Here is a 72,089-nt window from a genome sequence, read left to right on the forward strand (position 1 = left end):
TCTTGTAGTTCTTGAGCACACTCTCCGAAATAGATCCTGTAAAATACCGACAGAAAGGCAACCCTGCGTCGATGCTTTAGACTTGAAGTCTGGAGTTAACCAGTGATTCGACACCCATGAGTCTTACGGCGCGTCGATCCACAGAATCCAAAGTAGCAAGCTGGTACTTGACAGATCAATCTCATAAAGGACTGCAGTACTCTATGCACAATCGAACTTGTGCTTGGTACAGAGTAAGAAGCTGTTGCGGTGTAAAGTATTGCCTGACTTTGTTGAGACTACCTAGTTTCTTACCAGTAGTTTTAAGTCGGAGCTTATGAGAATGGACTCCATTTAGAGGTAAAAAGACAAGCTTGCGTATTGGAAACATTAAATTTGACTAGGTTGACATCAACCCAATCGGATACCTCTTTCAAAGCCAAATTTATGCGTTCGACCAGAGCCTCTCTATGCTCAAGAGTTTCAGCCTCACTAGCATGGGGATTGGATATGTATCTCTTCGTAATTGTGCTCAGTGTCTGTTTGTAATATTAAAATGATCGCTTTTTACTAAATGCATATGGATGTATCAGTCAGTCAGTCAGTTCATTGCAGTCCACTGCTGACATAGGCCTCCCCAAGTTCGCGCCAGACATCCCGGTTTTTCGCAATCCTCACCCAGCCTACACCGGCAATCTTACGTAGACCGTCGGTCCAATATACATATAGATATGGATGTCTGGAATACATATGGATGTATACACGGTGCATATTACAAAATAACATTTTTTTACAATTTTTATGTCTGTATGTGTCTGTTTGCTCCGGCTAATCTCTAAAACGGCTGAACCGATTTTGACGGAATTTTGACTAGCAGATAGCTCATATAAAACAACTAGTAACTTAAGCTACTTTTATTTTAGTAATTTATTTATTTTTTAACTGTGAACTAAATAAAACCTTTTTTGTTAAATTCCACTTGGACGAAATGGCGGGCACCGCTAGTATGCAAAATAGAATCACATACTGGTGGTTCTACCGTTTTACAATATTTATTTATACACAATAGAACCGAATGCTTGTGGTTCCATTTAGCATTAAAAAAGACAATTAAATTGTATATTTATTTACGCATAACCATACCACAGAAACTTGGTTCCATTTGGTATATTAAAAATAATTGTTATTAATAAAATAATGTATAATGTATAACGGTACGAAGTGTGTGTGGATCTGTTTTGTATAAAATGACATGATAGTAATATCGTTTCTTTGTTTGAACAAAAGTGTCCCATGGTACTGTGGTTCAGTTTTGCTTAATAAGTAATATTCATTATTGCTGGTGGTTCTCATCTCTCTGGGAAAATCATGTGGTTCTCTTTTGTATAATAATTTAGACCACTTGTGAGTATTCTTAAAAAAAAAAAGCAAAATCCGAAATTTGTCGTATGGTTCAATTTTGCATAAATACTGACAATTTTTGTACAAATTCTTACAAATATTAAAAATAAAGAGTACCCGTAACTTGGCGTAGTTTTAAAATGAAACATCAACATTAAAAAAATAATGATTTATTACAAAAGACAGGCTTTGACCAGCAAAATTAGGTGTCAACGACATAATTAGGATGCACGACCAGAAGTGGATCATCTTCAACTTCTTGCTCTGACGACTTGCCCGATTTGAGCCCTGTGGTCTGCAGTGGGATTATTACTTGATCCTGAAATTACGTTATTATATTAACATTTTAATTAATTTTGTTTTCACAATCATTAAGTAAGAACCTACATAAGGTATATAAATAAGCTATTAAAATTACAAGTAGATAACACATACTTTTACACAATACGAAGACAAAATTTCGGCAAATTCTGAAGTGTCTATTTATTTTTGTTGAATATAGTAACTTGTTATTTAAAATAAAAAATTAAAAAATTAGTATAGTTCGCGTAATTTAAAAAGAACGCTAGCCTTGAAGCTGCGCAGAAGCGATTTATCGGTCTATTTGGTGGTATGGGGTAGCGGGCGTGTTTATCACGTGTCGCATGCTTGCCGGTGTGCTATTGGTTGGACAGTTCGACGTCGACTCAAAATATTATCGCGCACAAAAGTTTTAAATTACGAAATAGTTTTACATAAAGAATTGAGAAAATTTTGATTTATTTATAATATATAATTCGCATCATGTAAAAAGAACGCTGGCTGTCAAAATGCGCAAAGGCGATTTACAGTGTTGCCAACTCTTAATAAAACTTTTTCGTGTTGTCCATTTTAAGGAAGTCTTATTTAGTAAACAAACCACTGTCAATCGTAATTTACGTTTTTTACACATTTATCACTCACTTTTACAACACATTCGCTTAAGGACATTTGTAAAACTCAATTTACTATTTATTTCACTAAAAACAAATATCAGTTTATCATTTTAAACACATAAAAACTATTAAGATACGAATATCGAGAGTACAGATAATTAATATTTTTGAATACGACATTTCAATAACTAAAAAAATTGTTATTGTTTTTGTTTAAAAAAAATTGTAATTTTGTAAAGTGATAATTATTATACTTATTTAGTCTGAATTATTCGCACTGGTATTTCTTTTTTTTTTAATGTACCTACCATTAATAATCATTATACCAAGCCGCGAGTGAAAGCCTAATTAAAAAATAAAACAGTAGTACTTTTGTGCGCGAGTATACCCATGCGCAGACGCACCCCCTCCAGTTTCTTTCAGCGTTCTTTTTACATGACCCGAACTATACCTATTTAATGTTTAATTGCACATTTGAAACTATATCAGAAAAATAACAATATTGTATTTTAAAAAAAACGAAAGTGAAAAGGCGGTCTTATTACTAATAAATGCAATCGGCAGTAATCTCTTATAGACAACCCCTATCAATAGAAAAAATATCGATAAACTATTTTATATTATATATTTATATACTTATCACTACTTACATGATACATGAGTCTGTCAATCACTTTCTCGACAAGGATCTTGCGTTCCAGTAACTCATCTTCACTTTCAATCTGTCCTTGCGTTACGAGTTTCTCTAGATACCAGCTGACGACCGCGCTCTTGTGCATGCCTGAACTTTCTTCGCCTGAAATTAAAAATTAACAATTTTTGTAAAATAGTAATAATATTATTACCCCAAAGTAATTTCAGCTAACCCAAGTTTTGTATGTTACACTTGCTGCTGCTGATGTAAGCAAAAGATATAAAAATAAAAGTTAAAATGTATATATAAATATATTTAGTGATATTTAATTGCTATGAATGAGCTCACGAACGCGCTGTATGATGATGATACGTGAACTAATGTATGTAGCTAATAAATTGTGAAACTAGTGTAAAATGCTGATGGGGCGCTATGTATGTGTGATTAATAAAGCATGTACGATTCAGCCAAACTGTACACGCTTTATTAATCGACTAAAACATTACGTACACAACTCAACTGTATTTTTATGTGTGCATTGGGTGTACTGATTTTGATGATTCTTTCTTTATTTTAAAGCTGTCATGTGGTCTCATTTAAATTTGAGTGAGGTCTGACGAGATTGACCTCGATAATGTTGATGATGCTATGAGTAGCCTGTTGGCGTAATTTGTAGTGACCCTGCTTTCTGTTGTGGGTTTGATTCCCACCTCGATATATTAATTGGAACTATTCAACTGCATTATAAGTTCAAGTACGCAGTTAGTATCAATAACGTGAATTGATGCATATAATTACCTTTTGCTTCAGCCTCCATTTCTTCCTTCCTCATAAACACAACGAGCATGTTGCTAAGAGATTTGTACTCCTCAAATGATAATGTTAATTTTTTCTTTGGCGCTTGATCTCCATTCACTTGGCTTTCTGAACCTATGGAAAAGAAAATAGAAATTATCATAAGGAATACTCTTAAAAAAAATTGTATATTACTGAAGTGTATTTATATTTTACTTGTTACACCAATTATTGATAAAATTTATCCTGCACATAACTTACGAAGACTAACCGTAGGAGGTAGAATAGGCCATTAGAACACTTATAGTTTCTTGACAATTAATAAACTACAACTTTTACATTTGGGATCATAAATATAGTGGATACTTGATATCGATGATGAAAAATAATTTTTATCAGTTGGATACCATCATCAGTCCAATAGAACTGTCCACAACTGGTGAAATAGGCTCTTATAAAAACAATACACATAAAGGAGTTTGTAATGTACTTGATGTTCCATTGGGCACTTCTTGGTCGACATCCATACTGGGCTCATACTGTGGATCTTCTTCGTCCAAATGTATATCGGGCTGCTCGACGCGAATAATAGATTTGTTTAGTAATCTGTAAGAAATAATCGAAAACATACTGTAAAATTTAAATTATTAACTATAATTTAATAACTTTTAATATATCAAGTTTGTAAAGTAGTTAGTATTTAAGTAAGTTGACCATGACTCCTAGTATTTTGATTCATTGATTGAAATTTAAATTGAATAGCCTCATTGTATAAATAAATAATAAGGATAATGATAAATAATAAATAAAGTAGTCTATTAGAATATGTCGCGATATGTTGTGTTACCGTAGCTTATAGATGCCTGCAACACCTTGTTGCCAACCCTACCCCTGTGATCTTGTAAATAATTATTATTTATTATTATTAATTAATTTTATCTTCTATAATTAACAATCTTTAAGATTAAGAGGTGTGTTCCTGAGAAAGACTTGATCTTTTGTAAGATGGAGCTGCTCCGCACTCTGGGCAGATATCTCCGGCCGGCCCGCAGCGGGCGCGCCAGCTCACCGGTAGGCCTCGCGCACGTGGGGCGCGGCGACGTGCCCGCTGCAGTGCATCTTGGCCAGCGCCTCCGCCAGCCGCACCATGGACTCCAGCTGCCTCACGGTGATCCTCCAGCCGCCGAGCTCACCGGTAGGCCTCGCGCACGTGGGGCGCGGCGACGTGCCCGCTGCAGTGCATCTTGGCCAGCGCCTCCGCCAGCCGCACCATGGACTCCAGCTGCCTCACGGTGATCCTCCAGCCGCCGAGCTCACCGGTAGGCCTCGCGCACGTGGGGCGCGGCGACGTGCCCGCTGCAGTGCATCTTGGCCAGCGCCTCCGCCAGCCGCACCATGGACTCCAGCTGCCTCACGGTGATCCTCCAGCCGCCGAGCTCACCGGTAGGCCTCGCGCACGTGGGGCGCGGCGACGTGCCCGCTGCAGTGCATCTTGGCCAGCGCCTCCGCCAGCCGCACCATGGACTCCAGCTGCCTCACGGTGATCCTCCAGCCGCCGAGCTCACCGGTAGGCCTCGCGCACGTGGGGCGCGGCGACGTGCCCGCTGCAGTGCATCTTGGCCAGCGCCTCCGCCAGCCGCACCATGGACTCCAGCTGCCTCACGGTGATCCTCCAGCCGCCGAGCTCACCGGTAGGCCTCGCGCACGTGGGGCGCGGCGACGTGCCCGCTGCAGTGCATCTTGGCCAGCGCCTCCGCCAGCCGCACCATGGACTCCAGCTGCCTCACGGTGATCCTCCAGCCGCCGAGCTCACCGGTAGGCCTCGCGCACGTGGGGCGCGGCGACGTGCCCGCTGCAGTGCATCTTGGCCAGCGCCTCCGCCAGCCGCACCATGGACTCCAGCTGCCTCACGGTGATCCTCCAGCCGCCGAGCTCACCGGTAGGCCTCGCGCACGTGGGGCGCGGCGACGTGCCCGCTGCAGTGCATCTTGGCCAGCGCCTCCGCCAGCCGCACCATGGACTCCAACTGCCTCACGGTGATCCTCCAGCCGCCGAGCTCACCGGTAGGCCTCGCGCACGTGGGGCGCGGCGACGTGCCCGCTGCAGTGCATCTTGGCCAGCGCCTCCGCCAGCCGCACCATGGACTCCAGCTGCCTCACGGTGATCCTCCAGCCGCCGAGCTCACCGGTAGGCCTCGCGCACGTGGGGCGCGGCGACGTGCCCGCTGCAGTGCATCTTGGCCAGCGCCTCCGCCAGCCGCACCATGGACTCCAGCTGCCTCACGGTGATCCTCCAGCCGCCGCCCGCCGCCTCGCGGGAGCGCAGCGCGCTGTAGTACTCCACCAGCAGCTGACCGGCCTCCTGTACATTAATGGCTCGTTTCACATTCAGCCTCATCCCACTGCCGGCCGTTGGCCTCTTTCTCCACGTAGGAGAAAGATTGACGCTTAATCCACCACGCTGCTCCACTGCGGGTTAGCGGATATGTTCGCTACTAATGAGTAACGATCACTATCAGGTATTTATGATAACAACCGGGATCGACGGCTTAAAGTGCTCTTTGAGGCACAGTGGAGAGATCCACGACGGCAGACATCCGAACGGGTGAGAAATATTTGTACAAATACAAATATCCATCCCGAGCACGAATCGATCCCGCAAACCATTGGTGTTTTAGGCGACTACTTGCATCACTACACGAGAGCGGTTATCTTGTTTATTGATCCAAATTTGATTATGATAGAGAAAATTGGTTGAAATGAAGATGAATTTTTATAGTTGAATGACTCTTGGAATAGACATATGTAATAGTTTGTTAGAATATCTGTAATATTTTATATAAATGCATTATTTCCACGATTAAAAGTATTCATTCAAGAAATTTTAGCAAATAGGCTATAAAACATCATGTTACCACAAGAACAGAGCAGTAGCATAATCATCTCAAAAGGTTTCCTATTTTTGAATTTGAAAAATCTAGAGTTTGAAATCCGTTAATCTTAGCCTATCAATAATATATAATAATATTTTTTAATTATATTACCTCAGTAATAATAGGCTTGAAGGACCTCGCAAAGGCGATGTATCTCAACAAATCTTCTCTTGAGTACACACTGTCGTATGTCTCTTCTTTGTTACAATGAAGGTCAACAATCTTCCTGGCAATAGCATAGTCAACCATTTCACTACTCTCATCAATTAGTATGAAGAATAAATCAAAACGAGACATAATTGGCGAGCTTAAAGCAACATTCTGCTGTAATGATTTTGCTCGGTCGTAGCGACCCCCAATAGGGTTAGCTGCGGCTAAAATTGATGTTCTAGCGTTTAGGGTCGCTCGCACTCCAGCCTAAAATAAAATTATAAAAATACTCTACTTTAAATATTTATATGTATATAACATTCAGGTTATCACTTTATGTCTATAAATGATAGATATTTAAAAAAAGTAAATTCAATTTAGAGTAAGGAAGAAAAAAGTTTATTTCAAATGTTTTTGTGCGTTTTTTCCAATATTTGGTACTAATTTTCAATGTTATATCTATTTTAAATGTTACAGTATAAACAAGAACTAATTCAAAATTCGACATGCAAAAAAACTTGTAATGAAAATTTCTGGCTTTTTATATTTTTCTTTGTAAACAATAAGTAAAATATAATTTTAAGTACCATATAATCAATAAATAATACCTTAGCTATAGAAATGGTCTGTTGTTCCATAGCTTCGTGAATAGCCACTTGATCGCCGGGGTCCATTTTATCAAACTCATCGATACAACACACGCCGTTATCTGCTAACATTAGCGCGCCTGCTTCTATGACGAAATCAAACGATTCTTCATCCTATAAAACAATTTAAATTTCAGTATACGTGTTACTATTTAAACATAATGATAAAATATCAAGTTAGATCAGGGTGTTTTTATATTTATAAAAATCAATGCATCAAAAATTGGATATGCGTTTACTACAACAAGAAAATATAAAAGATACTTTATCAAGGGAAATAGATAATGTTTTTAGTGACGTATCTATGCATGGGGAAGATATAAATCAAAATTGGGAAGAGATAAAGGGAAAGATAGTAAGTTTGGAAGAGAAATATTTAAGACCCCCCCGGATGGATATTAAAAAGAACTGGATGACAGCCGAAATACTAGACTTATTTGAAGAACGACGGGTGATGAAACAGTTGGACGAAAAAAGATATATAGAGTTAAATAAGGAAATAAATGCAAAGATACAAAAGGCAAAAGAGAGTTGGTTACATGTGAAATGCGAAGAAATTGAATCTTTGGCGGAAAAGCATGATACCTTTAATATGTTTAAGAAAATAAACGAAATTATACAACCTTTAACAAAACGGACCGCTGTAGCGATGATTAATGATAATGGGGATCTAATACACAAAATTCAAGACAAAATTAATCAATGGGAATTATATATAGAGAGACTTTTCGCGGATAACAGAAGTGACAATATTGATATAGAGGTGCCGGAGGAATATTTAGAGATATTAGAGTCAGAAGTAAGAAATGCGATAAAAACTTCAAAGATAAACAAAGCTGCAGGTCCTGATGCTGTCTACACAGAAGTTATAAAGATTATGTCCAACAAATCGTCCCTAGTCCTCAAAAATCTATTCAACATGGTCTACAAAACTGGTGTTTTCCCCAATGATTGGTTGAGATCTACTTTTATCACTATACCCAAAAAACTAAACGCAAAACGGTGTGAAGACCACAGAACAATTAGTTTAATGAGCCACGTTCTTAAGATCTTTTTAAAAGTTATACACGCTCGCATTTACCGGAAATGTGAAGAACATATATCAGAAACGCAATTTGGTTTTAGAAATGGCTTAGGTACCAGAGATGCACAGTACTGTCTAAACGTTTTAGTTCAGAGATGTCTTGACATGAATAAAAAAGTGTACTTATGCTTTATTGATTACGAAAAGGCGTTTGATAGAGTACGACATGAACAGCTAATTGAGATTCTCGAACATACTGGTATCGACAAGCATGACCTTAGAGTGATTGCTAATCTGTACTGGGCTCAAAAAGCAATGGTTAAGGTGGAAGATCAACTATCCACAGAAACTAAAATCAAGCGTGGCGTTCGACAAGGGTGTATTTTATCACCCTTACTATTTAATCTCTATGCCGAAAGAATCATGGCCGAGTCCCTCTATGAAACCGATGAAGGTATAGTGATAAATGGAGAAGTCGTGAACAATGTTCGATATGCTGATGATACGATTCTTATTGCGGAGAATATTGTAGGACTACAAAAGTTGCTGGATCTTGTAAACGTGGCGAGCAACAAATACGGACTAAAAATAAACACGAAAAAGACCAATTTTATGATAGTATCCAAGACCCCAGTGATTAATGAACATCTATTCTTGGAAGACAACCTAATTGAACGCGTAGAAAAATTTAAATACCTAGGTAGCTACATAAATGAACAATGGAGTAGCGAACAGGAAATTCGAGTCCGTATAGAAAAAGCCCGTAGTGCCTTTATGAAGCTGAAAAAGATTTTGTGCTATAAACGCTTTAGCCTAAAACTCCGCATGAGACTCGTGCGCTGTTGTGTATTCAGTGTTCTACTTTATGGGGTCGAAAGTTGGACCTTGACCTCGGCATTATGTTCAAAACTAGAAGCTTTTGAAATGTGGATATACAGACGTATGCTCCGAATATCCTGGACCATGAAAATAACAAATGTTGAGGTTCTGCGCCGAATGAATAAAAGGTTGGAGATAATGAGGATTGTGAAGGAAAGGAAGCTGCAGTATTTTGGTCACATAATGAGAGGACACAGATATCGGATTCTTCAGCTTGTGATTGAAGGAAAAATTGAGGGAAAACGCCGACCAGGCAGAAGGAAAATATCCTGGCTGAAGAACCTCCGTGAATGGTTTAATCTAAGTACTCGCTCTCTCTTCCGTGCTGCAGCTTCGAAGATTAAGATAGCCATGATGGTCGCCAACCTTCGTAGAGAAGAGGCACCGTAAGAAGAAGTTTTTATATTTATCAATTTCAATGGCGATTCTTAATAAAGTTTTATTTAATACTAGCGACCCGCCCCGGCTTCGCACGGGTGCAATGCTGATACTAAATATACTATAGAATGTTGACTTCTTAATAATATTCGTGCCAAATTTGAAGTAAATCCATGCAGTACTTTTTGAGTTTATCCCGGACATACATACAGACAAACAGACAAAAATTCTAAAAACTAAATTTTTGGCTTCGGTATCGATTGTAGATCACACTCCAAGTATTCTTTTAAAAAAATATTCAATGTACAGTTTTGACTTTCCTCCCATTTTATTATATGTATAGATTAATGATAGGAACTACTCAGGAACTACTTGTCTAAAATGAAAAATTCTTTTTCCGAGGGAGGCTAGCATAGACTATTTTTTTCCTAAAACTAACGCGTGTGAAATCGCGGGGCACAGCTAGTAGAAATAACGAAAACTTAAATTTTTGTAAGTAAATAAGCTAGTAACATATTTTTCTGCTTCAGAAACTAATTTCTCCATCCGAAATTGATCACTTTTTTGGGAGAAATACTTTAGACTCGTATTTTGGTAAATTCATGTTAGAGCAGTACAGAAGATTACAGTTCTACTTACAGGTGAGCTGTTCCCTTGTTTGCCCAACTTGTTGTATAAAAAAAAAGATAATAAGAAAATGAAAAGGTTGGTAACCTTAACAACGGCAGCTGTGAGACCAGCAGCAGAGGAAGCCTTCCCACTGGTATAGACGGCTCGGGGGGTCATAGTACTGACTTGCTGTAGTAACTGCGACTTGGCTGTACTGGGATCACCGACAATACACACATTGATATCACCTCGCAGTGTTGTGCCTGAAGCAATATTGATTATACACTTATATAGCTAAACATATTTACGTAACAAGTATACAATCTGGAATTGTAATAATTATACATTTGTAATATGTAATGCCCATTACATATTGCAGTTTTATCACAATCTCATCTAAAAAAAAATTAAGTTTTTTAGAGTGCAACAATAGATAAAGCCTCAGAATTCTTTTACATATTTTTTTCTTTTATAAACCAAATTTATACTATTTAACTTTACACAGCATATGTTTATTGTTTGTTCTTTTGTAATACTTTTAGTTAAAAGATATACAAGGATCATACCTTCAATGGTAGTCTTGGCGACACCCCCAAATAACATTAGCAGTATACCTCTCTTGACTTCATTGTTACCGTGAATACTGGGGAACAGACTTGTGATCAGATTGTTGTAGAGATTCCTGTCACGTGACATTTCATACACCTGAAAATTAACAAAATAAAGCAATATAAGTAATTACAAACTATAGTAATATGTATGTATTTCAAATTTCATTTAACCATTGTCTGTAGTTTAAACAAAAAATAAAATTTAAATGCCTAATGTTCAATGACTGCCTATAACTAACAGATAGATATGCATGATATAAACATCCAATCTTTATTAGAAAAGAGGTTGTTGCTCACCTGTGTGTTGATGTTGATGTGATGATGTTTGTAATAAAAATAAAAATATAACTTACTTTATCCCATTCCTTGTCAGTCATTTGTTTTCTCATATCCTCTGTTGTAAGATCATCAGTGGCCAAATCTGCTGTACCAAAGCGCCTTGAAGTCGTTTGTACACTACAAGCTAAAAATGCTGTTCTGGAAAAGTAATTTACTGTTAGACTACAAACTATTTATAAATTAATTAAAAGTTTTAATGTAAAAGAAGTATAATTTGTTTTCTTAGATACGAATTCTGATCATTTATGTATCCAGCAATAATTGCTATATATTTAAGAGAAGTGACAAAAGACCAATGACTAAACAATGCTGGTTTTTTTTGCTAGGTATCAAATGTTTTAGGTAGAAATTATTTAGAAGATATACATTTATTACTTGTATAGTCAATTATAATATTAAAAATGAATGCAAAAAAACACTACTTGTTGTGTGTCGTGAATACTATTTTGTACACACTATTTTGTATTCTATTCTATTAAATCTTATGATAAATTAAAAATTAGCAAATGACTAAAATATCATACTTATAATGTAACTCTCGAACTCCCAAGGCTTTAAGACCTTTAATTCCTTCCATCTGCCCCTCAGTAGCCATTTTTGTTCTTGTGGTTAGTTCAGCTTTTGCCCCAGGTAAAGACAAAGAACCTACATCAGGTACTACTATTAGAGTTCCAGTGAAATCATAGCGATCTCCTGCCTGTAAATAATAAAAACAAAAGATATTTAATTCATTACAGTATAATTTACAAACGCACAGACAAACAGACTCACAAAAATTCTAAAAAAAATCATTGTTTTGGATGCTATTTGTGTATAAACGTCCCAATAATATTTTTTCTCATATATTTTCCATATACAGACAGCAATACATCACATTTTTATAATATGTATTGATAATAAGGTTTTCTGGAAAAGGTAATACAAAAGTATAGGGTATATCTATATATTAAGTCTGCATGTTGTTTTTATCTAAAATTATTGTTTTATATATTATATAGGAGAACAATTTGTTAATGTCCATACAATTTGTCCAGAATGCCTATGCCCAGCAGTGGAATGTTACAGGTTTGTAATTAAATAAATATTTAAAAAAAAGTCTTATAATTTATAACAGTACCTGTACAGATTCCACAGCCTCAGCTCGTAATATAACTTCAAGGGAACGGGGTATACAACCCCTGGGCAATTCTGCCTGTGTCTCTTGAATGCGGACCTTTTGAAAATCAACAAACACTGACTTGTCAGCGTCTAACATGAAACGGCGACGGTTTGCGCAAACTGGATTACGACATATAGTTGGGATTGTGTACTGAAAACATTAAAATAAATTAGTGTGTTGATACTATGGGGTATAATTGTGATTATAGACGTTTTGTTTTCTTTTTTTATACAACTAGGTTGAAAAACATGCATACAGCTCATTCGATGGTAAGCGATTACCATAGCATAAAGACTCCTACAACGCCAGAAGCATTGCAAGCTTGTTGCAGACTCTACCCCTAATCTCCTCCAGGAGTTCTGGTTACCTTACTCACAACAGGAACTCAACACTGCTTAAAGGCAGTATTATTCAGCTGTGATCTTCTGTAACGTCAAGGTACTAACGCAGTCGGGCTGCGCCATATTTTAGGCAGGATATTTCCTGTCCTACCTCAGTTTCCTGCTATTCCTGGTTCAGTTTTTAAGTTGTTTATTAAAATATCTAAAAGGTTTTAAGCTTAATTTAGACTACTTTTATGCCTTCTATCTAGTTTTAATAACTGTTAAGCTCTGGAATTCTCTTCCTCTCTCTCTATAAGACAAGCTCAATCACTCTTTTGCTTCAAAAAAGTATCTTAAGGCTCAATATTTGTCTCTAAATTTGTAAAAATCACCTTTGGGTGATATGTGTATAAATTGTATGCATTAATATATATGCATGTGTGTGTAAGTATGTATATATGTATAATTTTAAATTCTACTGTAATGTAGTCTAATTCATATAACAATTATTTGTAGACTTCCTAACTGCTTTTCTCTATACACCGTCCTATGACCCAAAGGATGTCTGGGAGAAATAACTCTTTTAGCGTTAAGACCCACCTTTGTACATCTTCCTCTAATTGTACTATTTTTGTTTGTATCTTTAAATGATGTGCAATAAAGAGTATTATTATTTTAAAGCTAAATAAAACCAACCTTAAATTGCTGCTCCACATTTTTTACAACAGTTTGACAATCTAGACACACAAAAGTACCCAAGACAAGCTCGGGGTGAACAGGATGGGTCCGTACAATTTGTCCAGAAATCCTAATTAAGGTACCTATTTTAGCAGTTGTCAGTTCTCGAACTTTATGCCTTGTCGGTACATCAACAAATGAGACATAGCACTCTTTATCCTGTAAATCTTTCTTCATCCCACTATCGGCAAGACTTAAAACGTAATTCAGTATGGCTTGGTTTAGAAATGGGTATATTCTGTAATATTCTTCAATAATTGTTGTCGCTAAGTTTTGGTTATATTTTTCAACATCATCAAAACTGATTTCTAATGTACTCAACTCTGGCTTTAAAAGATCTTTGGCCTGTTTTTCATATTTGAGTTCATTATCTTCTTTAAACCTTTAACAAAAATATTTATTTATTTATTTTTCGATCCATGTCCAAGTTTCCAAGTTTGGTCTTATAACAAAAGTATTCAAATAACAAATAACTTAACCGTTTTAATAACAAAAATAATTTGAATTTGCGATTTTATTTACAAATACTTACTCTTCTAAAAAATCTTGGAACAACTTTTGACACCGCACTCCAACCTCATCTTTAACCTGACTCTGAGTAGCGTAAGTGTCAGCTACATCCATAATTATGACAATTTATTTTCTTGTCACTATTACTTATATGTTACTTTATCACAGTTTATGGGTTTTACTTCTTTAATCAAATAACGTATTATAAGCTAAAACCCATACTATAAGATTCAGGACAGAACCTCATTACACTAATACACTCTGGACAAAAAAAAAACTCAAGTATTCTACAGATATTTGCTATGCATTGTTCTTATTTCGCGAACTATAATGTTAGTAAATTTTTTTTGTATTATAGTTTTCCTGAAATATGAATAACTTACTGTTTGTTTTCAACTTACATAAATTTTAATACAAAACTAGTTCATGAAAATGACAGTTGAGTGATTTTGGCGGGAATCAATTTTAGGGTTGCGACTTGCGAGTTCGATAGTATTACTCATTTACATCTTATTAGTACTATTAGTACTTATAGTACCTGGCTACAAAACAGTGTACAGGTCGAAATACTTTTTTTTTCATTATTTTGATATTTTTTTGTCTTCTAGTACCAAAGATACGATTGTGAAATAACAAAACTCATTATACACATTATTTGATTTCCATAAATATAACGTAAACAAATTCCCTTTACGTAAAAGTGTATTTAAAAGGTTTTTTAAATCACTAAGATTCTCAATTCTTACTTACCTACGCTATACAAAAACTATAACAAAAAAAAAACTTTTACGTAAAAGTAATTAGTTTATGTATGTTCTTCGTAAAACTTTGATTAAAAAAGGGACATTAAAACGCGAAATGAATAGAATACGCTACGCGATGTAGCTCGTACGATCTTAACAAATTCAACATTAATCGTTCGTTCGTACCGGTCTGCTGTATAACTCTGTTTCATTTCAGAGCTAACGAACGCCGTACGAATAACATTATCTCGGACAGTCGGACAGTGTGATACTCGGACCCATAGACGTACAATACAAACTCGTCGGACCGCAGTGAACTGTGATAGTTGATAGTACTGTTACAGTGTACGATTAGTCCGATTAGGTCCGAATAGCGAATGACATATGGTACTATTACATTTCGTACCTTACGAAGTAACGTAACCTTTTAGTAGATCGTACATGTGCTACCCAAGACTAATATCGATACTATCGATAGGCTATCAATAATTCGATACTATTGATATGTCAACTATCGATGGACTATCGATAGTTTAGTGATAGTAGGGATGTGAGTAAAGGCTTCAAAAATCGATTTTTACGTAATCGATTTTTTCAGTTTTGGTAATAATCTATTTTTGAGCAATCGATTTTTAAAAAATGTTCGATTGTTTTGTAAAAATCGATTTTTAAGACACATTGTTTTGCCTTCATTAATCACAAAGATTAGAAGCAAAAAAAAAAATCACTACAGGTTGCTAGGTAAAGAATGTAGGAACAACAATCTAAATATAATTACAAAATAGTTTCATTCAGATAACATATATTATCGTGCGTAGGTAGGTTGGTGTATGTAGATGTTAATGTTTCCTTCATTACCTGATTAGCTATAATAATAATGAAATGAAATGAACTGAAAACGTTTATTTCGCCATAAGGTTATATACACACTTAACGAAAGTCAAAATAATGTCATTTATAGAAATAATAATACAAATAAAAAAAAAAAACAACTCGACAATAACAAAAGAAAGTAAAGGCAGCAAAAAATTAACAATAAAATAAAAATTTATATTTTAACATTGGGTACACTACAAACTTAGGTAATATACCCAGTGTTATATGCAACCTTAACTTAGTCAAAATAATCAACATTTTAAGTTAGGTACTTAAAATTTCTAATGTCTCGGTAAACATTAACTTCCTATTGTGTCCTCGGCTTAATAAGAATATAAATATTACAATAAATAAGATAAACTAATGTCCCTAGTGTAGGCCGAGAGAAAAAAAGACGGAGTAAAAAACTCTCGGTATTTTTCTAAAAATTTAAAGTCATATACAAAATAAAAAGTAACAGTATGACCATGAAATGATCAGGACAAACACGAGACATCCAATCGTGAGTGTCGAAACCACCAAACGTGACCTGCTCATAATATTTTAACTATATCTATTTACAGATTGAGTTCAAAGACATAGCCTAGTCGAGCTTTATTCAATCCTATGCCTTTTCATCATTAAGATATTCATTGATGTTTTAATAGGCTTTACTACATAAAGTTCGCTTAATATTTTTTTTTAAACTTCAGTGAAGGTAGAAATTAAGAGCCATTTCACAATTTTACGCTCTGCAAGTTTAGGTAAATTTGGTCGCATCGCGCGAGTCGTACGAGCCGCGCGATCTTTGTGCTAGTAAGTATAGTGTGACAACCAAAAGACCATCTTGATCATTTTCTGATGTATAATAAAAATTATAACTATGGTATAAAATGTTTTTTACATAATTAATTTGTTAAAAATTTCAAGTATGTTATATAACAACAGTCAATAAATTTAAAATAAAAATAAAAAATCAATTTTATGAAACAATTTTTTTTTAATTGATTTAGTTTTTTCAGTTTACGAATGAATCTAATATTTACGATATGAATAAAATAGCATTTTATGACATCGACACCGACAAACATATTAATTAACAAATAACAAGACAAACAGATTGAAATGCCTATTTGTGTTGATAATGTGAGAAAAGAAAATTAAATTATACATTTGTTTACAGAAATTATCATTATATTATTTTACAGCCATTTTCGTAAAATAAACATTTTATTTATATTTTATTATAAAAGTATCAAATGTGGTTTATCCGCTATAACAACAGGCGCTTGCCGCGTGTGAGCGAAAGAGACGGCTCCGCAGAATTTGGCGTGGATCTTACCTCTAAGAGCGCTAGCGCTCAACTGATTTACCGGGCATGATGCGTGGCAATATATACTATCTTTTTATTATTTAATATAAAATGTATTAAAAATGATTACATCTTTTAATTTTTTTTTTGTATTCCTTAATGATGTAAGTTCACTTTGATGAAGATAGTTCGTTAAAATTTCTTAGTTTTCTAAGAAAAATGTCGCTTTTAAAATTGTACTACATTGATACAAGTGGAATAAAAATCTGCGATAGTGCGCAACAAAATTATATTCCACATATTATGATATTTTTTTAAAATGGTTTCAACGTAGAGGTTATTGAAAAGTAGGACTTCAAAGTATACATTGCGACCGTTTACCCAGGGAGGAGGCTGATGAAAAGGTTAATAATTTTATACACATAATATAAATCAAAATTCTGATCTGACTATGGACTACAACAAAGGTTGCTCTTTTATATTTCAAGAATATAAATTACATTATTGCATCCAACACTGAGATTAACGACGTCAAAATATTACAATTTCGCGGATTGTTACCGATTTTTGTGAAATGGCTCTTAAAGCGCAGCCGGAATCTTATAGTATAATATTCCTATGAAGGAACTATTTTTTTTCCTGAGCCGGCATTTATAGAAGAATGTTTCCTTTCTATGTGCTGCATGAAATTTGTTGTGTTACTGCAAGTTTTTAACTGCTTTGGGCAGTAGTTGCACTTCGCAATGCCACCACTTTTAATCTCAAAATACTGACGCCAATTACTTTTTGGTTTCTTGCTTGTCATTGTCGTTGAAAACAAAAACAGCCACTTAAAATCTTGGAACAAAATATCAGAAAATGAATTAATTACTTGACTCAAACAAAAAATAACAACGCAACGGAATACGATTGACATCTGCTGATGACTGACAACTTAACAAGAACAACATCAGACGGAGGGAGGGATCTAGCTCTGGGGTATTCCTCATATTAGTGTTGCCATTGTGGTATTATTGTTTGTACTAAATTAATACTTTGGGCGAATTTTCTTGCTAGTTGATTAAATTTTTCTTGTAGTTCAATGTTTGAAAAAAATAACGAATTTTTCTTAGATATGAAAAGATAAAAATCGATTAATAATCAATTTATTTAAACAATAATCGGTCACATTTAATCGATTTTCTTTGTAGAAATAATCGATTATTTTTTAACATCCCTAAGCGATAGTCGACTATCGATGGGCTACTCTACTACTATATTTGTTGTGTTTTGTTTTAGGTAGAGCAACAGTTCTTTTCAATATCGGTGCAAAAAAAAAATATTTTCCTTTGATTTAACTTGTTCTTTCACAATTCTTGATAAATAACAGTCAGTCTCAAAGAGTATAATAGTAAAATATGGAGGTCAGTCTTGTCATGTCTTAACCCTTGGTCTTAACTAAACAAACAGACACTCACCGAACATTGAAGCATACAAAAATCATAGAAAAATTGAACAATTTGAACCATGAAGCATCTGATACTGACGATTCCGCAAGGGAACTAAAGCCAAAGAAGAAGAACACTCAAAAAAATTTATATTAATATAAGATTAATATAAACTTTTATAAACTGCACATGTTTTAAAATACACAAAAATTAAAAATGACTGAAGCTCATATTGGTTTTCTATATAATGCGGCCTCTGTGTTTAAGCTAAATGAACTTGACGAAACGCATAAAAAATTGAAAAGTTACTATTTGTAAGTTGATTTGTTACTTAAATGATAAAAAATGGAACTGTTTCACATAGTTTTTTTACACATAATTTTTTTTTTTGCAGAATAAGATGTAAAGAGGTTACAAGAGGTTATGGATTACCGAAAAAACATTTTTCTGAACAATCTAGATGTTCATATTGCTGTCTTGAGTGGGATAATAAGTCTGAGATAAAGGTATGATTTAGTGTGTACAAAATGTATATTATACAAAAGATATTGTTTTCTTTCTCTAACTTAAATATTATTTTTCAGCTGAAACCTATAAAGTTAAGTAAACGACAAAGGCGTAGGATTAAATATAACAGTAAACATAAGACAACTAGTAAGAAAGAATCTTTATTGTTTAGTAATGAAATGGTAAGTATTTCATATATATATTATTTATTATAAAGGTTAAAAACAAGTTCTTACAATAAAATTGCACATGAAAATTTTTCTAGCAATCCAACAAAGCTTAGAATTTCTGTAAAATTATCAACAGTTTATTATTACTTAATATAAATAAAATTATTTTGAATGAAATTCAGGAGATAAGTAAATATTCTTATAGATATTGATATGTAAGAAAATAGATATATTTTATGTATGTATGATTTATGTTAGCGATAAACTCCAAAATTAATGAACCAATTTTTATTATATTTTGTAAGCATCTGTAATTTGGTCCAATTTGGGTGATAGAGTAGTTTTTACCTCAATTATTGATCTCAATATTTGTTATTGCCAATTAAATGGTTATTATACGACTTTAGTGTGTATTTATCAGTTAGTTTTATAAAATCCTGCTAATCTTACTGAGCCACAGCAACCCGTGGCTGGGTCAGCTAGTTTATTTTTATGTTCTTATATGTTATCTTATCCATTTTTTAGGAAAAAATTTGTTCATTTTGTGGTAAAACTATAAAAACACCTTTGATTAAACCCAATAAATTAATAAAACAAACAACAGAACAAAGCATAACAATAACTGATAAGGGAAATTTGGCTCAAGATGTGAAAAAACCTAAAAACAAAAAAGTGAAACATAAGCCTGAACAGAAGCACCAGTCAAATGTTTATTGCAAATCAAAAGTGGCTTTCTCTTTAAATAAACAGAAAAATAGTTTACAAAATAGTGTAAAAGTGGAGCCAAAAATAATAAAAAACAGTAAAAAGAAGAAAGACAAATTTGCTGGACTTTGTCAGAAAGCTGTAATTGCATCAACAAAGTTTAAACAAGAAAAGGAAAATAATAGTAAACTAAGTCTCTTCCTCAAACCATCGACATAGAAATATATGTTATATAGAATATTGTATTAAATTGTATAAAGTATACTATATTTGTTTTTTTATTATAATTAAGTGTATATCCATAACATTAGTATTTGTATGTCCTATAACTATATGAAGTTCACCATTTTTGAATGTCTTATAAAAATTGTAGGAATCGTTATTATTTATGTAAGTGTTTACATCAATATTAGCAACTTTACAATCTGAAATCATATTTGTGTATCCAATAGCACCTGCGGCATCTGTTGGTCCATCTATACCATCAGTTCCAGCACTTAGAAAATAGATATCATGATCCTTAAACTCATTGCGTAAATTACTTATAGCTTTCGAGAATTCCAAAGCAAGTTGTTGGTTTCTACCACCTAATCCAGTGCCATTGACTTTTACTGTAGTTTCTCCTCCAAGAATTATACATAAATCTTTGTTTCTAATTGCTTTAACTTCCTCACCAATATCAGCAAAATTCAACTGTAATCCAGATATTTCCAAAGTTCCCAACTTATCTTTCAAATTAGTTACATCCGTGTTACGATTTCTAAATTCACATAATGTTTTAACTAATTTGACATACTCCTTGACTAAATCACTTACATTACCCGTAACTACATTAGATAATTCAACAGGGTAATAATTTAAAAGTTTGGCTTTAGTAGCAGCTGCTTTTATGCTTAATTTATTAGAACCTATTATAATATTTCGTACTTTATCAGTAGGAAATGTTTGTAATAGTTTGTTCTCTCCCAGAACGGTCTTTACCGATGTTGGGGTTTCATCATATAGATTAAACTTTTTAATTATATTAATAGCTTCAATTGGGTTATCCTTATTCTGAACAGTGGGTCCACTTGCTATCATGTCTATAGGGTCACCAACAACATCAGATAATATTAATGTAACAACTTGGGCTGGTTGAGCGTACATAGCTAATTGCCCACCCTTTATGTCAGAAACCCATTTCCTCACTGTGTTAAGTTCAGTAATATCTACTCCCGAGTTAGCTAGATTTTTTATCAGTGTAGTTTTTTCTTCTAAAGTGATTGGCTCCTTTGGTAAAGACAATAATGCAGATCCACCACCAGATAACAAAACTAACAAAAAATCATCTGCTGTTAATTTCAAAACTAACTCTTTAATTTTTTTTGTTGTATTCATAGAATTTTCGTCTGGTAAATTGTTTTTAGCTCCTTCAAGATATAAAGTTTTATTTTTGTCTAAAGATTTGGTAGTTAAGCTTCCGACCGGTATACTTACAATACCGTTTTTAATTTTAGAATTTAATATGTTTTCCACTTCAATGGCCATATTTTGAACAGCCTTTCCAGCTCCAATGAGATAAACATTTTTGTTTTGCAGATTATAACTTTCATTTACAATTGTTAATTTTTTGGTAGCAGAATTATAGTTAACAGAGTTTTTAATTAAATTTTCGGGTGAAACAGCTGATACACTACTTTTAAATATTTGTAACAAATCACAAAAAACTGCTTTAGACATTTTTAATTTATAATTAAATATTTCTCCATTAAATAGTAAGTTCAGTTCATTTGCTTTGTGGTTCAGTTTGGTTCAGTTCTTCTTCTTCAAATAGTAAGTTTCGGCATATTGATAACTGATAAGAACTTTGACAGTTGACATTATGAGTATCTGACACTGATCTCTGATAACTGATAATGACTGATAAGGACAAGAATAGAGAAGACTATGGTAGTTTTCCAATTACAGTATTAAAGCGCATTATGAGGCATAATGCGCTCAACTTTGAAAGCATGGTTGAAAGTTTCAAAATTTAAGATGTGAAATGCAAATTTGTGTAAAATAATCACGAAAGAATATTGAAATTTAGAATAAAAAATCGTAACGAACCATTGTAAGTGATATTATATATTAATAAATATAATTACTAAATTAATTAAATAGGTACTCTGATAAATTTCTTTAAAATCTCAACTTGAAATTCCGAAGAAATGATAACAAAGGAATAAGGAGTCTTGAATCTAAGGGCGACTGTAATTCTAAATCTAATATATAAAATTCTCGTGTCGCGGTGTTTGTAGTTAAACTCCTCCGAAACGGCTTGACTGATTCTCATGAAATTTTGTATGCATATCGGGTAGGTCTGAAAATCGAACGAAATCTATTTTTCATACCCATAAATGTTAAGGGTAGTCCACCCCTATTTTTTTAATTTTTAGATAAATTATTATTTTTTTATGATAAAACATTAAAAAATACATACAAGCCTAAATTTTCAACAACTCCCAATCAATCAACCCCTATTTTTAAATAGCGTTTAGCGGCAAGACAAAGTTTGCCGTCAGCTAGTAATTCTGTAAAGAAATACGTAAACGTTTGGAAGTTCGTATAGAAAATTTTGTCAATAGGTACCTATTATTTTACGATAGTGTGATAGAGCCGCAAGAAAATAACTGATATTTGGGCTGTCTTGACACGACTAAATAAAAACTTTAAAAAGCTGTGTTGGTAAGAATCGTTTTTGAAGTAGGTAATCTGGTGAATGCGTGATGAGAGTGTTACGAAAAGTGTTATACGATAGGGCGAGGCGAATGAGAGTTGAGAGGGAGATAATAAGTTAGTGAAGATAGAAAGAGAAATATTTACATCGTAAGTTTTACTTCAGTCGTGTGATCTAAAAATCTTTCAGTTTGTTTTCATATTTTATTTAAGGTATTCATTTTAATTAAAAATTAAGGAAAATAAACGACTGACTTTTTCTCTGTGTTATAAGAATTATTTAAAATATGTCGAGTGTAAAACGAAACGTTAAAGCATACAAGTTCGAACAAGTCGCCGCAAAATTTCAAAAGAATACCAGAATACTTTTTTAGTTTCTATTTTGCCAATATCAAATTTTATTTCTGTGCGGTAAAGTAAATGGTAAATGGTAATGTTTGCCTGTCCCTGGAGCTATGTATCATCCAATTTGTTTTTCGCAATACTTTGTAAATAAAGAGAATGTAAGATCATTTAATAATATATTAAATTCAAAGTTATTGAAAAGTGTAAATAATGATCTGTTTCTTCGGAATATATTTGAAGAAGAAAAATTGGTTTGCGAAATATCAACTGAACTCAAAGAAATAATATCAGAAGTAAGACAGAATATCAAAAGTTACAGTAAACATGATTTTAAGAACTATCTCGTAGTGTGTGAAGATACTCGACGAGGTTTGCAGATAGTTGATAAATCAGATGTTTTGTCAAGTTGCTGTACCGTACTATACATGATAATACCTGAAAAATTTTATGGAAACATACATAATAAGAACATTTTTAACAACTGTACAAAAATCATAGTATACAGCATGAAACATCAATGTTTATTTCTTGATAAAATGATTAGTAAATGGGATCTGTCCAAATTTCCTTGGAGTACTGTAAATACTACATTATGTTCTAAAATACTCTACCGCATTCTTTATTGGATCTTTAAAATTATTTTATCATCAATCATATCCTTGAACTATTATGTCACAGCATGTAAATTAAACAATGATGACAATAAGTTGTATTATTTTTTAAAAAATCAATGGCAAAGATTCTTTGATATACAATTATCGAAAATGGTAATAGCAAAGGTTTTAAAAAAAATTGAACCATATTGTTTGGGCAAAAAAATTAGAAATAAATATAGCTCTGAAGAAAGATTGAAATTGAAAATAATAAAAAAAAGCATCTTTAAATTACATTTAATTTTGAAACCTAATAATGATTACAGACCAATCGTACGTTATAAAAATGAAGCTTTAAACTCATCTGAAAAATATAAAATTAAGGAGAGATTGAGTTTTCTTCACACGCTGACTGGCAAAAGTTATGAAAAAATCGAAAATCAATTTTCATCCCTATATTCATTATGGAAGAAAAATAAACAACCTAAATTATATTTTGTTAAAACAGATTTATCTAATGCTTTTGGATCAATTAATAAAGATAAGCTTTTGATGGTCCTACATGAGCATTATTTAGAATTTCTAAAATCAGATAAATCTTCTTTTATCAAAAATAAATTTGCTCAACTTTACAGAGAAATGGTAACTGAGCTTAAAAGTCCACTTTTGATCCGTGCAGGTTCTACAATTTATGAATGGAAAAAAGGATTAGTGCAAGGATATAAATATTCACCAGCATTGTGTGAATTATACTACTCATATTTAGACAAGATTTATTTTAAAGAGTATTTTAAAAAACACAGTAATGACATGAAACTATTTATCAGAGTTGTTGATGACTATTTGTACATTACCGACACTTTAGAAGATGCACAATCATTTTTAAAGGCTTTAACTAACTATAGAAATGTAAACTTTACAAAAACATTTGTCAATTTTCAACATCCAACAATTAAATTTAGTGAAGACATAACTTTTCTCGGATATTCCTACAACACTGTTAACTTGGAAGTGAGTAGAGCTAGTACTGTGTTTGCTGGATATATGTGTTATAAAATTTGTTTTTCACCAGCAGTCTCTAATTTAGCCAAGTTTATTGAAAACAGGATTGAACAGTCTGGAATTCCAGTCAACAGACAAATTTTTAATTTTAACCACAACAATGAAGAATCAATATGGCATCATATTTTTATAACATTTTGTTTGTCAGCTAATAAATTTTGTACAATTTTAGCTATTTATTGTGATGAGAAACAGATGCCGCAGTATTTAGTAGTGTATAAGACTAAGGTTGCTGTTAAACTTTGTAACAGTATTTTAGACACTTTGAAAAAATATCAATCTCCAGACTTTATTTTCAAATATTGTATAAATCATTTTCGTTATTTAGCCTACAAAGCTCTGTTGTTATGTGCACAGCAAACACCAAAGTGTAATGTCTTGGTTCCATATGTAAATATTGAAGTGGCCAAGACTAATTGTATTAATGGAAAATGGCGTGAACATTCTAGCAAAATATGTAAAAGTGGAAAAAGTCTAATGCCAGCATGTAGACAAGTATGTAAAAGAGCTGATCTTAAGATAATTATGAAAAGTTTTGGTGTTTTACCAGTAGGTGTTCAATGTTTTAATCATAAACTATTTTACAATGAATTTTTGAAATAAAATGACTATTTATTTGAAAGTAAAATTTTATTACAAATGCATGTTATACATGAGATTCAACTGGACGGAATCAAAAATCAAAAAATGTAAAGTAGGCTGCCTAGTAAATACTAAATAATACCTGAGAGACAATTTCAGGAGGCCAGAATTTCACAGAGGTACAAATCATTCTTTAGCTTATAAATCACCCAATTACTTATTATGATCTACATTTATAATTATTTTTGTGTCCAACTAAATTATTGCTTTAAACTATATATAAACCTAGTCTAGTATAACTCGCGTCATGTAAAAAGAACGCTGATATGATAAATCCGCCTTCATACACACACCCCGCCCCCTATCTCATACCACCAAATAAACCGGTAAATCGCTTTTGCGCAGCTTGAAGGCCAGCGTTCTTTTTACACAACGCGAACTATACTCTTCATATCAGGCACTTGGCTGGACGGAATAAGGTTAAATCTTAATGACTAAAGGATAGTTACTAAATATTATGAAAACAAACGAATTCAATACATATTGCATTCACTTGTTTTTATCGTATCAGTGCAACAAAAAGTAAAGTAATAGCAATAATATGACCAACAACACCATTTCTATAGGCTCTTGATAGAAAGTCTGGATCTGAAGCAATATAGTAAGAGGCTTGTGGCGCGTCACACGATACAATGCGAGCCGCTCTAGATAAAGCCTTGCCCGCAATGATTTCTGCTGAACGCTGTCTGTGTGGAAGTGGCTTTAGTCGGACAGCGGCATCACTGAATATGAGGTCCGCGTATGGTGGTTGTGAATAGAACATGCTAAAACTGTAACAATACCATATATGAATATTAGTGCCAAATGTATTTAATTTTGTTTCAAACTTCAGAAGCCTTTGGTTAAATTTATCCCGAAATCCATAAAAGCTTCAGAGGCACAATTTTATTATTAAAAAAAAAAAATACCTGAATTCATCTAAAGCAGTAGAGCCATAGAGTTGCTGCGCATACACCATAAGATTGGAGTAAGTATCAAGCTCAGTGTGGTTGGCTCTTCCCATGAACACCGAACCAGGAACTTTTCCCAAGTTACAATTTTTGTATTCGTGCATCTTAGCGCGAGTACCTGTAAGACAATTGGAGGTTCTGATTTTGAAAAAAAAAACCTAAACAACATTTAACCTTTTGAACGCCAAAGTCACCTATACTTAAGGGCTTGACAAGGGCTTGCGAGCCCTGTGCGCCAACGACGTCTATAGGCGACGAAAAACCCGGACCACAAAAATATTAAATAAAATTATTAAAAAAATATTTCTAGTTTTAATTCAAAAATTCCGAAAATAGAATATCCCAGTCTGTGAGAGTTACACGTACTGAGAAACATTGAAATAAAAACATGCATTCTTATTCCACGTAAGTGATATGTCCAGATCGCCGAAGTCGTCTTATAGTTGACCGCTAGGAATGTGACGCAAGAGGTATAAATATTTACAACATACACACGGTCATCTGTTCCTAAAGTAAGCAACTTAATGCTTGTGTCATAGGTAACAGCCGACTAGTATAGCTACATTTATTTGAAGTGAAACTTCTTTATCGGCGTGGGAAAAAAAATTACCGTCACATTTTTCGGTTGCGCGTCACATTTTTCCGTTACGCGCCATCTTTTTCTTGTCCCTACCACGGTTGATTCGAAGAGTACTTTCTCCAGCGGAGTAGGGATATCATGTCGTTTAAGCGGACTTTCTCCCACCACTAGACTTGACCATTTTCTATTGCACCCTTATTTATTTCTAACACTATACTAACGAGATAAACATCAAAATGCTGTAATAATCTTAGTAGTAATAAGGTAAGATGAAATAATTGTATTATTTTTATTCATGTCTATGATAATTTGTTAAACTTTATCTAATTTAACTTTAATAACCAATTCATGTAAAGTTGCATATCCTCCTGGGGTTCAAAGTGATAATACTAGGACAAAATCAGTTTGCAGTGAAGGCCCAAGTATGAAAACAGAGACTTGGAGTAATGACCCACTGTGATAATACTAGAACAAAATATTTACCGACACCTGGCATGTTTAAATTACGCGCCATGTCATGTTTTCGCTGTCGGTTAGTTTGTGGATATATTAGGCATTATGGCAGCACTGCATAAAGGGACCGGGAAGGGGTATCTTCAGTCTTCTGTCACCAAACGTCGTGGCAATGACGCGGGTAACGAGAAGAGGTTACTTTAACTTGTAAATATCTTTACAATCTTTATCTAATACTTACTGTATTTTTTATTGTTTTAGAGATAAAGAGTTAAATTATGCGTAACAATTGTTAGTTAACCGTAATGACGACATTTTCGGCATGTGTTTTTGATGATAATTTTTGTGTACTAGTACTAGTACGCCGGGCGGGTATAATATAAATTGCTTTTTTTAATGGGGTTGCATCTCGTTCATAATAATAAGCTTTGGCATTCGTGTGATATAGAAAAAAAGAACGGGATAGTTATTTTTGTACCTAATAGTTTAATTTATAATAGTATTAGGTCATCAGGCACATACATTTTCTTTTTTACAGCGCTAAAAGATTGTCAAGTATTATAGTTACAAATATTGTTAATAAAATTGAACGTTTTTTATACGCATTATCAAAGATTACTCCTAAAAATGTAATCAGATCTCGATGAAATTTAAATGTAACCACATGATAAACATCGGCTTTCGATTAAATTAAAAATCATCACAATCGGTTCACCCTGTAAAAAGTTATGCGTCTTTTTGAGAGTTTCCCATCATCAGATCCAAGTTTCCTTATCATGGTACCAAACTAAGGATATCTCCTTTTCAACAAAACAAGAATTATCAAAATCGGTTCATAAACGACGGAGTTATCCCCGAACATAAATAAGGTCACTCGGGGCTATTGTAAGCTAAATTCAGCATTGATTTGCTTTGACGTTAAAAAAAACACGTTGAGGTGTATAATATTAGTTCTTTATGTGTGGGATATTTTGAAACGTTTATTAATCTCATATTTTGTGCAAACACAACTTCAAATAGACTTTTTAATAATAATATATTTGGGAAATACTGGAGGTTGTACGTACTAGTTACAAATACCCCGTTTTTGGGGCTATTGTAGCCATTAATAATTACAGCCAGATTTAATAAGTCTTTGCTTAACCGACACAAAAATGTTGACAAAAATTATAAAAATTAACTAATTTAGTACCTTCAGGCCATATAAATAAGAACCAAAGTCCGAAAATAAAATTTTTATTCATATTCGGGGCAATTGTAGCTAAACAGGTTAAATTTAGTGATGTGAAAGTGACTATCGACAAGTCAATTTACAGTAACAATTTACCAAATTAATCTTTTCAAAAGTCAAAGCACATCTTTATAAAATACTTAAGCTTGAAATAGAATTAAGTCTTCTTCATCTGGATAAAAAATACTATAATAATAAAAATATAAATGTACGACGGTTAAACTCAACCGTTTGTTCCTATTCAATGAGCCTCTGATCGCGACGCGGTACCAGATGATTGCAAAGCACGTCGGCTACGATACGCAAACATGCAATGCATTCATACTTATTTATAATGAATATCACTCATATAAATGCTAAAATAATTATCAAAATATCTATTAAGTATGTATTTCTTAAAAAATCACAAAAATATTAAGCAGCAGTATATTAAGTATTTGAAAATCTAATCAAGTTCAACATTTTCCAACTAACAATCAAAATACACCAAATCATCATCTTCAAAGAAAGCAAAATCTAATTCTTGCTGATTCAAAGCTATTAATTGAACTGGTTTCACAATCATCTCTTCATCTATGGTATCAATATCCATTTTCTTTGGTTTCCTAAATATTGTGCTGTCATTCTTTCCGTGTTGGACATAAAAGGATACTTCATATTTGTTTCCTAGTTTAGAGATTATTTTTCCCACAAAATATTTGACTTTCTTCTTAAATATGTACCTTACTATAATACAGTCATTTATATCATATGAAACACAGGTGTTTTTTTCTGATTCTTTACTACAACCTGCTGCAAAATAATCATCCAAAATAGAGTTTTGTATTTTTTGATTGGGTGTATTAAAATTCTGATCCCTAAGCACTGAATGAGTGTATTTTTCTGTTGATTTAGGGGGATCGTATTTGTTGAAGACCAAAAATGGATGGTTATCTGCTGTGTCTCTTACTTCTGATAACATGGATACCTTAATAGTTCTTGGTTTTTCATTTTTTTTAACCTGTTTGATATCCTTTCTTTCTGCTTTTTTTTCATTCTTTACCTCAATAAAGCAGCTTTCTTTAGTCTCATCTAGATATATACCACCGTCAGCCTCATCATACATATCTTGTATGTCTTGATCTCCTAAAACTTCCTTAGGCTGCATATTTATTAAAATTTCCTCATGGTTTTCTTTCATGCCCTGACCTCTCACATATTGTTCGTCATCAATATTATTAACCATCATTTTCTTATTTTTTTGGCCACCAATCTTTGGGCTACTTTCAAATTTCTCAAGATCTATTTGACCTATCATATTTGTCACTATCTGGCTTCCTTCAAGTTCTCTATTTTCTATACATTCCATTATAATCGCTTCATTTTCAATATCAGATTTCAAATCCAAAAGATCCGAATCGCTGTGCGTACTCATTTCTATATCACTGTTACTTGTTTCAACCTTATCTATTTTCTTTGTCTTTTTCTTGGATTTTTTATTTTCTTTGTTTTTTGTACTCCTTTTTCTTATATTTGTTGTGGCAGTGGTGTTCTTTTTCTTATTCACGGATTTCGCAAGTTTTGTCTCTTTTTCCTTTTTTATTCTAGCAATAGCTTCTTTATGAGTAATTACTTCTGCACCTCTCCCGATTCTTTTCTTTTTTATAGGTGTATTTTGGTCTCCTCGAGAAATAGTCTGCAATACCAGTTCTTCAAAAGTAACAGTAGTATTAATAATATGTTCTTTGGTTTCGTTGGTTTTATAGTGGTTGACCATAGGACGAGTTGGCTCGGCTGTGATTGAATTTTGTGAATTTGGTGTTTTTATTATTTCATCTTTTAAAATTACAATTTTTTCTGTATAGTGGTTTTCGTTTGAAATTTTTTGTGGCAATTGTAATTTAAACATTCCAGGATTCTTTACAATCGTACTATTATTTGCGTTTTTCTCCTCTGTTTCCTTATTATCTGAGTTTTCTTTACTTTCTTCACGTTCGTTTTCCATGATTATATTTTCTTTCTGGTATGTTAAATCTTCTTTTGTTTTTTCTCCTTCATTATTTTCACCTAAGCTTATATGTTCATTAATATTTTCATTGGATTTCTTCTGATTTTCCCATCTTTTCAAAGCTAATTGATCATATTTGTCCTGCGAAACTTGGTGGCGATCAATTGGCCATATTCCTGCTTTGCGAAATCCGTTAATTATAATGTCAGGCTCTAGTTCATTCCACACTTCGGTCATTATACGTGAGAATTCGCTTTTAGGCAGTTTTTTGCCAATATTCTTTCTTTGCCATTGCACCAAATATTTGTCCCATCGGTCTTTCATAGATTTCATCGTACTGATATCAAGTGGTTGTAAAATATGTGACGTATGAGGTGGTAGCTTTATTATCGTTATATTGTTAGCTGCAGCTTTTTCAATAATATTTATGTCCAAGTGTGTTGAGTGTCCATCATAAATTATAAGTAAGGGCTCTTTTTTCGTACATAGTTTCGGGATGATGACGTTATCAAAATAGCTTTCAAAAACAGGTGTTTCCATCCAACCTTTACGCGTGGCTGCATACGTGGTATTATTATCGTTTTCATACAACCAAGTATTCCAGAGATAGGTTCCTTTAAATATAATTAAAGGTGGAATTTTCTCACCACATGCATTAGCTCCTAATAGCACGGTAATATTTTCACGCCCAGGTGTACTTGTTGTTCTTGTGCACGAATACCCCTGAACCCCTACAATTTTACTTTTTGAAGGATCGAGATTGAAACTCGTTTCGTCGAGATTGTATACACGACTTGGTCTTACATCAATTTCAGATATAGTTTTTTCCAACAAATCGTAAAATTCTTGTACGTCATAAGGATTTGCAGCTTTTTTGCGAGCAATTTCGACTGCTCGTGGCTTTTTAAGAGAAAGCTTATTTCTTCTGGTAAACCTAATAAACCAATCGTCTCCAGGTAAACTATTTTTGAAAGTAGTGGTGATGTTGTTCCGAGTCACATATTGGCCTACTAGTCCAATAACTTCTCTTTTAGTCAAACAAAATCCACACTGCTCCATAGTATGTAGAACTCCGGCTATATTTTTTTCAATAGACGCCGTGAATGTAGTTGGTCTACCACGATGTTCATATTTCGCACCACGTTTTCCCTTTACTCGGGCTAGAATAGTTGATCGAGGCACACCAAATATTGCAGCAGCCTTGTATGTGGTCATTTCTTTTGATTTGACCATTTCAATAGCTTTTTGTAATGACTCTTGAGAATATGAGTCATTAGTTTTTCGCTTGTAGTGACGCACCATCTAAAACAAGCCTTTATTTTAATACTACTTTAACGTAAAATGTATTTTTTATTTATTTATTTATTTATTCTTAATGTACACCGAAATACAGACACATATAAAGAAAGATACAATAGAAGATGTACAAAGGCGATCTTATCGCTAAATAGCGATTTCTTCCAGATAACCTTTGGGTACAGGACACGATACAGTAGCAGTGGTTTAGGTGTGCACAAATTAAGGAGTAAAGATCAATTATAAATAGATAAAAACTAGAATATGATAAACTTACATAATTATTAAAAAGAAAAAAAAACATATAAATAAGTAAATATTTTAGTATATAATGTATGAAACACATATATACACACATAAATACGTACATACATACATACATACATACATATAACATACACATACATAATTACATTGAGGCATACGTACATGTATCTTCATATGTCTTATTTATCGACAAAGTTTATCATCACTAGAGACTCCCAACGTCATAGGCAAAATCAAGGGGTTATTGTGACTATCGATAAAGTTACTTTAACCCCTAGCTACAAAACTACAGGGGCTAATGTAGCTATACTCGTATGTCCATAAACTGTCTATAGAATGATAAAACTATTATGGAATATGAAAAAATAGTTGATTAAGCTTCGACTTACCTTGAAATAAATTTACATCACCCACAATTTTAATTAAAAAAACGAATTTAAAAATTACACGCACAACCGTCAATCTCACCAAATAGCTGACGACTTTGAAAAAATGGCCGTGTCGGTAAAGTAGTGATATTGGAGCTATCGTCATTGCGTGAGTTCGTAACCAAATAGTTTCTCTGCTGTTTAATAGATGGCGTAATAAAATAAAAAAAAAGGCCAAAAACATAGACAAGACACCATTGCCCCGTGAACACATTAGCCCCGGTCGTCCTTATATATATATATATATATATATATATATATATATATATATATAATATATACGGTCGAATTGAGTAACCTCCTCCTTTTTTTGAAGTCAGTTAAAAAATAGACTAATTATGTTAAATAGCAGTATTGTTATTGTGCACATTTTTTTATTTTTTGTTTTTTAGATTCCTATTCGCTGTGGGGTTTTTGATATTTTTTTTTGCAAAAGAAGGCTAATAATGAAACACAAATGGTCTAAATAACATTGATAAGTTAATTTAAATTACATTTTTTTCTTTTTTAAATGTCATTATTGAGTTATTTTTGTGAAAGATAAATAATTATTGCAACTTCTATGCAGGCAAAGGTTTAATTTGTTGATCTGTACTAGTTTAAATGTTTAAATACTAAGTTTTCATAAGATTTCTAAGACTGTTCAGTTGGCTTTCAAGTTAATGTAACAACCCAATGTGATAAATAAAGAACAAAAGATTTTGGTATTTTTTCTTTTTGTCTGGCAAGCTTAAATCAATACTATAATAGCCCTAAAATATGACACCTGTAAATATTGGGATTAACCAGATACAAACAATTTTTGGTCTGGGCGTTCAGTACTTTATTAATTAGTTCTAATATTAGGACATTGGGTCATCCTCGGAAGTCCCCTCTATTAAATTGGGCCGCAGGAGGATATAGTAGATCATTTTTCGAAAAATAAGGCCATAAAGAAGTTTCACTTCTTACGCATGTACACTAGTACACGCACACATTTTTTTTGATAAACACATAAATAATACATGTATAAATTAATATATATTACACCCAGACTCAGGGTGGAAATCGAACCGACAACCCTCGGAGCAGAAAGCAGGGTCACTACAAACTGCGCCAACAGGCTAGTCAAAATGGTATATATGTTATTTAAGTTATTCAAAATTCAACTCAAACGTGTTATATTTTCTATAAATAATTTGATATTTGAATAAAACAGAAGGTAAAAACATAAAACTATCATCAGCTAACACATAAATAGCAAATGAACAAAAAAATCAAATCAACTAAATTCAATCAAATCGCCTTAATAAATCTGATATGTCAAATCTGGCGCATCCCTAGCGCGTCACCATTAATCCGTTTACTACACGCCGTTGTCAAGCATAGACGACACACTGGTGACGTCATAAGCGAATAGCGAGAAAAGTAGTGCAATGCGACGTGAGCGATACCTTAGAACATCGTCACATTTTGAAAGGTGTCGATGATTTTAAAAATATACAATTACAAATAAAATTATTTTTTTTTCGTTTTTTTTTTTATCTAAGATTAAGAGCAAAGATTACGATTTTCTTTCTCATTCTCAAAATCATCTGGCAGCATCAACATCATCTCTAACTCCCATTTTCATAAAGCTTTGGTGTCGTGAAATTAAATGGCTGGATCTATTACTCAGTACTGTTTTAGTACTATTTGCTACCTAAACGAAAAAAAGTACTTCAGTAGTTGACCCGATGAAGCAAATTAATATAATCGGTGCGGTCGGTGCCAGCCTTAGTTTAAGAGAAATATTTACATGCGTTAAATATTAAGGCTGGCACCGACACCTCAAAATAAAGAGTAGGCATATTTAGGTAAGTACTTTAGGTTTTTTTTTTAATATTAAACTTTTATTACTCCCTTTTTGGTTATTAATTATCTTATAAGAAAAATTATAAATTTTAATTTGGTTAATTTTTTTAAAATTACTGTTCATGTATATATCGATTCGAAATCGATATATAGCGTGCGGCTTCCTTGCGTGCGGCACAGCACGTCTCTAAGGAAGTTAAACAACCGTAAGTCAGTTGCGCACTTGCGTCGAAGTCGTAGAGTCGTGACAGTGACGTCACGACGATAGAAGAGTGTTGTGCTTTACTACGATTATTTTAGTAATGTTTTGTTTTTAATTTATGTTATGTAAGTATATATCCCGCCTGCCCAGCGTGGTGATTATGGGCAACACACATGAGTTCAGGCCATTTTTGGCGTGAACTTGTGGAGGCCTATGTCCAGTAGTGGACTGCGAAAGGCTGCTGTGATGATGATGATGTGATGAAGTATATATAACGAGTGCAAGTTAACACAAGAAAAACATTGAAGTAGTCATTTATTGCATAAAAACTAAAAAAACAAGTCACTGCTTGGTACTCGATAATGACTCTTGGCAACACTATTTTCTTCGTAGGTATTTTTGTTTATTTTATGCCTTGGCGTACAGGGCACGGGAATGGATTTGAGGCGTGGCGTTTAAAAGGTTAAAAGTAAGAATAATGGTATAAAAAAGTACACCTTCTCATACCTCGTTAATCACATCCTCCACTATGTAGCACACGAACGCCATGTGCCTATGGTATCCTCACTCGGTACCGGTACTAGTACCAATATTATTACTAGACACACACTAAATAAGGTAGGGCACAGCAGAATATCCAGCTTAAAATCTGGAGCAACCCGACTAAGGAAGTAATTCGAACTTACGAAAGATCACAGCTAAATAATAATGCTTTCAAGCAGTGTTGCGTTCCTGTGGTAAGGTGACCAGAGCCTCTTGGGATATAGGGGGTAGGGTAGGCTACAGTAAGCGCTAACCATCACGCGAGCCGGACGCTTGCGAGCCGACCTGGTTGCACAGAGAGCTCACCGTCGGGGCACAGCAGCTGCAAGTTGTACAGAGAGCTCACCGTCGGGGCACAGCAGCTGCAAGTTGTACAGAGAGCTCACCGTCGGGGCACAGCAGCTGCAAGTTGTACAGAGAGCTCACCGTCGGGGCACAGCAGCTGCAAGTTGTAAAGAGAGCTCACCGTCGGGGCACAGCAGCTGCAAGTTGTACAGAGAGCTCACCGTCGGGGCACAGCAGCTGCAAGTTGTACAGAGAGCTCACCGTCGGGGCACAGCAGCTGCAAGTTGTACAGAGAGCTCACCGTCGGGGCACAGCAGCTGCAAGTTGTACAGAGAGCTCACCGTCGGGGCACAGCAGCTGCAAGTTGTACATAGAGCTCACCGTCGGGGCACAGCAGCTGCAAGTTGTACAGAGAGCTCACCGTCGGGGCACAGCAGCTGCAAGTTGTACAGAGAGCTCACCGTCGGGGCACAGCAGCTGCAAGTTGTACAGAGAGCTCACCGTCGGGGCACAGCAGCTGCAAGTTGTACAGAGAGCTCACCGTCGGGGCACAGCAGCTGCAAGTTGTACAGAGAGCTCACCGTCGGGGCACAGCAGCTGCAAGTTGTACATAGAGCTCACCGTCGGGGCACAGCAGCTGCAAGTTGTACAGAGAGCTCACCGTCGGGGCACAGCAGCTGCAAGTTGTACAGAGAGCTCACCGTCGGGGCACAGCAGCTGCAAGTTGTACATAGAGCTCACCGTCGGGGCACAGCAGCTGCAAGTTGTACAGAGAGCTCACCGTCGGGGCACAGCAGCTGCAAGTTGTACAGAGAGCTCACCGTCGGGGCACAGCAACTGCAAGTTGTACATAGAGCTCACCGTCGGGGCACAGCAGCTGCAAGTTGTACATAGAGCTCACCATCGGGGCACAGCAGCTGCAAGTTGTACAGAGAGCTCACCGTCGGGACACAGCAGCTGCAAGTCGTCGGGCAGCAGGTCGCGCGCCCACCACTCGCGGCGCCGCCCGCCCGACACCTCGGCGGGCGCGCTGTGCCTCACGAAGGCCACGTCGCCTCCGCCCTCCACCATACAACGTACGGCTCCTACGTGCCCATAGTAATCTTCGCTTGCGTCTCGCCGGCAGCGGCTGAGTCATCATAGAACGTTATAGAACAACCGGTAGATGTTTTAGAAGCAATAGTAGAAATAGCGAAAAACTGTCTAACAATATCTAGTATTCTCCTATTTTTGTCTCAAAGTATTATTTTTGTAAATAAAGAAATGAAAAATGAGGTTGGAATTTAGAATAGTTTGGCATGAATTTAAGGGCGAGAGGGTTTGAGGGGGGAGGGCAGTCCCCACTATCCTAGAAAAAAAAAGAAATCCCATAGTCCTAACCTCAAGATTAGACCAGTCATCGTTATAATTTCGTTCCATGAGATCTCCGACGCTGCGGAAGCCCTTCGCTTTTGCGTTTAAAACAAATGTAGACACTCACCCTTGCAACGAACGCAATGGCAAAATTCTTTTTTTATTTGGGAGGAATCTAATATAATCTTTTTTATATGTATGGTATGGAGGAGTAAAGGAGACCTCCCGTACCCCGCCCCCTATCTCGCCCAAAGTCGTGCCAAACGATTCTAAACCTAACCCAAAAATAAAGAGATAATTGATGGAACTGGAGTGTAAAAATCATCCTTTTTTAATTCACATTATCTAGTAAAGACAAAACAAAATCTAACATGAAGTTACTTCAGTTAACACTTACCGGAAAGAAGCTCCGTGGCACAGATGACACAAATTGTCATGCGGTACGGTTTCTGAATCTACGTATTCACTGCTCAATGCACCGGGAGCGCATGACTTGCTGAAGTATTGGGCAGCCGCGTGTGCGCCATCACAGCCGTAAGACCTGTAGATACAATTATACGTCTTACATTTCCTTTTTACGTAATTTATTACTAGTAATCTGGCTTGAGGGACTATAATATTTTACTTTATGTATTTTATTTGTATTTTTTTTTAAATTGAGATACTAACAATTGTTAATATTCACATACAAGGGCTAAAGTAGCCTCATAAATAATTATTATATTACAACAATTCATGACCTCTGTACCACATTTAAGGTTCACCTTTCGTGATATACTGAGGCGTAAAATAACTCCAAGACTAAAAAAAAAAATTGATTAACTACTTATTTTTAACCAATATCTAATCAGGTCTAAGAATGAAGAGTAAAATAATATAAGTTTAAAAACAATCCAGACAAAGGTTTATGCAAAAAGTAAAATATTTATTTCGGCAAATGGGGCCGTTTTTATTTTTCTTATCTTTGGCATAATAGAGCCCTGCAGCCGCTTTGCCCTTTTTCCAGATTGTCGATGTAGATCACACACCGTGAATCCCAGACAACGGTGGCCATCACCTTTTCGGCCGATAGCAAGTTCGCCGGGTGCAGTCCACTGTTTTAATTGTTTCTTAATCTCTGGTGTGTGCCAGTGGATCCACGTTTCGTCAACGGTCACGAAATGACGCAGAAACCTCTTTGGATTGCGCTTAAACAGCGTCAAACACTAATCTTAAGTGAATGTCAAACACTGCTTTTACCCTCACGGTTGCACTTGTTGTCTAGAGTGAGCAAACGCGGAATATATCCGCAGCCAGCTTTCTCATGGCCAATATTTCATGCATGATATAACTCACCCGATTTTTTGAGATGCCTACTTTCTCAGCTATCTGGCACACCTTCAAGTGGCGCTTTACTAGTACGAGCTTATAGATTTTTTGAAACTTATTTTCGACGATAGTATGTTTCTTACGATAGTGGCGTCGTCGTCTCGTATAAACTACATCTGAGTCTCATGTTTGTAGCATAAAAAAAGGATTTTTATAAAATCTTTCAACAGCCCTTAGACCTCTTCAATCCGACCCTATCGAGAAATCCGTTCTTAGCGGACTTCTAGTAACTACCGCCCTGCCAATTTTCATCTTTATGCCACCAGAGGTTTTTGAGTTTTTATGATGAGTCAATCCTCAACAATTTTATATATACAGATTATTAATAATAAGGACTTACCTAATCCATCCATTCGATATAAGATAAGCCAAGGGATAGATCCATCCAGCAGCCATTCCTATACCAGTGTGACAAGTGTTCTTGCCACGTAGATATGTCAAGTCAGTGTCAGGATCTTGTTCTTTTGCAACTGCCACGGCATAGTACCAGTTGTCACCGCTTGAATATATCTGTTAGAAAAGATTTTGACTTGAACTTCAAAATAATGTGACTAAGGGTTTGTTACTTATTTTATGAAATATTTTTTTCCTGTTGTTTTAATTCGAGAGGGAGGTAAAACTGAACGCTTGCATTAACGCATGCTGTTCGCGCGCGCGTGCGCGTATGAGAGAGGGAGGAAGAAAGAGAGGGGGGAGAGAGGGAGAGAGGGGGAGGGAGGGAGAGAGGGTGAGGGAGAGAGAGAGGGGGAGGGAGAGAGAGGGAGGAGGGAGAGGGGGAGGGCGAGAGAGGGAGGAGGGAGAGAGAGAGAGGGAGGAGGGAGAGAGAGAGAGAGAGGAGGGAGAGAGAGAGAGGAGGGAGAGAGAGAGAAGGAGGGAGAGAGAAGGAGGGAGAGAGAGAGGAGGGAGAGAGAGAGAGAAGGAGGGAGAGAGAGAGAGGGAGAGAGAAGGAGGGAGAGAGAGGGAGAGAGGGAGAGAGAGGGAGAGAGGGAGAGAGAAGGAGGGAGAAAGAGGGGGGGGGGAGAAAGAGGGGGGGGAGACAGAGACGGCGCGCTCACCTCTTGCATGAAGGGCACGAGCCGGTGCCTGTAGGCCGCGTGCAGCATGTCGGCCGCGTCGAACAGCGCGAAGTCGCACGTGCCCTCTGCGATGGCGCGCTCGCAGTGCCGCATGCTGTGTCCACGCCAGCACACTAGTGTCGGAGATAGGTAAGCCGCTTTAAGTGCCACCTGTGTAAGTCATTATTGTCTTAAAAATTGCACAATGTCACGTTTCGCTTACTGACTAAAACAACACGTTCGGACGTGTTGATTTATTTATTGAGGACTACCAAACAATATACCATATAAATGTTTTAAATGTTAATACATAATAATTTGGTAAACAATAATTATTGTACTTAAGCAAGGAATAACTACATGTCAGCAAACAAGCCTACAGTTCACCTGATGGTAAGCGGTTACAGTAGCTTATAGACGCCTAGCCAACCCTCCCCTGGAGCTCTGGCAACCTTACTCACCACAGGAACAGAACACCCTTTGATGTTATCAATTTGTACCTGCTGCCCGACGACTTGCAATTGCTACGTCCCGACGGTGAGTTTTCTATACAACTAGGTCGATAAACAAGCGTCCAGCTCATATGATGATTAGCCATTACTGTAGCCTAACCCCAATCACCCAAGAGACTGATTACCTTACCTGACTCTGATTATCACAGGAACGCAATACTGCTTGAAAGCATTATTATTTAGCTGTGACCTTTAGTAGCAAGATACATCCCTAGTTAGGCTGCTCCAGATTTTGAGCAAAATATTTCCTGCTGTGTCCTAACTCATTCAAAACAGTAAAATCACAGCAAATACATTTATTAAGAAAATAGAAAACAGTAAGGGCCCGGCCCCATATCCACGGCGACGGCGCCGTGCCGTGGACACGGCGGGGCCCTTAAGACACTAAGCATATTAAAGTCGCAGATAGTTTAACCGCAATCACATATTCATCAAACTAGTGAGGTCATGTGTTATCGAATACCTTTATGACGCGTAGTTTTTTGTGAAACTATAAAGGTAGTTTGCAGAAAAACAAAACTACACATGCAGATAGTAAAAGTTATGGTAAAATTTTTACCTACCCTCATTTTAATACATTTGTCCATTTCAGGGTCGCTAGTAACACACAAGGTAGCCCTCTTCACTGGACAATCTCTTATACTCTGTACAGCTTTTTCCGCTTGGTTACCCACAAATTTATTGTTTAATATATATTTTGCCGCTTGCTCATCTTCTTTGAGAAACCAGAAGTTGATTGTTGCATCCTGGTTTAATAAGTTATATCAGTTACAATTTACACAAATATAATCACAACAAGTTCAGTTTTTTATTTGTATTACTGTAGACAATATATCCATTTTTAGACATTTAATTATGAACAGGTATCACATGCATATAAACAGGTCTACCAAGATAATAATATTAATATATACTGTTTAGCTTTCTAGCAGTCTAAAATTTTATTGCAATAAATATATAATTATAAATTAACAATGTTCATAATAATATTAATTAATAAATTATTATACTTACAATAAAGTTCAATAAATATAAATATTGTTATTTACCTGTAGTAATAAATCTGTAGTATTATTAGATTCAAACAATTTAAACGGCAATTCTATTGGATGTCCAGATAGATCCATTCTTTGTTTAAAAGGTGATGAACTAAAACTAAAATGATTCAAGAAATTATAATTTTCTGTTAACTATTAAGTATTATAATAATAATTGTGTTTGCTCGCAAACTAAAAAAAACCGACTTCAGTTACATCGACGAGTAATACAACGTAGATCGACGAAAAAATAGTCAAGCAACTACGCGTTATCAAAGATTACTCAAAAAGTAGTTATCAGATCATGATAAACATCAGCTTTCGATTATATTAAAAATTATTAAAATCGGTACACCCAGTAAAAAGTTATTGCGGATTTTCAAGAGTTTCCCTCGATTTCTCTGGGATCCCATCATCAGATACGGGTTTCCTTATCATGGTATTAAACTAGGGATATCTTCTTTCTAACAAAAAAAGAATTATCAAAATCGGTACATCCAGTAGAAAGTTATGCGGTATAATACAACGTAGGTCGACGAAAATAGCGTCAAGTAAAAACGCATTATTAGATATAACTCGAAAAGTAGTTGTTAGATCTCGAATAAATTTAAATGGGACCAATTGACACACACAATTTTTCGATTAAAAAAAAAATTGTCGAAATCGGTCCACCCGGTCAAAAGTTCTGATGTAACATACATAAAAAAAAACCAGTCGAATTGAGAACCTCATCCTTTTTTGGAAGTCGGTTAAAAAGTACCTATGCATCGCCCTGCATAAACAATAAATCTTAGTGATTCAATTTATTTACAACTTTATTTTATTTTTACATTCAGTATCATATTTTTATAATTATTACACTGGAGATATCAAAAATGTACATAAATATGATGACGTGATTAAGTGCTTGCTGTAATATAAATGGTGGTTTTATTATTTAACCATATCATAATAAGTTTAACTTACTTCGTATTCATATCATCAAGGTTTCTGTCCGAATTTTCTTTTCTGTATATGTTATATTGGTAGCTAGAGCGCTCAGTGCTTGTTATGAGATTACCGTAAGGATCTCTTGGTTCGTAATCAGCACTACGATTGGATATCTTATTTAGTGAATTTGGTTCCCCGTACAATTCTAATGTCTTGTTCAACATGTTTTGGTACCTGTAAAGTAATGAAGTTAATAAATATAAACAGTAACAAAAATAATTAAAAAAAATTATTAGTAATTAGTATAATAATAAATATTTTAGTAATGAAGGAAAGCTGAAGATTTATGCATAACTAATTTATTACTAGAGCAATATTTAGATAAATATGCTATTTGCAACAAACTAAAGTTTTTAACAAGAATCGCAAAAGATAACCAAAACATTCTTAAAATCTTTTTTAAAAAAGTCAAAATTTATATTTGAAAAATTAATTATTTTACTCTTAATGTTCTTTTTTATTATTTATATTTACCTTTTTCTTTGCTTTACAGTAGCAGCACTACTTGTGACAATAGCATCGGCAGGGACCCTTCCCCAATTACATTTTTCCCATTCTTGCACGGGCATTCTGGAGCCATCACGGCATACCAATTCAAAGTTATCTTCACTTACACCACCTTAAAAACAAAATAATAGTAAAAAATAATAATAATATAAAATAAATAATAAAAAATCATCTAAGAGATATAACAAGATTTTTAATTTCATCACGATATTTAATTTTCTTTGGAAAGGATATAAGATTACAATACACTTTTTATTATTGTTAATCAATGCAACAGAACATATAAATAATATTTATTACGAAACAAAAATAAAAGTAATCACTTACCTAAAATTTTATGAGACAATAAGGCATGCTGTATAGTGGTGTCACGCACAAAGGCAATCTCTCCAGTGCCGTTGGCTACTAGACATCGTAAGGCACCTTCATACCCTGCGTACGGGTCTGCTAATGTACAGCGTACGCCCGCATCTCCAATACATAGCTTACATAACCTACAAACACATTAAAATTATAGATGTACGATTTTACTTTGATGCAGCCTGTAACATTCTGGGCATAGGAGCCTTTCTCCATGTAGGAGAAGGATTTAAGATAATAAAACTACAATTATGAAAATAACTCGAACTTAGAAAATTTTATTTTAGTACATATAAAAAAATCATTTCTACTTTATTTCATAATTATATTTAAAAATTAAAACAACACAATTATTATGCATAGCAGTGGTATATCAATATAATTCAAATATTTAATTTTTATAAATTTAGGAACATCTACACAAATGATTAAATAAATAATAATATTACACTATGTATTCGTACAAAAATATAAAATAAATTGGAAACATACTTATCAGAATTATCTCCAATAGGATTATACATGTCTTTCAAAGAGTTTGGTGCACATGATTCTCCGAAATACTCCACTGCTGATTTAACATGATTATTGCAATCTGTTATTCTGAGACCACCTTCTTTCATCAACTGCAAACATTTCCATTACAATACTTTCTTATAACATATCAACATTAGGTATATAGAAGTTGATTATAGAGGTTTACTTACTAATACATAACTATTTGAAAAGTGACTCCTAAGGTTGTAAGTTCAATGATGAAAATCCATTAAAGATGTAGCACAACACATACTTCGTATTTTTTGTTTTAATCTATATCATATCAAAAATCGATCGTTCCACAGCTTAATTAGCTATAGGACCGACATGGTGAGTCGGAGATGCAGTTCGATCCCTGCTGGAATGGTCGATTTTTTACATGATATTAAAAACCGTTTACATCACATACTATTTAGTAAAAATAAAAAACTATTCTAGCACATTTTGTCAAAATTCAACAAGAATGAAAGCAAGTATAGCTGCTAGCTTAACAATATTGAATGCAAAAAATAGAACCCAATCCAAATAATAGTGAAATATTCACTTACAATATGTATTGGCATGACCCATCCTGCTAATGATCCTACTCCGGGAAAGCAGGCCTTCACACCTCTCAATCCATGGAGCCCTATTTCAGGATGAACATTTGGTAGACTGTCCTTTTTTATAACTGCTACTGAATATTGGAATGGCTCTCCCCTTCCATATAACTAATAGAGGTAAACAACACGTAAATATTAGCTATGATAAAATATAAAAATATAAAACATTGATTATGATTTTAAATAAAAATAAAATTTATAATTAATTAAAGTAGCTAATGTAAGCTTTTCATAAAAGTAATCTTTACAGTCTTATAATATAGTATGGTTTAATTTTGGAAAATTTAAATTTTCTCCTCTACACATACCTCTTGTACAAGAGGCACTAAAGAGTGAAATCTTCCAGCAACGTAAACTTCTCCAGCGTCTAATGCAAGAAGTGATGCTTCACCCCTGTCTACCCATGACATACATTCTTCTGTGTCAAATGCCTGTAATTTTATTATATTCATATGCTTTTATATGGAATTTACCTATATAACTTTTACACTTTTTGAACTTTCAGTCGCAAATAATATTATTTTATTTGAAATGGAATATTTTTCATGTTTGTCACTAAATATTCTGAGTTTTAAATATTAGTTATAAATAATTAATTACAAGTAATTTGTTCATGTTGCAATCATGATAGTTAGATTATAGTAAAAAATAGAATAGAATTTACTACTTTTTTCACATAATATTGAGGCATATAATTACAGTAGTTACAAGTTTTTAATTTATTATTTTATACGAAACTTTTGCAAATTTATATTGAATTTCCGATTTTGAAACAAATAAAACTATTAATATTTGGTAAGTGATAATTAGCAAAATTTTTACAACAATACAACATTATAAAATTGTCTTACTCTTTTACACCGTATTTCAATGTAATCCTGTCCATAGAACGCTTTATCCAGTTGTGAAGCCCTTGCCAGTAGCTCACATTTACTTTGCTCCGCTTTCGAAGTTGTGCACCATGTTACAAAATCTTCTCCTTCAACTTTATTCTTGTAATTGTTGTCATTTAAAATAGATTCACTACCAAAGAAATTAGCTGCAGTGGACGCTAAAAACGTATTAACATTATTTAAGTCTTAATTTTAAGAATATAAACACGTAAAAAACATCAATATTAATAACGGAAATAATCAAATAAGTAATAAATTTAATGTAATAAAATGAGTAATAATTTAAGTAAAACTTTTACAAACTTTAAATGACATGTTTGTATGATACTCACCAACAAGGAAAAACAAATATATGTAAATGGAATTGAATTTCATTTTTATTTATTCTAACAAGACATTCTTGTTAAGTTAGATTGTATACAAAATTTTATTTCGGAATTCGGACACACCCGAAAACCAAAATCATGAAAACAGTGAAGCAGCAACGAAGCGTCAAATACATACGAGTTGTCAACTGTCAACATTTAAAACAGAGAATCGGCATAGCGATTCAACGGGGAAATCCACGCGGACATGATTTATAGCAAAAATATCTGTAAATATTTAGTTCTTAAGTTGTGGATTGTAAATATGTATAATTTGTTTCAAAAACAAAAAATAAAAAAAAAATAGCTAAATACAATATTGAAATAAACCAAGGACATTTAAATGCTGATTTTGAGTTATCTTTAATGAAAGGCTCTAAGTTTTGATAAAAAAAAAAAATAGAATAATACCAAATTATTAATTATAATAATATAATTTTTATGCCGAAAAGTGACATGGCTGTACAAATCAAAACCTTAAGCTTTTTTCTAATAGAACGAATACAGGAAAAAAATAATGTGACAGTTGACACTTGAAAAAAATTATTATTTGGTTTCAAAAATTCTGGCGTGTTTTTTTCAACACGTGTGAATAAAAAAATCGAATAAACTGTTAATTGTGATTTAAAAAACTATTACTTACTCTATTTTATGTACATGTTTTTTAGTTGTTGTCCTAAAAAAATTAGGACGTGACGTATTTAAACAAGAAAATAAAATTCTTTTAAATAGTTTTAATTTTTATTTCTAAATCAGTAAATATGGTTGTTTTTACGTGTGGTCATTGCGGGGATTCTGTACAGAAACCTAAGGTCGAAAAACATTATTTAACAAAATGTAGAAATAAGAATCCCAATCTGTCCTGTATGGATTGTTTTAAAGACTTTTTGTAAGTATCTAATTTATTTTCTTTATTCTTATACGTACTCGATGTTAAGATTTTATGATGCTAATAAGAGTATACTGCTATAGATAAGTGGGTAGATTTTGTGGGTAGGTTCATACATAAGTTAACTTGTTGCATTGACATACTTTGAAAATAGTTATATCAATCCCCTAGTATCCCCTAATGTACTGGTTTATAATTTTTGACATAATTATTAAATTCCAATTCTTTAATGCAAAATTTATTTTAAATAAAATGATGTTCTTATATAATGAATAGCTATTTAACCCTTTCACCGCCTGAGTCGGATTTATCCAACAAAATCTTTCGGGCTCATTCCGCCTGAGTTGCATTTATCCGACACAAAACCTGTGTACTATATATTCAATTTCTAAACGTATTATGATGTTTTAGCCTAAAATACATTTTTTTTTCGAAAGTTTATCTATTCAACCTTTTAATTAGTGTTGCAATTCAGATTTACTATATCCAAAAACAAAATAAAATACTATTTCAATTAAGGTAAATTTACTAATATTATCCCGGAGAAAGTATATTGACTTCCAACGCCTATGTCGTATTTATCCGACAGTAGTGATGAGACATAATGTTAGAATTTATAAGATATGGAATATTCATAAACAAAAATATTATATAATATTAAATACCAAGTTATTGAATAAAATAAAGTACATTAAGTATGTAATTGTTATTTAATAACATGTTGTTTTTGCTCTTTGTAAATCTATATTTTGTAAGAAATTAGCGTTTTTATTATTTTGGTACGGACAACCATAAATGCTAATTCCCATCCCTAGACTGAGTCCTTTTCGCCAGTATAGCCAGTACAGAGCCAGCACCTGCGTCGGATAAACACGACGGTTCAAGACGTCACAACTGTATGGAATTTTTCATTAGTGTTGTGCGTGTTTTTGTGATATAGTAGTGAGTTAGTAAGTTTAACGTTCGTGTTTTTAAAATTGGAATGCACCATTATGACTACTAAAGAATTAATATGAATTCTAGAAGGTGATAACGATGACGAATTTGTGTCGGACGAAGAATTTGATATTGACGAAGAGATAATTATATCTTTTATTAAATTGTTTTATTTAAATTTATTGTGCAGTGAGAAACGTTGATTATACGATGACAAAGAACTAATAAATAAAGGTTTAAAGAACTTAATTTCTCATAAGAATTTAACATTCACTTAAAATGAGATAAATTTTAGAAATCAAACAATGCTATTTGTAGGCAATTCAACGTAGAGTAATATTGAATCAGTAGGTTATTTTATTATAAGAAAATCACGATCTGATGATGGGATCCTAGAGAAATCGAGGGAAACTCATAAATCCGCATAACTTTTTACTGGGTGTACCGATTTTGATGATTTTTAATTTAATCGAAAGCCGACGCTTATCATGTGGTCACATTTAAATTTCATCGAGATCTGATTACAACTTTTGAACTTTTGACTATTTTTTATATATATGATATAATTGAAGTCGGTTTTTCTTCGTTTGCCTGCAAATACAATTATAATACGTAATGCTAGTGCAAAAGATTTAACACAAATTAACACAAAATCAAGAGACTTTCAGCCCATATCCATCTCCAGAGTATTAATTTTTTAGGAAGAAATAACAATCAAGACTGATTAAGCATGTTTAAAGACTGATTAATGTATGTTTGAAGATTAATTAATGTGCAGTACTATATACTTAATAAAGAAATTAAACCCTTGATTAAAATTTTGTAATTTTTATTTATTTCATTACTTTGTTTATCGGTAACCTTACTTTAAAACACTATGCAAAATTGTACCTAAAGGTTGCTGGCGCTACAGGCACTTAATTACTACACACAGGAATTATTGCACGGCGGTTAAAGGGTTAATACACGGAAACTTCCTCCACAAAATCTTAATCTTCTTTATATTATTTTATATATTGTATTTAAAAGAAATAATTCAGTAATAGATTTTTAGTAATATTAGATTGAAATATATTAATTAAACATATAAGAAAAATTTGTTCAATCATTAAAAAATGATATGACGGTTCTTTCTTTACAGGGGAGATGATTACGAGAGTCATACTAAATGTATTACTGAAGAAGAACGTTACTCTGGAAAAGGTTTTATTCCCAAAGAGAAAAAAGGTGAAAAGAAACAAAATGCATGGGTAGAAATGTTGCAATCTGTCCTGGATGAACAAAAAAATGCATCTAGAAATGTCTTAAGGATCATTGAGAACATCAGCAAGCATAATAACACACCTAGGAAGAAACCCAAATTCATTAACTTTGTTAAGAATATTTGTGGACATAAAACAAACCCAAAAGATATTGATCAGGCTTGGGATTTGATTTCAGTAAAGTTAGCTGATTTGTCGAATTACAATGCACAGAATAGAAACCAAAACCAGAAGGATAAGACTGATGAAAAGGTGAATGGCTCGGCTATAGAAGATCAAAATGAAGATACTCCCAATGACAAGACTGAAAATAGCAACACTAATCATGAAGAAGATGAGGAAGAACCTGAAGTTAAAGAAGGCGAAAAAAATGAAGAAATCCAAAATGGTGAAACTGAACAAACTAATAAGAAACTATCTAAAAAGCAAAGGAAAGAAGAAAAGAAACGTAAGAAGTATGAAGCAGAATTACTAAGTGCCGAAGCTCCAGAAATTACTCAGGAAGAAGAAGTGCCAAAGAAAGGTAAGAAAAATAAGAATAAAACTGAAAATACAAATAGTCATGATGAAACTAATTGTAAAGATAAAAATAAGAAGAGGAAGAGGCAAGACACTGCAAATACTGTAGATTTGGTAGCAGCTGTAAATGGTGCTGAGGTTGAAAATTTATCTGAAAAAGCAAAAGCTATTAAAAAAAAGTTGAAAATGGAAGGTGAAATTGATGTTGCCGAAGGAGTTGAGAGTGTTTGCCTTCATGATCAAAATGTCGCCAAGAGCGAAAAAGAAGTGGCAGATAATAACGGAAAATTTAACTGGCACGCAGTTATTATGTCAGTTTTAAAAAAGAAAGGCAATGAGCTTCCATTCAAGCGCCTACAGAAAAAAGTTTTATCTGAGTATTCAGAATTTTCAGGGTGTGAAGTGGATGACAGAATTGCGGATAAATTTATAAAAAAGCTTAAGAGCGCACCAAATGTTAGGGTTGACAAAAACAGAGTCTTGCTACTAGAAGATGAAGAATAAGTTCTTTTTATACATTTTTTTTATACAAGTATGTCAGCCAACAAGCTTACGGGTCACCTGATGGTAAGCGATTACTTAGCATATAGACAAACAACTGCAACAACAGACGCATCGCAAGTGCGTTGCTAATCCTACCCCCAATCCCCTCAGGAGCTCTGGCTACCTTGCTAACCACAGGAACACAATACGCTTATACAAAGCGGTATTATTTAGCTGTGATTTTCTGAAAGGTTGTTGTAATTCCCCAGTCGGGCTTCTTCAGATTTTGAGTAGGATATATCTTGATGTGTACTACTTCAGTGATACATAATATATATGTACAATGTTCATAGAACTATATTATTATAAAATTTTACAAGTTGACATTCTAGTGACTGAGGCCTAAAAGGCATTTGTGGTAAATATTATGCAATTTCTTTCACTGCCTGAAAGTAAAATATCCTTGTGTAGATTAAGCTAACATTTTATTGAATGTAATTCATATTATTATGTAATAGTCTGTATTTGTATGACCTATGAATTAAAATAAAACACATTCTAGACCATGAATTTGACTTTTATTTTAGTTGAATTTCTTTTTTCTTTTTAGTGTTCTCAAATCTCAATCTTTTTTTTTATACTACTAGGTCGATAAACAATGACTCACCTTAAGTTAATCGATTACCACTCCCCAGTCCCCCAGGAGCTCTGGTCACCTTACCACAGGAACACAATGCTTGAAAGCAATATTATTTAGCTGTGATCTTGTGGAAGGTTCGGGGTACTTCCCCAGTCGAGCTGTTCCAGATTTTGAACAGTATATAGGGTTTCCCAGAATTGGTAAATAATGCTCCATGTGCGTGTGCGGAGGGGTAGGTGGGTTACAACAACAAAAAAAAAAAAAGATCTCAAACAGGTCTATTCCATTTAAATATTAAAGATATAAAGTAGATAATATGGTACTGTTTTAGAATCCTTACGAAGTAGGCTATTTTTTTTAAGTGGTTGGCTAACACAACTCCGATACTTTTTTTTACACCACAGGTTAGCAACTTAGCAGTTAAGTAAATTTCAAAAATAAAATTTATGTTTAGTGACTTCTTGTAAATTACTCTTCTAAGTAGTTGAGTTTTTTTAAACATAATTTAGGAATAGCATTATTAGAGAACAAATGTTATTAGAGAGCAATGTTATGCCCACAAATGTGAGAAAAACTGGGATTTTTCTAAATTTTCCAAAAAATGACATGACCGCAAACTTTTTGAGACACGATTTTTTTCCCTCTCCGCACATACACGTGCAGGACTATCCACCAATTCTGAGAAATTCTGTTTATCCAGCTGTGCACTACCTTAGTGAAGACACAGTAACAAAATTATTTTCTTGTTTTTTTTTTTCATTTTACTATATCTTAATTGAAACAGTAGTTTTTTTTTTCATAAAAGCATATTATTTCCAGATAATCCTAAAGGTCATACAGTAGAAGTGAAACTTCTGAAAAGTAGCCTACGAGAGATTTTTTTTCACCGACAATATACTTAACTTACTACTACTACTACTTACTAACTAACTTAATTACTTATACTTTGTATTCTATAATTTTCTCCTATACATTTATGCGTTCGTTTCTTTGTCGTCAGTTCGATAACTCCGTGTTGCTCTATGTTTGTCGTGATGCATTTTCGTATTATTGAGTTTCAAATAACAATAAATATAAATAAGTTTCACTTCAAAATATATAAACTCGTAACGAAAAATAGCAGCATTTTTAAATTGGATATAATTTTTAGGAATTGGCGGTAAAATAAAACACTCAGTGGAGCAACCTGGAGAAGAATTTTTCCTTAACTGTAGGACATTTAGTGACCCTTTTTTGTTCAAGCTAGGTACTGTACTTTTACTGCACTACTCACTATACACCTACACGATATTTTTGATGTGAAAAACTAAATGATATTCGAATATTTATTTACGATGTTCGATATTTTTGAAGTGAAAAACTAAATGATATTTTCTAAATGATATTTTTAAAGTTTTTCTTCTTATTTTTTTTTCTATCCTATACAAAAAATAACAACTTGTCGCAGCACGTCATGAATAAATAGGGTATCACTGAAAATCAGTGTTGGGTTCTCAAACCAAATTTTAAGCTGAGCGATATACCTTTTTGGGGTACAACACATAGACATTATTTACATATTGTTATTATTATTATTTATTATTTTAGGCACCAATAAGAGAATTTTTTTGGAGTTTTTTGGAGTTTATTGGAGTTTAGTCCTTAAGAATCGATTTTCATATAAAGCTCTCGGTATGAAAAAAAATATGAGGAGTTAATCTACTGAACGAATGACCTCGTTACGTATTTGTTAACACCATCTATCAGAACCCAATAGGGTTCCGATAGACGGCGTTATTTGGTTCGTTTATTTACCATTTGAAATGGTATTAATCTTTTTCTTAGACTAGTAGTAAGCCTTTTTTGTGCCTATTTGGACAGGCGATCTGAAGGAGTAAACTCCAGTCACAAACACTTTTTTTAACCGACTTCAAAAAAAGGAGGAGGTTACTCAATTCGACCGTATATATATATATTTTTTTTACTTTATATAGAGGAGGAAATAATTAAATTGAATATCAAAAAATGCTAAAATTAAAATAAAAAATAAGAATTAGAAAGCTAATAGTTTTAATTACACAAATAGTAATAATAATAAATATATTAATTATTTAAATTAAATAATTAATACTTATTAGATGTCTTTATCCTTAAAATTACGAATGCTATCAGTATCAGTGCTAGCCATTATAAAATAATATTTTTTTTAAAGATAAGTAAGTTCAGCTATTGATGGCGTCCATAAGCTATAGTTTACACATACTAGTTTGCAACATTTGTAGTATATAATATCCCTATAAAAAATCATAGTTATAACATATATAGCTAATAACATTATAGGTACATATGAATGACAAGTAGTTAAAGTCTGATATTCTTACATAATCGTCTATAAAATATATACCAACAAATTTCCATTATCGTACCCATGTCACTCATGTTACGTTTACGTTAAAATTGTTTTTTTATTTATAATATATACTATAGCCTAAGGGCAAAGGATGGGTTAATTGAAAACAAACAGAAACTATTTTCGTTCAATAACTCCAGATTTATGCATATACAAAAGTAGCCTTTATATCTAATAAATACCTATTACTTAAGTGTTTACTTATTTACTTTTAAACATTTTTGAATATCATATCAAAAATTGATCGTTTCAGCGGGGATCGAACGTGCGTCTCCCTGACCGTGCTCTAGCCAATTAAGCTATGGAACGATGTACCCGTTAGATCGAAATTTTTGATATGATGATTTTATTTGCTGTTTAAGCGAACCGTGGCGCCGTCTATAGTGAGTTCTTTACAGAAACCCGTAACTATTCAAAGTTTCATATTACAATGAAAATCTTTGACAGGAGACGACACCATGCTATTTTTAATATGTACGATTTTTATTTTTGTGTTACCCACACATTAGAAATTCTAAACATTTTTGAATATCATATCAAAAATTGACCGCTCCAGCGGGGATCGAACCCGCGTCTCCGACTGACCGTGTCGGCGCTCTAGCCAATTAAGCTATGGAACGATGTACCCACTAGATCGAAATTTTTGATATGATGATTTTTATATTCGGTTTAAGCGAACCGTGGCGCCGTCTATAGTGAGTTCTTGACAGAAACAAGTTTTATTGATTAGACGAAGGTTCTCCTGAACACATTTTTTTAACAGCTCACAAAATGTCCTCACTATATAATTTTCTTACGCCTGTTATCCCACGCCCTACTGATTTTAAATTTGTGCCATCCTTTGTACATACACCATTTGTTGATACTTTGTGTGCTTTTATATATATACTAGCTGTGCCCGCGGCTTCGCCCGCGTTGAAAACAGTTTGTCACAAAGTTTTCCCGGCAAACTTCCAGTGAAACTCTCATCAAAATCGGCTTAGCCGTTCCGTAAACCTTCCTCTTGAAGCCCTCTCTCCATTGGTGAAATCGCATCAAAATCCGTTCTGTAGATTTGGTGGGAATCGATCACATACGCTTTTTATAATACACTAACTGTTGCCCGCGACTACGTCCGCGTGGTTATAAAGATATGCATTACTATTAAGCTGCTTAACGCAAATTATTTTTTTATTTCAGTCACTTGAAATGCTTATCACTCTGAGTAACTTTTTCAAACGCACAATTTAGTATAATTTAATAGTTATTTTTATAAAACCTCTCTATACACCTCATTTTTAGTTTTATTTTCAGGCTGCAGTATAAATAGCCTTTCAGGCGAACTTATAGCTGCTGTATATGTTTCATACAAACTATCAACCCCAATTAAACCTCCTTAGCGGTGGAATATCGCAAAATTCGTTCTTAGGGGACGTCTACTAACTATAATCTACCTTCCTGCCAAATTTCATCTTTGTCCATCTTGGATGGATGGACCATCCAGAGGTTTTTGAGTTCTTGTGATGAGTGAGTCAGTGACCTTTCTCTTTTATATATATAGATTACGATGTATTATTTCGATACTTCATCACCATCTGTGGTGGCTTGAAAACTAAAATTACTCAATTGAAATTAAATTTACTTACCTGTGAGTACGATGTAATTATCCTAGTCGAAACTTGGCTTTCTTCTGCTGTTTTTGACTCTGAAATAAAGACCGATAGCTACTTAATGTTCCGTCGAGACAGAAATCTTAATCTCACGGATAAAAAAGGAGGTGGAGGCCTGTTGATTTTAGTTAAAAAAAACATTAATGTACTAAGAAGGTTTGACCTTGAGGCTAATAATATAGAGGAAATTTACTTACATTTCCCTTGCTACTCTGACTTACTTTTGTGCGCATGCTACATACCACCAGCATCCAAAAGCACTATGTTTGATAGGTTTTTCTGTAAACTGCATGATGTTTATTTGAATGGACATTTTTCAAATTTGATGATAATAGGAGACTTTAATCTACCTTACCTTAAATGGCTGTCTGATTGTCCGTCACCACACCCAGTTGTGTCCGATACTGACATATCCAAATTATTAACTTACACTATGGCCTTATTAAACTTGCATCAATTTAATACTATTCTAAATGAGAACAGCAGAACACTAGATCTCGTTTTTAGTACCAGCAGACACATAACTGTTAACACTGCAGAAGATCCGCTACTCAACCTTGTTCCTCACCACCCTCCACTCGAAATATTACATTCAGCGTGCAATAGGGAACCTCATATGTCAACCTTCAACGACCACAAAATTAAGAGAAACTTCTTTAAGGCTGACTACGAACTCATTAACAAGGATCTTTGTAATATAAACTGGACATCGGAACTCGCCAATCTGTCTCCCGAATTAGCTGTTGACAAATTTTACAATCTCTTAAATGACATAATTGAGAAACATGTGCCCCAGACAAAATCAAAACCCCCTCGCTATCCGAACTGGTTTTCTAAAAGTTTAATTTCTACACTTAGGCGAAAAACTAAGGTATGGATGCGTTGGAAAACTTACGGTTCATTAAGAGATTATCAAGAATTTGATTTACTGCGGAAGCGAGTCAAACTACTAATTAGGAACTGCTACAATCTATATATTGAAAATATAGAAAAGTCTCTTAAAGACAATATAAAGTTGTTTTGGAAATACACCTCTGATTTAAAGGAAACTAACTCAGGATATCCAAAAACCATGAAACTTAACAATTGTACATCTAGTAATCCAAGCATAATTTGTAGTATGTTTTCTCAATATTTTCAATCAGTTTTTGAGCCGGTAAATCTAGAAGCTTACAAAATTTCTGACACACTAGATACTAATGAGACCCTCATATGTTTGAATCAACTTTATCTACCTCAACTTGACATTTATAAAGCACTAAAAGATATAGATCCTAGCAAAGGGCCTGGCCCCGATAACATAGCACCTATATTCTTAAAAAGAGTTAGTAAAAATGTCTCTTTTCCGCTTGAAATGATTTTTAATAACTGCCTCAGAAAAGGTGTATTTCCAAGCCAATGGAAAAGGGTTTTTATAACGCCTATATTTAAATCGGGTTCGAAAAATGAAATACCAAATTATCGGCCAATATCCATCCTATCAACTATTCCGAAGGTGTTTGAGAAACTAGTTCACAATTTCATATCATCGAAGCTTAAGCATACTATTATCGAGGAGCAGCACGGATTCGTTAGGGGGCGATCTACCTTGTCAAATCTATTAGTTTTCACAAATTACATATTTAAAAATTTAGACAAAAAGGGCCAAGTTGAAGCTATATACACTGATTATAAAAAAGCGTTTGACAAGGTGGATCATCTTTTGCTCTTAAGAAAGTTATCGTACAATGGCATTAAAGGTAATCTCCTTCGGTGGCTCTCTTCGTACTTAGAAAATCGTACCCAGGTTGTCGTCATGAATGGATACGCATCTTCTCCTGCACTTGTGACATCCGGTATCCCACAGGGATCGATATTGGGTCCATTACTATTCACTTTATTTATTAATGACATCTCGCCTTGCTTTAAACATTCAAAGTTTCTTTTATACGCAGACGATTTAAAAATATACTCCACCGTAACAAACAATAATGATATCTGTTTGATGCAGGAAGACTTGGATAGACTAAATGAATACTGTAGAGCCAATAAACTATTTTTAGCCTATAGCAAGTGCAAACATATTCGATTTTCAAGAAATAAAAACATAATACCATCCACCTTTTTGCTGGGAGATCATATGCTCGATACTGAACCGTCGATTCGTGACTTAGGTGTTTATCTGGATACAAAGCTTACGCTTGATACACACATTGATCATATAATAAAAAAATCTTACCGCATGTTAGGTTTTATCTGCCGCATCACGAAATCTTTTAAGCGAGAAGAAACATTTATGTGTCTTTACAAAAGTTTAGTGCGCTCACAACTTGAGTATTTATCCCCCATTTGGAACCCATACTACGATACATACAAAAATCGCCTAGAACTTGTACAAAAAAAGTTTTTACGTATCCTCAACTACCGTATTCATTCCCCAAGGTGCTCTTATGATGAATTATTAGATAGATACAGCATGATTTCTCTTAGCGATAGACGTTCGATGGCTGATGCACTTACCCTCAGACATATTTGCATGGGTGAAATAAACGCACCACAACTTCTTGCAGAACTGTATTTTCGAGCTCCAGCTAAACCAACTCGGTCTAAAAACCTTTTCCATATAGAATTAACTAGAACAAATATAGGTCAACGCGCGCCACTTTACAGAATGTGTGTCCTACACAATAGTTTATTTAATGATATAGACATGTTCTCGTGCTCCCGGCATCTTTTTAAAACTAAAGTTAGGAAGCTATTTAGTTAGATCAATTAGTTGCCTTGGTGTTTTCATTAGCTCTAGACTATAATAGTAAAAACTAATCATCATTACTGTCCTTGCTGTAAATCTTATCCCTATGTTCTTAGTGAGACATAGAGGGGACAATTTGTATCTATTTTTTTTCTGTTTTATGCTACGCTGTTATTCTGTAATTGTTTCTGTACCGTTCTCCAAATAAATAAATAAATAAATCTATAGAGCATACATTTTAAATTTCAAGTTTCTTATCTTAATAACATAGGACTTTCATACAAATATACAAACTTCCAACCCCCGTTTTATCACCTTAAGGGTCGAGTTTCGTAAAATCCGTTCTCAGCAGATTTTTACGCCCTATAAGGAACCTGCTTGCCTAATTTCAAGTTTGTATCTGTTATAGTTTCGGAGATTTCGTGATGAGTGAGTCAACCTACCATACCCCGTTTAAACCCCAAAAGGGAGTTGATTTCTAAAGATAAATTATTTGAACACTTTCTCACTATATACTATAGAGCATACATTTTAAATTTCAAGTCTCTTGCTTCAAAAACATAGGACTTTCATACAAACTTCCAACCCCCGTTTTATCCTCTTAGGGGTCGAGTTTCGTAAAATCCGTTCTTAGCGGATGTCTACGCTCTATAAGGAACCTATCTGCCAAATTTCAAGTTTCTAGGTGTTATAGTTTCGGAGATTTCATGATGAATGACCTTTCGCTTTTATATATATTATAGATTATAGATATTATAGATAAACAAGTTAATAGTATGAAGTTATAATGAGCATATAAGGCATAATTGTATAGCCTCTATATTATATAACCTACTAGCTGACTCAGCAAACGTTGTCTTGCCGCTAAACGCTATTTAAAAATAGGGGTTGGTGGTAGAAGGGTGAAAATCTGGGGTTGTATGTATTTTTCAACGCCAAATCACAATAAAATAAAAATAAATATTTTATCTAAAAATTTAAATATAACATTTAGGGGTGGACTACCCTTAACATATAGGGGGGATGACAAATAGATGTTCGATTCTTAGACCTACCCCATATGCGCACAAAATTTCATGAGAATCGGTCAAGCCGTTTCGGAGGAGTTTAACTACAAACACCGCGACACGAGAATTTTATATACTAGATAATGTAGAAATAATAAATTAATATAATTATATAGTAGTTTACTAAACATATTAATGTTATTATTTATTTGCTGGTGCCGCTGTTGTTCGCATGGTACCGTCAAAGGCAGCCACTGAAAATCAGCGTGTGAAATTTGGGAGACTTATTACGGTCCTTGTATTTCAGTAGATGCTGAGTGGCCTTCCTTTTTGTGGCGGTACACTGATGAACAGGCAAACATAATATTAGCAGATGAATATTCTGTTTTTTCTATTATTATAATTTTCTTTATATTATTATAAGCCGGTTACTATTACATTTATTTGTACATTATTAATAATGAAATGCTATATTTTGTTTTTAATTTCTTTTTTTGTGTCATATTGTTAGTTGTGTGTTTATTAGAAGCAGTGTGAGTATGTCTCAAATATGTAAACGTATTTTCACTTCGTTAATCAATATTAATACAGAGTTATAATTGTTAAAAATTGGGTAAGTTATACGGAGAAATAAAACATTGTATACGTTGAATATCATGGGTGATAAGAAACTTCTAAAAGAATCTTGTCACCACCGTATTTTGATAATGATTCAACAAGAAAAAAAATTGTAGTTAAAATTCCTTATAATATCTTAAGTAATTGTATCACATAAATTGTAATTTTAGTAACTAATTTGTTTGAAGAAGTAACTCAAGATTAAAGTCATGTAATAATATGAAATCATTTTTCATATACGGCTTTTTGCATGATTTATACTGCAATAACCTCCTATTTATTTTATTATCCGTTCTCATGTAATATATTTTCGTCGTTTTAACAGAATTAAAGTGCTCGAGAATAGAAAAATGCAATAACCAGATTATGAAACTGGCGAATAAAAATGTATTTTTCATTAGGTGTCTAAAGCCCCTAAAACTTATATCACTGAAAGTCAGTATTGTACACAGAATAATTTAAATTGGCTGGAAACAGTGAACAAACCGTTGTCTACCACAGTAGGTATGAACCTACTGCGACGTTATCTAACCGATGTGGTTGCGGGATAACGTGATAAATTCCACGTGGACGCGCCGGTTTAAATTATAGGAATTTTATAATTTTTCGAGGTAATAAATTTTAATAATTGTTGTAAGTATATTACTTATAAATCACCATTTACATATAAATAATTCCTAAATTAAGTACCTAATTCGATAATAATGATATAGCTAATATGCATGTCAATTATAAATTAAATTATTAAATTTAAATTAAATTAATTAATTAAATTAAAATAAAAGTTACAAAAAAATTACAAATCCTTCAGTAGTTCAATAGTCACATAAAATTATTGTACTCAACAAATTACTAACTATTTAGAATAATGCAATAGCATGGGATGCACCTACGCTTGATATATCATGTGTTTATATCCCAATGACTTCGTATGTAATACACCGGACAATGTAAATCACCTGAAAATAGGGCAGTAAAACTTTTGCATTCGGCTAAGTAAATCCGCTTCACGTAACCTGAACAATGCGGTTTCAGGGATGAAGCGATAAATTTACAAAATGGGATTTTTAAACTTATTCCTTGGATAGAATCGCGTTCAACTAGGGATTTAAAGTGGAAAATTTATTAAACTATACAGGTTAAAGAATTGCAGTTTATCGATAAGTTGTTTAACATTAAGAAATACGATCTATAAAATATGGAATAAAAGGTTATTATATTAGATAGCAAGGAATTAAAGTTAAAAATATAATTATTTATAGTACGATTTTTTTTATAATTTTTGAACACTTTATTTTACATATAAATATAAACATATATTTATATACTTTTGGAGTTTATTTGAGTTTATTCCTTAAGAATCGATTTTCATACATATAAGGTGACATGAAAAAAAAAATAAGGCTCCTGGTATGAAAAAAAAATGAGGAGTAAAATCTACTGAATGAATGACCTCGTTACGTTTCTCGTACGACGACGTTTTTTTTTTATTTTGCTAGATCGGCGAACAAGCGTATGAGATGGTAAGAGATTGTCGTAGCTCATTAACACCAAAAGCATCGCAAGCGCGTTGCCGAACCCATCCCTAATTTCCCCCAGGAGCTCTGGCCACCTAACTAACCACAACACAGGAACACAACAATGCCTGAAAACAGTGTTATTTAGCTGTGATCTTCTGTAAGGTCAAGGTACCCCACTCGGGCTGCTCTATCACCAAATAACACCATCTCTCGGTACCCTATTGAGGATTATTGGAGGGGGGGGGGGGTTATGGATTAGTTTATTTACCATTTGATATGGTGTTCATCTTTTTCTTAGACTAGTAAGCCTTTTTTGTGCCTATTTAGACAATCGATCTGAAGGAGTAAATTCCAGTCGTGCGTCGGAGTTGACATACACACTTTTTTATAATTTAGAAGGTATATAAAAAACTTTCTTTGATATATTTTGTAAAATAACCTGAAAGGTCCTGTGCAAAATTGAACAGATAGTGTAAGAATATCGCTTCAGCCTGTAATATCCCACTGTTGGGCATAGGCCTCTTTTCCCATGTAGGAGAAGGATCAGAGCTTAATCCAACACGCTGCTCCATTGCGGGTTGGCGGATATATTCCCTACTATGAGTAACGATCGCTATCAGGTGTACATGATAACAACCGGGACCGACAGCTTAACGTGCTCTCCGAGGCACGGTGGGGAGACCCACAAGGACTACTACTAGTGTAAGAATATATATTTAATGAATAGATTACTTATTTCAGTTAAAAATATTTAAAAATACATTAATAACTAGAAAACATAAATATTTGTTTTATATTATTCTCGTAATAAAAATGAATCTATAATTGCTTTATAATTGTGATAAAATCCATCCAGTATTACATAACGTATAATGATAGACAAGCAGTCAAACGTACTCTAAAAAATATCGTTCATTGCTAATCGGGTCGAGGCAGAAGTTGGATCAAAAACCACATTAGGTTACCGAAGGGCAGCGATGTGGACTTGTCCGGATTTACCCTTGGGTCACTGTAAAAAATTTCGTCCCATTACTCAAATTTATATATAAAAGAGATGGTGGACTGATTCGTCAGCGTAAGGTTAAAACTACTGAAGAAAGAAATATCAAATTTGAATACATTTTTTTTACATGACTATGACACCGTAAACAAATTATGTGGATGAGGAACGGTCGCTATTAACTTGACATTTACGAAACTCATTTCATGAAATGAGATTCGTTGTGTTGAGGATATGTAGAAACATTAAGTATTTTTATAATTATAACATTGATAAAAAGTATTCACATCACACATGTCCTATACCTACGTACGTTGCATACTAAACATTTTATACAGCTAATTCAAAATCATTAGATACTAATGTGTAAAGCGAGACATTTAATATGTATATACGGCTTATGTACCATGTTTGTCGTTAATCATTCCGGGTTTCCAATATTTAGGCACTATTGCACGCCTGGTCATGGGAACACACATAAATATTGTCTCAATATTGGGGACTCCGTATAATTAATGATAAACAACGTAATTGTCTTGTTTTACGTTCGAATATCGGTGTTAGTTTATTAGTGATAGTTATAATAATAATAAATACTCTTTATTGTACACCACAAAGAAACATTACAAAAAAAGTGATACATGCAAAGAAGGATGTACAAAGGCGGTCTTATCGCTAAGAGCGATTTCTTCCAGACAACCTTTGGGCATAGGACATAGCGTAGAAAAAGAGAAGCGGTAAGTAAGTGTACACACAGTTGATCAAGAATTGGCATATAATTAACGAGCAATATGATATTATAAGAAGTAAATATACATACATATACACATACATATATACATACACACACATATACAAATAAATATATACATATATACCTACTACATAAACAAAATACTACATAATAGTTATATATAACTCATACATAATATATACTTTACAATACATACTAGCTTTTAATATCATATTGAAAATTTTAAACACTTGACACATTTTTTGCACACTAGCATAGTATCTATAAATTCCTCCTATTTTATTAGATGTAAAAAATTGTTAACAAACAATTATAGTGAAGGTTTTAAAAAATCAGGATTAAGATATGGTTAAATTATTTAATACGAATAATATATTGTATTATTGTAGAGCTAACGGTGTTATACGGCGAAGACTTAATTCATATCCGGTTACTCAGGACCGAAGATTACAAAGTTGGGCGCACTTAGGATTTCCTTAATGGCTGATCTTGATAGAAACGAGGTCGGCCTTCAGATTGGAAGATTATAATATCATTATGACCTATGAGGGCTCTGCTCAAGATGCTGGGATCAGGCGTGGCTCATGATATAGTAATAAGAAAGTAGATATATAAATATATAAATTCTTATATCCTTTTGGTTTATCAAATAGTTACAAATAGCAGTTATTTTGCATGTTGATATATTTATTTAAATTTTAGTTAAGCTAAGTTTGATTATTAATATTATCTCAACTTTACACTTTATATCAATTTGATTGATGACCTTTTTAAATGAATTTTATTATTAACATGTAGCATCTTTACTGTTAATTTTTTATGCGAAGTAATTTTAATTATACTTGCTACACGGCATTAATATAATGTGGAATGTTGTGTACCCCGTGATGGGATACATATTAGATAATAATGTAATAGTGAATTATATATAATGTTCCATATGTATTTTGTGGATGTACCTATAAAATAAAATAAAAAAATAGATAAATAAATAGTTATGTAGTGAAATTTAAGTAAATAACAGAAATAGATAACTTATACATAGATAAACAAATAATAACTATATAAAAAAAAAATAATATATATATAAGAAAAAAAAAAAAAAAAAATCCTTACTAACAGTAACATAGGTTAAGTGTACATTGTAAGTAGAACATAAGTGTACATATATGGTAACTAGGAAATAAGTGTACATATATGATAACTAGGCAAATAAGTGTAAATATAGACATAGATAAGAAAGTTAGAAATTAGAAAGCAATTATGTGTATACTTCTGCATAAACAGTATTTAGTAAGGAAAAAAAAAAAAAAAAAAAAAAAAAAAAAAAAAAAAAAAAAAAAAAAAAAAAAAAAAAAAAAAAAACCGTCGGCGTCGGGCCACGTCCTAGTTTTACTAGGCAGTCACAGGACTGTCGATCTGTAGTATAATAAGTACAAAAATCGCCTGTAGTATTATAATGCATGCATGATAAACAAAGGCACGGGCATTTTGAGCCCGTGGATCAAAATTTATAAATAAAAAAAAAAAAAAAAATATCATTATGACCTTTCAGATGTTTTACTTATTTATAGCTGTAAGAAAATCTAAAGGAGTAGTATTGTATCTGTATATAATCGTGTATGATAGTTCTTGTGTTGATGTTTCTAATAATTTACGATTCAGATTGTAATATAACACTGCTGGGCCTCTTTCTCCGTGTAGGAGAAGGGACGGAGCTTAATCCACCATGCTGCTCCACTCTGGGTTTGCGGATAAGTTAAAATATATACATTACGAAGGTATAAGCTATGTTGTTTTAATTTATTTCATCTGTTCATTATCAAAACAACTCATATTACTTCTTTCTATTAAATTACGATTCAGCCTGCAACACCGTACTGCTGGACAAAGGACTTTCCCCATGTAGTAGAAGAATCGGAGCTTAATCCACCACGTTTCTTATCTGCGGATTGGCGGATATATTCCCTACTACGATCATTATCAGGTGTGTATGATAACAACCGAGACCGACAGCTTAATGTGCTTTCCAAGACACGGTGGTAAGATCCATAAGGACAGAAATCCAAACAAATAAAAGGAAAAAAATGTTTGTACAAATACAAATATCCATCCCCAACGGGAATCGAACCCGCAAAACGCCGGTGTTTAAGCGCGTAAATTGCACAATCACCACTACACCAGAGCAGTTGTTTCAATAATTAAAACTTCATAATTTTTCTGCCATATCCTAAGAAAACAAAACAGATACTATTTTTTTAACCGACTTCCAAAAAAGGAGGAGCTTCTCAATTCGACTGTATTTTTTTTTATGTATGTTACATCAGAACTTTTGACCGGGTGGACCAATTTCGACAATTTTTTTTAATCGAAAGGTGGTATGTATCAATTGGTCCCATTTAAATTTATTTGAGATCTAATAACTACTTTTCGAGTTATATCTAATAATGCGTTTTTACTTGACGCTTTTTTGTCGACCTACGTTGTATTATACCGCATAACTTTCTACTGGATGTACCGATTTTGATAATTATTTTTTTGTTGAAAAGGGGTATCCTTAGTTTATTACCATGATAAGGAAACCAGGATCTGATGATGGGATCCCAGAGAAATCGAGGGAAACTCTCGAAAACCCGCAATAACTTTTTACTGGGTGTACCGATTTTGATAATTCTTTTTTTGTTGGAAAGGGAATATCCCTAGTTTGGTACCATGATAAGGAAACTAGGATCTGACGATGGGATCCCAGAGAAATCGAGGGAAACTGTCGAAAATCCGCAATGACTTTTTACGGGGTGTACCAATTTTGATAATTCTTTTTTTGTTGGAAAGGGGATATCCCTAATTTGGTACCATGATAAGGAAACTAGGATCTAATGATGGGATCCCAGAGAAATCGAGGGAAACTCTCGAAAATCCACAATAACTTTTTACTGGGTGTGCCGATTTTGATAATTTTTAATTTAATTGAAAGCTGATGTTTATCATGTGATCACATATAAATTTTATCGAGATCTGATAACTACTTTTTGAGTAATCTTTGATAACGCGTAGTTACTTGACTATTTTTTCGTCGATCTACGTTGTATTATTCGTCGATGTAATTGAAGTCGGTTTTCGTTTGCGAGCAAACACAATTATTGTAATGTTTCTTTGTGGTTTACAATAAAGAGTATTTATTATTATTATTATAACTATCACTAATAAACTAACACCGATATTCGAACGTAAAACAGGACAATTACGTTGTTTATCATTAATTATACGGAGTCCCCAATATTGAGACAATATTTATGTGTGTTCCCAGGACCAGGCGTGCAATAGTGCCTAAATATTGGAAACCCGGAATGATTAACGACAAACAGGATACATATCCCGTATATACATATTAAATGTTTCGCTTTACACATTAGTATCAGAGTAGTAGTAGATTAATACATGCTTCGATAAATGTATGTATACACATAAAAATATATATACAATCAGACTTTAGGCGGAAATCGAACCCATTCGAACAAATCAAACCCCCGGAGCAGAAAGCTGGGTCACTGAAAACTGCGCCAACGGGCTATTATCATGCTCTAATACAATTGGTTCACTTGTGTTTAAAAGAGCATGAAATCGGATAAATATGTTTGTCCACAAATAAAAAAAAACCAACTTCAATATTTATATCGACAAATAATACAATGTTGGTAGACGAACAAATAATCAATTAAATACGCATTGTTAGGTATTTCCGATATACGATCCGTATATACGATCTGGTCAGTGTCGCGGGAAGTCGCTGGATGCTTGCTGCGCAGGACCGATCGTCGTGGGAAGCATTAGAGGAGGCTTATGCTCAGCAGTGGGCGTCCATGAGCTAATATGATGATGATGATGTTAGGTATAACTCAAAAAGTACCCGTCAGATCTCGATCAAACTTAACTCTGCGGGAGTCGCATCCCATAATACAATACGGATTATCGCTGCAGTGTCAAAAATACCATAACAGATTCATTATAAAAATGAGGCCACATGACAAGCACCAATTAAAAAAAAAAATAACTAAAATCGGTACACCCAGAAACAATTTATTATGGAACACAGAAAAAAAACAGGTGAATTGTGAACCACCACATTTTTGAAGTTAGTATGAAAAAACATTTTCGTATAAAAGATATTAAAAAAAAAACTTATTAAAAATAAAGCAGTTTCAAATACACAGTTTAACCAATTTAAGAATTCCAACTTATTTTTTACTTTAATACTGTATATTATGCAAATGACATGAGGCAATTTACAGAGCACAAATGTGAATAGCTTGTTCATGTTTACGTTTTGTAAAATTATGTTTTAAATTGCAACAACAACATTGTTTCAGAAAACACGAATGTTACGGTTTACCGCTTAACCGTGTATTTTGTTCTTTCATTAGTATATACACATATAGATATTTATCGCTCCACTATACCTATGGAATGTAGAAAAAATATTTTTAATGAAATAAACATTCCTACGCGAGTTTATATATGTGAGGTAAATTAATGTGGTCGAAAACGTTTAACCTCTGGAACAAAAGGTTCTAACACTTTGTTTTACAAAGTAGCAAGTCGTTTCCGACGTTTATTGTCGGTTAAAACAAACGCTGAGTTGTCCTTTTAAGAGAACTGTAAAAGGAATCATTTTAAGTCATTTCCATTCTACGAGTTTCTGTGAAAACTTTTTAGAACTCGGAGGTTTAAACCTTTCTTTAACGTTTTTTGTGGATCTTTAAATGTTACATCCGTATTTTGTATATGGGTGACTTTTTGAGAGGCTACACCGCCGTCAAGTGATAAATGATGTAATAATACTTACATAAAATTTAACATAGGTAAATATAGCTGTAGAGTCACTTTAATCATATTGTTTGGCCAGTACATATTAGATTCTAAAACACAACCTATAGGATTCACTTACACTCACTTCAGTCTATCGCAGTCCACTGCTTGACATAAGCCTACTCAAGTTTGCGCCATTTTTGCGCGAACTCATGTGTTTCACCCATAGTCACCACGCTGGGCAGGCGAGTTGGTGACCGCAGGGCTGGCTTTGTCGCACTGAAGACGTTAGCCGTCTTCGGCCTGTGTATTTCAAAGCCAGCAGTTGGATGGTTATCCCGCCATCGGTCAGCTTTTCAGTTCCAAAGTGGTCTTACAAGACCCACGGGAAGAGAGGGTACCTGTAGGATTAGTAAACATTAATTTATTTACCAGTAAAACAAATTAATCGTTGATAAGATCTTATTGTGTTGAATTATACTGTCAGGATAAGGATCCCTTTATTTTTACAAAAAAAGCTCGATAATAAGAGTAAATAAAATAATTTTGAAATATAATAGTTTGAGATTTTTTCTTTAAAACGCTTTAGAAAATAATTATTTATTTTATTACAACACAATGGTAAATTATCACTAAACTAATATTATCAAATTATCTTATTAATTATAAAAATATTTATACAGAATACTGCAAATATTAAAGGTTGCCAATACCATTTTAAGTTTTCGCGATTTATATTATTCGTTTATATTTGTGATAAATAAAGTATCAATTGAAAGTTACATGTTGACAAAAAAGAGTGTGTGTGTATACTTGTACGCACGTAAGAAGTTATACTTCATCGGCTAGCTAACTTCACGTTGTTAACTTCTTCTTCGTTGACCTGCTAACTTCAGGTTGTCGGTTTTTTCGTGACAGTGTGCGCGTACATCGTAAAAATTTACCCTCATAATTTTTACCTAACGGGCCAAAAGAAGTATATCTTCAATAATCATTTGACGTATGAAACTCTGTGAAAACCTGATGCAATCAAAACGTCCGAAGAAGTTATAATGGTAGTACCTAAAGTCAATATTTTTGCTAATGTACACATTGCGGTACAAAGCTAGAACGTAAATCGTTTGAAAGCAAACAGTACCTACCTTTCTCGTAGCGTTCGGTACTGAGTTTAGAAGTTTAGTTTCATAAAATGATTCCGTTTCAGACAAAAATTTTGACATATAAATTAAGATATTTATACTTATTTTCAATTACCACCCAAAGGTTGCCTAGAAGAAATAGCTTTATGCGATAGGGCGCCTTTTGTACTTTTTTTGTTTTGTAATTTATTTTAATCATTTTTCTGTTGTACAATAAAGAATACATTATGACAAATTACCACTTATTGATTTTCTTAAGTCGTCTTTCTTCTTCTTTATTATTATAATATAAATAAATTAGGAAGCCCATAATTACAATAAAATGTTTATGCGGAATATATGTTTGTACAAGTCATCAAAAATTTCAATAAAAATTAACTCTATACAACATACGAATTTTTAGAACAGTCTCTTTGATCATTAAGTAAAATTTCTCTAACGCTTTTGTATATTTTAGAATGGGAGTCTGAGGTGAGCAGATAGGTCAAATTCTATACGTACCTAATTAGATGTATACAAAGCAAGAGGCATTAAATAAAACCACTTACGTGTACTTACGAGTATGTATACACATTACATACTGCTCAAGCCGATATAATCTAAAAAGAAATACTAAATAGTCCAAAGGTTGTTTACCATCAGGTACCGAGTGTAAAACGATTTGGCATTTTGTTGAAATTGTACTAATTTCCTCGATGTTTTGTAGTGTTCCACGAATAATTTGTAATGAAGTATGCACGTGAACGTACACGCAAGAGTACCTAAGTGTTATGGGAATTTAAGTTATGAAATATTTGCATTAATACTATTATAGTCCATTTATATTATGCAGACTTATTACTTAAAACTGTTACATTTGATCGCTATTATCACTTATCGTTTTTTACGATGAAAACTGGATTTTGCTGGGGTTTTGGGTTCGATGGCCAACACAAGTTTGTGTGTTATATATATATATATATATATATATATATAATGTTGCTATATCAGTTGGGTTTAACAAGCATCAAGTTGTTTAGGGACAGAGTACCGTGTGTGTGTTATAGATATTTATTTATTTATATGAGTAGTAAAAATTGTTTCTTGATTACAATAAATTTCCACAAAAATGGAAAATAATAGCTATATTCACGGTGATTAAAGAAAAACAATACACATGATGTTACCTAACCTAATACCTACTAAAATTACATCAGTACAATCGCCCTTACTTCATACTTGACTACGCCAACGATTGCTATCTTAACCGTACCTACAATTCATTAAATAAACTTGAGTAACTTCAATGTTATGATTTATTTCCTAATTACTTGTGTTAATGTAACTATATTTTCTTAAGACCTTTCATTATTTACTTATTTACCTTTACTGAATAATGGTCGAATTGTAAGAACTTATTTATTTATTTATTTATTTATCAAATAAACAATACTGTACTTATTTATTATAAATAGCATTAAAAAACCACGCAGGTTTATGACAATGCTATTTAGTAATAACCAATGAACCAAAAAAAAAATAAATAAATAAAATAATCACATTTATACTGAATCATTATTATAACTGAAATCTATAATTTAGTTTAATCAAGCCTTGTTATTATTTAACAAACAATAGCTGTCACTAAAAACTTGTGACAGGTGCTGTGTTATTAAGGTCATCAGAAAATAATCGTGTACTTGTTGCTTTCTAAACAAAAGCACCAGTTAGTTTTCAAATAAAATTCTTAATCTGTTGTTAATGTTTATGCTTTTCAAAATGATAGTGATATTATTATCAAAGTGATAATATTATATTTAGCTTTAGTTTAGACTTTCTATCATAAACAAGATTTTGGTTAAAATATCTGTAATATAGATAAGAAGATTTACTTTTTTCTGCAATTCGTGCAATCGGTTATTGCACCGAATTTTAAAGATTTAAATTCTGAAGCGAGTGTAAGCTGGTCACAGAGAGATCCGAGTTAAGCATACCGTGTAAAAATAAAGTCCAAGTTAGCGCAACACTCAATTATTAGTGTTGCGGTACAAAATGTTCCCTAGTGTATCTGGGGTTTAAAGGACACAACACATATATGTTAATGTATGTACTATAATTTCATATATAATAAATTTTTCTTATTATCTTGATGTTCAACATACATAAACATTTTTAGGCAACCCATTTTTAATATATTGTCTAATATACTAAATTTATTATAAAACTAGCGGTGCCCGCGACTACGTCCGCGTAGAGTTTAGCAAAAATAAATAAATTTCAAAAATAAGGGTAGCCTAATTTATTCCTTATTACATCAGCTATCTGTCAATGAAAGTCCCGTCGAAACCGGCCCAGCCGTTTCAGAGATTAGCCGGAACGAACAGACAGACACAAAAATTGTAAAAAATTATGTACCGTTGTACATCCATATGCATTTAGTAAAAAGCGGCTATATTAATATTACAAAAAGACACTCCAATTTTATTTATTTGTATAGATATGTTTCATCCTATTATCAGCTCGGTGAAGGTCGATTTAGGTTCGGATCTTCTACTATAACATTATATTTTGCCAACGACAGTAAATAATAACAAACAAGAAATAAATTATGAAAATAACAACAAGACGATAAAGAAATAACCAAATAAACTTGATGTTACCTTAAACACGGGGATGCTTCAGATAGAGATAACTTGCCCATGACTATTAAAAACGTCGGATGTGAAAAAACAGCAACTTTACAGAGAGCGATTCTAAGTGTAAATTGCGTGTATCTTTTTACTTATTTTAAGCAGGATCATGAAATTTTAAAGTAATGCTGTACAGGGTATTTATGTTTAATATTATTACTAGCCGGTATTTAATGTGTAAATATGAGAAAAGTCACTTGTTACATTTTTAACGGGTTAAGACTAATAGGTACTGATTTGTCAGAACTCAGAAGTACCACAACTAAATAATATATGCATATAATAAAAAGTTTCTCTTCAGCTGATGATAGACTTGGTTATTTGGGAACGTTTTATGAAATAAACAAAAAAATGCGATTTTGCAGTTCCGACAATGTTAATAGTCACTAGCCAACTGTCTATGTTAAAAACCCAAGATAGACAGAACAGGCTAAGCGCCTGTTCTGTCAGAAAGTTAGAAGTTTGTTTTCTTAAAGTTTATCAAATTATATCATGTAGTCATTAAACTAGTTATAACATTTTAAGTTTTATAGACAGCCCCCATGAGAAAGATTAACGTAGAATAAAATATACCGACATTTTGTTATACAAAGTGGCGAGTCATAACCGACGTTTACTGTCGGTTATGATAAGCGCAGTTTTGTACCTCTGAGGATGTTCTGTAGGGACACATTTTAAGTCACTATCATGAGTCTCATTGGTGATAATGTTATGACGTGTATCAAAATTGAAAATTATTTCTAGAAGGAACGTTAAATACCTATATGGTGTTTGATAATACTCTGCTTTCTGTCTGCTCTTGTGAATTTATGAAATTGTGTGCTGTAAAAGATTTTTCTGTAAGTATTTTTCTGGTTCAATATTCTGAATTAGATACAAATTATAGATATTAAAATCGACAACTCTTACATCCAATACATATTTTTGTATAAATCAGTAAAAATTGTATTTTACTAAAGGTTTATCATTCAATCCAATGCAAAAAAAGACGAATTTAAAAATAAAAGTTATTTGGAGACGCAACGGTTGTGTAGTTATTATTATAAAACATCAACAACCCGGTCGAAACCCTACAAAATCCTGTGAATAAGCTGATTACTATCATTACTATCTTATCTTTTCAACGCCTTGAGTTAATTTCAGACTTCTAATTACTTAAGAGACTCCTCAAATTTTCAAAGTAAAATAAATGGAAGCCGTTCTTCGCATCAAAGTTCAATAAATTGGAGGCTGCCATCATTATAATTTAACATTTTCGTGTTTAATTTTAATTTCATAATTCAGCTGAAGATTATGATTTTATAATTAATTTTAAAAACCATTCACACCACAATCATTCACCTTCACATTATTACAATAAATGTGATATAAAAAAATCATTTAAAACATGTTTTTTACTAAATGGTTGTTACACTGTATGCAGAAACTTGTGTGTAAATTTTATTCCATTATATCTAGTGCAAATAAGCAGGGATATTTCGGTAATTTATTTTTATCACAACATAAATTTTAATTAATGGATTAATACCAATGGATTTAAATCCACCACACATGAGTTCAATTAATAAAACAACTTTTTTCGGATTTTATCGCGGTAAAATCCGAAAAAAGTTGTTTTATTAAATGAGTAAAATTCGCGTAAACCTTAGAAAACCACATGAGTTCAAGCCATTTTTGGCTCGAACTTGTGGAGGTACACTACTACACGTACTATGTCCAGTAGTGGCCTGCGATAGGCTGATGGGATGATGATGATGATGATGATGGATTAATACCACTTTTTTTTGTATCTATTCATGCATTTGTCAAGCAAATTTGCACTACTGTACTTATGATTAATTTAAATTGCGTTTTGATGTAAAATAGTTTTATATCTATAGAAAATGGGAGCTTTTTGTGTATCAATTTGAAATAATTAGTATGAATTCAATAATAATCATTGAATGATCACTTATTATTATGTGTATTGGTAAAAAAATTTTGTAGATCTTTTCTGTATTGATAAATTACACGTCACATAAATGTAAAATATAAAAATTAGAGCGCAGTTGTGAGTTAATTTTAATAAAAAACTTGATGTTATTGAAAACGAAACATCGACCGATGAGAAGATGTCTAAAATTCGATCTATATCATGCACTGTTAGTTTTCAAGTCATAAAATAATACAATAAACTTAATTTAATCTACACAATATTATTTTATAAGAATTTTAAGTGTACAAAATTAACAAATCTCCATGATCAATTAAATATTTATCATTACAGCCTCTACAGTCCACTGCTGGACATAGGCCTCCACAAGTTCACGCCAAAAAGTTCAATTAAATATTAATAATTGTTAATATTACGACTATTAAAAAAAT

The 72,089-nt window shown here is 33.5% G+C and overlaps 6 protein-coding genes and 1 long non-coding RNA gene across 7 annotated transcripts; 3 read left to right on the forward strand and 4 right to left on the reverse strand.

The window, feature by feature from the left end:
- Positions 1-1,534: 1,534 nt before the first annotated feature.
- LOC123665063 (DNA replication licensing factor Mcm6) lies at positions 1,535-14,139 on the reverse strand. Its single transcript, XM_045599413.1, has 14 exons — positions 14,045-14,139; positions 13,471-13,894; positions 12,410-12,601; positions 11,817-11,989; positions 11,307-11,430; positions 10,909-11,047; positions 10,448-10,605; positions 7,414-7,566; positions 6,767-7,072; positions 5,909-6,084; positions 4,214-4,329; positions 3,727-3,858; positions 2,945-3,090; positions 1,535-1,699 (listed from the first exon to the last, which is right to left on the reverse strand). The coding sequence occupies exons 1-14, from the start codon at positions 14,134-14,136 to the stop codon at positions 1,583-1,585; spliced, it is 2,448 nt and encodes an 815-aa protein (XP_045455369.1). The 5' UTR covers positions 14,137-14,139; the 3' UTR covers positions 1,535-1,582.
- Positions 14,140-18,158: 4,019 nt separating this feature from the next.
- On the forward strand, positions 18,159-20,008 carry LOC123665046. Its single transcript, XM_045599399.1, has 4 exons — positions 18,159-18,673; positions 18,754-18,865; positions 18,944-19,048; positions 19,562-20,008. Exons 1-4 carry the CDS (start codon positions 18,576-18,578, stop codon positions 19,958-19,960), a joined length of 714 nt encoding a protein of 237 aa, XP_045455355.1. The 5' UTR covers positions 18,159-18,575; the 3' UTR covers positions 19,961-20,008.
- Positions 19,859-21,460, reverse strand: LOC123664976 (glycerate kinase). Its single transcript, XM_045599341.1, has one exon. It carries the CDS (start codon positions 21,458-21,460, stop codon positions 20,006-20,008), a length of 1,455 nt encoding a protein of 484 aa, XP_045455297.1. The 3' UTR covers positions 19,859-20,005.
- Positions 21,461-22,880: 1,420 nt separating this feature from the next.
- Positions 22,881-25,060, forward strand: LOC123664993 (telomerase reverse transcriptase-like). Its single transcript, XM_045599357.1, has one exon. The coding sequence runs from the start codon at positions 22,894-22,896 to the stop codon at positions 25,039-25,041; it is 2,148 nt and encodes a 715-aa protein (XP_045455313.1). The 5' UTR covers positions 22,881-22,893; the 3' UTR covers positions 25,042-25,060.
- On the reverse strand, positions 25,050-44,747 carry LOC123664977 (melanotransferrin). Its single transcript, XM_045599342.1, has 16 exons — positions 44,741-44,747; positions 44,308-44,507; positions 43,765-43,887; positions 43,403-43,564; positions 42,810-42,943; positions 42,285-42,451; positions 41,925-42,069; positions 41,427-41,624; positions 40,473-40,572; positions 39,987-40,169; positions 38,912-39,082; positions 38,197-38,366; positions 36,886-37,029; positions 36,077-36,264; positions 25,989-26,148; positions 25,050-25,850 (listed from the first exon to the last, which is right to left on the reverse strand). The coding sequence occupies exons 1-16, from the start codon at positions 44,745-44,747 to the stop codon at positions 25,580-25,582; spliced, it is 2,523 nt and encodes an 840-aa protein (XP_045455298.1). The 3' UTR covers positions 25,050-25,579.
- On the reverse strand, positions 34,613-35,224 carry LOC123664996. Its single transcript, XR_006744962.1, has 2 exons — positions 34,967-35,224; positions 34,613-34,814 (listed from the first exon to the last, which is right to left on the reverse strand). It is a non-coding gene; the product is annotated as an uncharacterized LOC123664996 (long non-coding RNA).
- A 468-nt stretch (positions 44,748-45,215) lies between the features above and the next one.
- Positions 45,216-49,008, forward strand: LOC123664995 (cell growth-regulating nucleolar protein). The gene is made up of 2 exons (XM_045599358.1): positions 45,216-45,603; positions 47,681-49,008. Exons 1-2 carry the CDS (start codon positions 45,476-45,478, stop codon positions 48,822-48,824), a joined length of 1,272 nt encoding a protein of 423 aa, XP_045455314.1. The 5' UTR covers positions 45,216-45,475; the 3' UTR covers positions 48,825-49,008.
- The last annotated feature ends 23,081 nt before the right edge of the window (positions 49,009-72,089 follow it).

The sequence above is a fragment of the Melitaea cinxia genome, chromosome 23 (genome assembly GCF_905220565.1).
Source record: "Melitaea cinxia chromosome 23, ilMelCinx1.1, whole genome shotgun sequence".
In the NCBI taxonomy this organism is placed as follows: Eukaryota; Metazoa; Arthropoda; class Insecta; order Lepidoptera; family Nymphalidae; genus Melitaea; species Melitaea cinxia.

Bases quoted from the DNA above. Each gene is read 5' to 3' on its own strand.
- LOC123665063 (XM_045599413.1), bottom strand. From the start codon at position 14,136: ATGGATGTAGCTGACACTTACGCTACTCAGAGTCAGGTTAAAGATGAG. The intron at 11,048-11,306 runs GTAAGTTATATT...GTTAATTTTCAG, and splicing joins CTGACAAGGAATGGGATAAA to GTGTATGAAATGTCACGTGA. The intron at 7,567-10,447 runs GTTACCAACCTT...ATTGTTTTATAG, and splicing joins TCACAGCTGCCGTTGTTAAG to GATGAAGAATCGTTTGATTT.
- LOC123665046 (XM_045599399.1), top strand. From the start codon at position 18,576: ATGACTGAAGCTCATATTGGTTTTCTATATAATGCGGCCTCTGTGTTT. The intron at 18,866-18,943 runs GTATGATTTAGT...ATTATTTTTCAG, and splicing joins ATAATAAGTCTGAGATAAAG to CTGAAACCTATAAAGTTAAG. The intron at 19,049-19,561 runs GTAAGTATTTCA...TCCATTTTTTAG, and splicing joins TATTGTTTAGTAATGAAATG to GAAAAAATTTGTTCATTTTG.
- LOC123664976 (XM_045599341.1), bottom strand. From the start codon at position 21,460: ATGTCTAAAGCAGTTTTTTGTGATTTGTTACAAATATTTAAAAGTAGT.
- LOC123664993 (XM_045599357.1), top strand. From the start codon at position 22,894: ATGTATCATCCAATTTGTTTTTCGCAATACTTTGTAAATAAAGAGAAT.
- LOC123664977 (XM_045599342.1), bottom strand. The intron at 42,452-42,809 runs GTATGTTTCCAA...ATGTGTTTGTAG, and splicing joins ATTGGAGATAATTCTGATAA to GTTATGTAAGCTATGTATTG. The intron at 38,367-38,911 runs GTGAGCGCGCCG...CTTTTCTAACAG, and splicing joins TCGTGCCCTTCATGCAAGAG to ATATATTCAAGCGGTGACAA.
- LOC123664995 (XM_045599358.1), top strand. From the start codon at position 45,476: ATGGTTGTTTTTACGTGTGGTCATTGCGGGGATTCTGTACAGAAACCT. The intron at 45,604-47,680 runs GTAAGTATCTAA...CTTTCTTTACAG, and splicing joins GATTGTTTTAAAGACTTTTT to GGGAGATGATTACGAGAGTC.